The 72,089-nt window shown below is 38.6% G+C and overlaps 1 long non-coding RNA gene across 2 annotated transcripts; it reads right to left on the minus strand.

Moving 5' to 3' along the window:
- Positions 1-18,933: 18,933 nt before the first annotated feature.
- On the minus strand, positions 18,934-39,779 carry LOC148128291 (uncharacterized). Of its 2 annotated transcripts, none has more exons than XR_015741218.1 (4): positions 34,629-39,779; positions 23,067-23,123; positions 19,342-19,516; positions 18,934-19,177 (listed from the first exon to the last, which is right to left on the minus strand). It is a non-coding gene; the product is annotated as an uncharacterized LOC148128291 (long non-coding RNA). The 2 variants fall into 2 exon arrangements; XR_015741217.1 differs by having other exon boundaries at positions 23,063-23,123.
- Positions 39,780-72,089: the final 32,310 nt, after the last annotated feature.

Raw genomic sequence — 72,089 nt, forward strand, 5'->3', positions numbered from 1 at the left:
CAATAAAAAGGAGATGCCACAAAAATGTAGTGGAGAGATATTTAGAAATATTCCTTTTTTGGGGTACAAAAAGAAAAATCTTAGAAATGTTCATAGAAAATGTCATTGAGAAATTGTGGCAGAGCTTTCACTGAATCTTCTCCCATCATAACAAGAACCTGAAGGAAAAGTCCTAAAATCTAATAAATTGATAGCAGACCAAGTGGCTAAATTTACAGGAGAACAATAAATACCCCCCTCCCGTTTTCCCCTAAATTAGCTGGGAATCACAGCAACAGTACACTGTATGTTTCAATATTGTTCTTAAAAAGTCTAAAATCTAGCATGCCCAACAGCAACAATAAAGTATTTTTCTGATAGCCATCAAATAGAAGAACAACAGATGCTGTTATTAAAATGGCTGCAGAAGCAATTCATAAACAACTGGATGCATTGCAAAAACGTAATTGTGTACATTGTATAGGGACTGTCACAACACAGTCCTGTTATGCGGTCCTGGAGATTCCCAAAGTGGAGGGAAATTTGCAACTAAAGCAGCAAGGGTCAAACAAACAAGCAACACTGAACCAACTGTTTATTGAGCTAAATAGGCCTATCATGAACAGCACTTGGTGTTTATTAGATTTATAGTGTGGTCTCACTTGGAGCTTAGAACATTATCTCTGGAATCTGAATTTTCTCTCTCAGAGAATCAGACTCAGAACAAAACCAGACTTGCTTAGCTTCAAGTGCAGTGGAAGTACATGTATATCCACATCATGCTCTGGAATAAATAATGGTGCGTGTTCTTGACAACAGTTAGATTGAAAGCCCCTGAATTATTTATTTTTTAGTTACTTGTGGCAAGTTATATTTAATGACACTTGTAAATGGTTCCAAGATATGAATTACATTGGATCTGTTGGTTTGCAGTAGATCTATAAAAATCCTGATTTTGATCTAACAGAGCTTCAAAATTTTTATAATAGAAATTGGGATGGGTTATTTCTGCATTTGCATGGTTGACGATATCTGCTTTTTCCTTAGCAATGCCAGCCAAATTCTGCAACCAAAGGCTTTTTTTGTTGCAACTTATTCTTGTTGCGACTTCCATGGATTCCTTCTCTTTTTGAGACTGCAATTAAACTACTGCTATAAACAAAATGCAGTGCAAACCAGCCAGAGAATTAATGCATCAAGTGGCATATAAGGCAGAAAGAAACACACTATATGATGTGTGTATGCAAAAATCCAACCATAAAAATATCATAGACATATCTAAAAGTCACCAGTGTTCGTTAACAAAACCATAGTGCGCAAGAGAACTTCAGCTGGTGAGGTCTCTGATCCACCCTTTGCTTTGACCGAAGCCCTCATTTTAGATCTCAGGGAAACTTGCGAACAGGATCTCTTGGAAGCTTCATGAAGGTTCAAGATGGTCATTAACACTAGTGGCATTTTAAGTGCAAAGGAAGCATCTTGTTATTGTAAACCATGCAGATCACTTCAATAATAAGATGGGTGTGGTATAAATTAAACAAACAGACCAACAAATGTCTTACAACTCATTCATATGCCATCACCATTCAATGCTATTTCTCCAATATTTCTGCCATTGGCCAGTGAGGTGAAAAGTATCGTGATATGTAACATGTTCTCAATAGGATCTTCAGAAAGAAACAAAAATGGAATAGAGTTACAGTCAGATCTTTTGATAGATATAATTCGGAATTGAAGTGCAAAGTACAATGAGGGCATGATATATAATCATAACCATCATTTCTGATGAGAAAAGTAATAATATATCCGAGATGACCTTTTTCAGAAATCAATTTTTACTCTGAAAAGTGGAATATTTTTCTTAAAAATGATAATAAGCCAGTGAGTTTAAAATATATTTAATGCATGCCGGAGAATAGGTAATAAGATACCGCCTGAAATGTTAGAATATTTCTCCCTCTTACAGGGAGATGATAGCATTATTGGGATTGGAAAAAAGCAGCTCCTTGCAACTAGAAACCAAGCACATCACCATCATATATTTTTTGGATCAGATTTTCATAATCTGGTACCTTCCAGATGTGCTGAATTATAGTACTTAAGCTGCTTGGTCATTATGGGAACGGTTGTCTGGTGCATACAGAAGACACCTGGGCACGCAAAGCTATCTTTTATTAAATTAATTTATTTGTGCATCAAGCCCAAAGTTGGATAACTTCTTCTGTAGTCCTGAGATAGTTTTCCTATTCAGCCTGCAGAATCTAAAATGTTCCAGTCCAGAACTAACCCACCCTATTAGACAAGAATCAGAAGTTAGGGATCAAGCCAGGAAGGCAGGTTATGGAGAGATATGCCATCACCTGATGCATTGTTAAGGCTTCTGTGAGAAGAAGAACTTTGGGAATTTAAAAAGGAAAAGACCCCCATACATATTAATACCCTCCACCTCCTGTAAGGTGCTAAAAAGAAGCTAAATATAAAAATGGCCCAATATTCCACATCATATTACACTGATGAGACAGAAAGGGAGATTCTTGTCTGTTCTTCTTCAGAGAAAAAACAAGATTTCTCACTAATCTGATTTGGATTATTTTACTTATCTTCCCCCTCTCTTCCACTGGTATAAACAAAATCCTAATCAAGAGGAGGTTTATGTTTGTCATTGAGGTAGATCCAATGCCACCTTTTCCCCATTCCCAATGCTATTTTTTTTCCCTCATGGAAGAAGACCCTTCTATTTTGCACCTTGGTGGCCCATTGCCTCTATCGCTACATGATCTGAAGTCCCTCCGTACATTTTTAACCACCATCACCCTCTTTCCCCACGAGTGTTAGGGATCAAAGATAAACATTCTTTTCTGTCTAGTACACTTAGTGGACATGTCTCCCCAACGGTGAGATGAAAGGGACTCACTAAACTGTTGCCATTTTGCAACATCTGCTATAATTCCCCTAAATCCAGATTTGTCTGACACTCAAAGCACTCCTGATCTTACATCATGACCATGTGACAGTGTGAGGCCAGTCGTATCAAACTCAGAAAGACGGCAGCTCTGGGCTATGGCTGTAGGAAAGGAAGATGATTCCCTCTCCCTCTCTTTGCATTCTCTTTGCTTTTTCGCCCCAGGCCAAATACTTGTAGCAAAGTATTATTCAACTGGCAAGTTTAAATCTTCCTTCAGAAAGGGTATCTGGAACATATGTGAGGTGCCTTTGTCAAGCAGGCAGAAAAAAAAAAAGATCTGGGCAGCACATAAGCAAATGACCTGTTCTTGAAATACAAAGCCCGGTGTCCCAATTAATTACAGATAAGAAGTCCTGATATATACAGAAGAAAATGTGCCCTCAATCCTTAACTCTGTCCTACATTCTGAAAATAGCCCTCATGTTGCTAACAACAGTCGCTCCCCTCAAAAATGAACGATGTCTTAAAATGGCTAAGGTTTATGTCACAAAGGATCTTATGTTGATTTGCAAAGAGCCTGCAAGTTGCCCAGCCATAGAGGGAAAAGCGAGAAAGAGAGAAGGAAAGAGAACAGCTCTCTGCATCAGGGAAGCAAAATAAGAAGAACGGGGCAGGGGGCGGGAGGGAGACCCACAATGGTGGTAAATCCTCTTTGGATTGTCTGTGACTCCAGAATGGGAAGGGTCACTGCCACAACGGAGCCATTGTTCTCTAGTCAGAATGAAATGAGGCACTGGATGGCACCGAGGCCATCCTGTTGTCATGGTGGAAAGTCACCTCTTTTTCAGGTCCCGGATTAGAAAAAAAAAAACTCATGAAGGCTGGACAGGCACGTATAATGCTAGCTTCTGAATCATCTGTTAGAGCATTTGGAGCAGAGCTTTATTTGTATTTATATATGGTGTTCTTAATGTGTTTCCTAAAAAAAAAAAAAAAATCCAAGCTGCAACAAAACATGGAAATGAAGTATTTCTGATGGAAACTCGGAAATTTTCCATCTTCTTCTGCTTTTCTATCCCTTGTTTGAGTAACAGCCAAGTAGAGATTTTAGCCCTGCCAGATTGATCTACATTTCCCATGATTTTTCAGCAATCACAAAAAGCAGGTGTAGATTGCTATCTGTACAGTTAATATGGTGTTTAGGCTAGGAATTATTAATTTAGTGCTCCTTAAATAGACAAGCCACAAGATTTCTACCTCCTAAGATGAAACCCTACTTGCAGTCTAGGATACAGGGAACAAGAAAATTGATGCTGATAGGGAGAAGCTTATTTATTTAGTTAAGATATTTTTAAAATATCATACTGCCTGTTATTATATGCATTTTCAGAAAATATGCAATACTAAAATAAGTCATATACCCTTCAAAAACCTATTTCTTTATTGTGACTATTCTGGCATCCCTATGATTACATTATGCATTATACATTATGTTATTTTTAAATAGAAAAATTGGTATTAAAAATAAAATACTAACTACTAACAGCATATTAAAAATTGTTTTAATGCCTTTTAAGGGGCTAATAACACAATACATTTCCTCAATTTTCTTTATTAAGAGGGCATTGCCAAAAACCAGGAGATTCAACCCCAAGTTGCAACATGGGGTACATTTGTGGATAAACTTCTTCATGTATGTTTTAATACATTGTCGTAAATCTTGAGTATTGATATGAACAGGCTATCAGATCGATAATAAAGATAACTAGAAGCAATCAATGACTCGGTGTTGATAAGTAATTAATAGTTAATTAGCAGATTCATCCCTTATAAATATATTTGTGTTTTAATATATATGAAAATATAGAAATAACCTAGCCTAGAAAGCAGTGGCTATAAATGATGGAGCATCTCAGGATCTGAGGTATCAGGAAACAAAGGGGTTCTTGCTGATATGCTATGGTGAATGCCGATCTTTCTGCAGTGATGAGATGGCACCAGGATAAGACATTAGTAACCAAGACTGTCCAAGTGGATTTACCTGTGTTATCCTTCAAGTCAAATCGCAGGAAAAATAATGATGGAAAGATCCCAATAATACTCATGACACTGTTCCAACACCTCCCCAGGAACTCTGTATCTTTGCTCCATCTTCAGTGGCCATCTCATCTCCATAATGTTAACTGCCACCTCTGGCACCAAACGTTTTCCTGTCCCTAACTTGCATGAACAGTTGGAGTCAATACTTCCCCATCTTCTTTACTTTTAAAACTTATGAATCATCTGGGAAAGATAGAAAATAGGGATCTCACTCCAGGGCATGTGTATAAGACAACAGGGGTTTGGGAAGTCTTCTCTGCATTACATAGCGGTAAATGGGTGATGTTGGGATTAGGGTATAGCTACTGTGTTTGAGTTCTTCCTCTAGGGTTGCTGACGTATCTCTTTCCAACTGATGTTCTCTAAGGAATTTCAGAGAGAAAGCTGGGGAAAGGATCCCAAGAAATCCTTACCCAATGCAAAGTATTGCAAGTGGGATTTCACTCCGAGAAAGCGCTGGGACGGTCATATCCCAAATACTAATGTCAGTCTATTCCCCACTGTGGAAATACAAGAGCCAGATTTTATTTGCTTTAGTTTCCCCTGGGTTTCCCCTGGGCACCTGAGACTTTAGGGAAACAGAATAGAAAAGAAGAAAATAATTTTTGTATCCTTTTCCCTAGAGTAGCTTTTTCTACCATATATATATATATGTGTGTGTGTGTGTGTGTGTGTGTGTGTGTGTGTGTGTGTGTGTGTTTTCTAAGGTTCTCGCGGGTATTTGTATGTGGATTTTTGGTTGTTCGGGTTTAAGATTCGAAGTATCTAGGCAACGTTTCGATGAAGTCTCATTCATCATCTTCAGGCTTCTGTCTTCGGCTCTTGCTTCTCAGAGGGTACTTACATGTATGGCATTCAGCTTTGTTCACTCTGAGAAGCACAGAGCCGAAGACAGAAGCCTGAAGATGATGAATGAGACTTCATCGAAACATCGCCTAGATACTTCCAATTCTACACGGGAGAAAACCTGAATAACCAAAGATAGATAGATAGATAGATAGATAGATAGATAGATAGATAGATAGATATTTGTTTTCTTAAGTTTTTGGCGGGTACTTACATGTATGGTATTCAGCTTTGTTTGGGTATTTTCCCATGTCATTATAGTTGTGCTTTTAAAGTTGTAGCAACGTTTCGGCAGAATCTCATCTGCCATCATCAGGCTTCTATATTGTGTTCGTTGCTACAACTTTGAAAGCACAACTATAATGACGTGGGAAAATACCTGAACAAAGCTGAATACCATACATATAGATACCCCTGAAAACTTAAGAATATATATATATGTGTGTGTGTGTGTGTGTGTGTGTGTGTGTATTCAAATCCTGCAATTATTTTGAAATATTTTTGCAAATCACACTTCCATGGCGGCCTTTGTTTCTCAGATTTTAGCTCTGCCCTCCCCTTTGCTTTTTGAAAGAAACCCTCGATAGTCTTCCTGGTTCTCTCGTGATTTTGTTTGGTGAGCCCTCTCTGAAACTTTTCCTGAAATACTTTTCCTGGTAGATAGTGCAAAAGGGAGGTGGCAATAGAGGTGGCAGCAATAATGGCTCCTGTCAAATTGATTATGTGAAGGCTCATTAGAGAAAGCAACCAGAGGTGAAAATCTGCATATGCATGGCAGCAGAGTGTCTGATCCTGGCTAAGTTTTGAAAGGCAAAATAAGTTGAAACCTTCCAAGTTGTTCAAGAAAGATGGGAGGACGGGAAGAGCAGACTTCCCGCCAACAAATGTTCCACTGGTTGTCGAGCCTTATAAATATCCTTCAGGCCGACTGTGGCTAGTGCCACTTCAGTGAAGTACCTGTCAGTATGTTAATGATAAATCTTGTATTTCGAGGGGGAGGGTGGGAGGATGCAGCCTCAGCTAAATAAAACAAAAAAAATCATTATGTGCCAGTGCTTGACATACAAGGCCATCTATTCAGGTTTTGAGCTATTTGAAGAGAGAGGAAGAAAGGATGGATGCCAATAGTCATGAACTTATTATTATTATTTTAAAAAATAGCATTTAAAAAGCATGCTATTCCTTTTCAGACAAGAAATAAAAATAAGGCAAGTCTGGATAAGCATTGCGTGATCATTGCAATATCTATTAACAATCAACTTCATGGGAATATTGTGGGACTCAGATCATGATTAGCCCTTAAGCCATTTCTCAGGAGAGAAATGTTATGAATTCTCAGACATTATTTCTGCACTCTTTGGGGCAGGGTTGGGGGTGGGGTGGTGGAATCTGCAGCAATCTTTTCTGGGAAAGTGAGGTAAGTTACCTATACTGGAGATGAACGGAATAGGGGAAAAATGGTATCTGGAAATCTGGCACGGTGATAATAAGCTAATTGATGGGAAAAGGATTGCCAGCTCTAGCACCTGTTTTGTAAATAGCCTGCATCTCCTTTGTCTGCATCTCAAATGTTTTAATATCCTTCTATTTAATTATTTGCTATCCCTAGAGTCATTATATGTGTGTATATGCATTTGTGCATGTGTGTAAGTAGCCCAGAAATATTTATGCTAGAGTAGAGTAGAGTAGAGTAGAGTAGGGTAGGGTAGAGTAGGATAGGATAGGATAGGATAGGATAGGATAGATAGGATAGGATAGGATAGGATAGGATAGAATAGAATAGAATAGAATAGAATAGAATAGAATAGAATAGAATAGAATAGAATAGAACAGAACAGAATAGAACAGAATAACCAAGTTGGAAGAGACCTTGGCTTGGAGGTCTTCTAGCCCGAACCCCAAAAGTCACAGAAGGTCCACAAAACTCTTGTTGGTACCTCTATCTTTCTGAGAACTCTATTAACAAATAAAATTGGGATAATTTGGACAGTTTCAAACATGGGTAAGAGCTGGAAATCAATCAGTGTTCTATTGGCTTAAGAAGTATATGCAGCAAGTCAATCTGAATTCTGTTTTCTTTCTAGCTGAAAACTGATGTAGTTGTATATGAACTATGCAAACTGCATATTGTCTCTAGTATTATGGGAAAGGAACAAGAAGTGATAGCAAATGCCTGATGTCCATAATGTTCTATAGCCCTCTCTAAGCAGTTTACAGAGTCAGCCTAGTGCCCCCAACAATCTGGGTTCTCATTTTACCCACCTCGGAAGGATGGGAGGCTGAATCAACCTTGAGCCTGGTGAGATTTGAACTGCCAAATTGCAGGCAGCCGGCAGTTAGCAGAAGTAGCCTGCAGTATTGCACCCTAACCACTGCACCAGTGAGGCTCTCATCCACAACCACAGATGGCTGAAGATGCTGCAATTAGTATTATTTCCCACACCTTTTTCTCAAGGGTTTCTCAAGCCTAGCAACTTCAAAATGTATGGACTTCAATTTCCAGTCTTGGGAGTAGCTGGCTAGAGAATTCTGGGAATTGAAGTCCATACACCTTCAAACTGCTGAGGCTGGGAAGCATTGCTTTAAGCTTTTCTGGTCACAACCTGAAAAAAGCCAGAGAACATTTCCCTCCCGTTGTCTTCCTTGGCCTGTAAATGAGAACAAGGGAAACCAGGAAGGCTAAAGATAATTGGAGAGGATGATTGGACAATGAAAAGCATATATTTTGGGCACTTCAAAATTAATTATGCATATGAATACATCACTGAAATTTACTCCTAGTTTGAATGGATTTTTAAAATAAATTCAGTTTCATCAATTTCAATCTCACCAAATTGAATGAGAACTGGCAAAAATTATCATCAGGGGAATATTCCTGCAGGACACAATTAAAATCCCATACTAAATACAATATGTAGGAATATCTTGTGGTTAAACCTGCTTTCTAAGCAATTGATGACATCACACCTGTCTCTGATTGGGAAGCTGAGAGCAAACCTACCTACTTTGTTTAGATTTGTAAAAAGTAAAAAAAAACTTTAATCATTTTGTTCTCCCGTACATTTTCTTTTTTTGGAAATGAGAAAATTATTATTTTTCAACCAAACTATTTTCAGCATGGAGAAGGAGGGGGCTTTTATTGGGTGGATTTTATTCATGCTAGCCAAAAAATCATAATATGATATATTTTGGCAAAATTGTAGTAATCACAAATTTAAGGCTTAAATCATTTGCATTTTCCCCCTCCTTTTACATGTTCTTATAGAACCTCATAGGAATTTTCACTTCAGGCTCCTATCATACCCCAAATATAAGGTGGGCTAAGTTTGGTTGGATTCCAACACTTTAAAAAAAAGTAGGATAATTATATTTATTAAAGTAATTCTGAAAGGGAAATATTGAACCGAATAAGCATTGGTGCGCCACTGAGATAAAAAAGGCCTCCCTAAATGGAATGGAAGAATTTAATTAATGAGGGAAAAATAATAATAAAAAAGGCACATGATTCATCAGAAAATATATTATTGTGCCTCATGTTCCAGGTTTTGATTTAGAAAGGCTGAGAAAAATATATAATAATACACCGAGTTACCTCCCTCAGAAATGACTGGCAAAACCTAGTAATAGTGTTTATAGTGAAGAAATAAGTATGTGGCTGAAGAAAAGCTCAGCAAGGGACATAATGTTAGTCAAATACTCTTTAACGTGACCCAGAAAGGGCGGGCAGGCGGGGGCGAGAGGGAGGAGGGATACAATCTTTTGCATTTGGTTGGTGGCACTATAGCTTGCGTGCTACCAGCAATTTAGAGACAAGTGTACCTTTTAATCTAATTCCTTATGCATGAGAGGGGTCTCTGCCTCATTAATATGCCAGAATGGTCAAAGAAGAGATTAATAACAAAGTCACCTGCTAAAGCACCAAGGAACCTGTTGATTGCGAATAAGCCTTCGAAAATAAGATACCCGTCCGTGGAGCAGAACTGAGACCAAAGGCAACAAGTGTTCCTGTAATTTATTCCTGCTTTATGTGAGGGCATAAAGCTCCTTTTATGAACATGTTTGCAAGCCCTGCTGTGAACTGTAGGTGTGTGCTTTTCCGCTGATTTATTAATTTTAGTTTCAATCAAAGTATGTCACCTGCAGACACAAAAATGTAGACTGCGCCCCAGAATATGCTGCAAAGGGGAGGGGTGGAGAGAGGAGAAAGAGAGAGGATTTTTCCCCTCTCCCCCAAATCCTGTCAAGATGATGATGATGATGATGGAAAAATATAATACCGAGGACTAACAATATGCAAATAGCAGGGCGCCAGGATAATTTTCAGAAATTCAACCAAGTATGGGGCTAGAAAGGGGGAGAAATACCCACCAAATTAAATTAGACATTTTTGTCATACTTGGAAAGTCCTGAGGAAATAAAGCTAAGAGGGCTACTGCCTCTCAAACAGACGTCCCCTGTCATCAGGGAGGCACACATTCTCCCACAATAAGCTGTGTGAACGAGTTCCCCCCCCCCAACCCAAATGTGCAAAAAATTCTCAATTAGTTGTCTTTATTTGGTGAACACTATGGGGTACTGAACTTCTCTATAGAATTATGGCAGGGAATCCAGGCTCTTCACCCGCTTATTAGCATTCTCGCAGGGCTGGAATACAGCTGATAGCCGACTGTTGCCTCCTCCGAGAGCCGTTGGTGGGACCCCTGCCCTGGATTCTGCTTTGTCCTTTTTCATTCCCATCTCAACCAGCAGGAAGTGCTGCCCTACGTTCAAAGCATTCTGGGGGTACCCTCATTCCATTCACCCTTTGCAGAATGGACAGGCCCCTGTCTTCTTTGTTACCAGAGCCAAAAATAACTGTTGTAATAGATCAAGTGAGAGGGAGGAAGCTACATGAGCTAGCTCCAACTTCTTTCTTTGCTGAATCTTTCTTCCACATCTTTTACCCTGGACTTTTATTATAACTATCCCTTCCAAGAAAGAGCAATCTACAAAAATCTGCCCTTCTATCTAGGAAAGCATTGTCTGCTCTGGATTGGGTTTGGTAGGTCTCTGAGATCTTGAAGCTTTGTCTTTGTTAGTCACCTAGGATCTTCTCGGCTTAGGATAATGGATATTGATTGTAAGCCCACCAGAAGGACAATACATTTTGATGTTACGGTGAAAAAAAAAACAGCTTTTCTTAACTGCAGTTGTAAAGGGTTTAAAAGAAACAATAACGCAGAAGAAAGGCCCAGATAACCCATACTATTGAGATAACTAACAACCACCAGCATTCATTAAGGACAATTCCTCCTTGGCTCCAGGAAATTATTTTGTTGTGCAGCCAGATAAATAATTATGATCTAAGACAGGGGTCTTCAAACTTGATAGCTTTAAGACTCGTAGACTTCAACTCCCAGAATTCCTTCTCCAGTCATGTTAGCTTGGGAATTCTGGGGGTTGAAGTCTACAAGTCTTAAACTTGCCAAGTTTGAAGACCCTGTGGCATAGCCCATTGGTCAATATTTGCTGGGTAGAAGTTGCTGAAGACCAAAGATGAATACCACCCCTATTTTCCCAGATACATGAAAACTGGTGCAGCTACTCTCTGGTGCTTCAGAGTGCCTAACAACACCTAATTGCATCTCTCACCAACTTTACTCCAAACCAAATAAGCCAGATAGAACCAAAATGATCTAGGATTGAGCCACATGAGGGCAGGAATGCACAATATCATCATTTGTCCACATGCGGCCCACCAGGAAGGCAACTCCGGGCTATTTTTTCCCTTGTTTGCATGAAAAAAATGGATATTTTTTGACACGTACTACTTCATATTGTGCTGTCTGCTTCTCATGCCCTGCTTCATTTCACTGTAGAGTACTACTTGCCCCATCCAGTTGGCTTCTGTGCTGCTCAATGTCACCTTGAGCCTCAACATGGGTGGAATATAAATTTAATAATTAAAAAAATAATAATTTTTGGTAGAAACATCTGATTATTGCTCTGAACAGCCATTTTGTTTAACAAATCAGTCAATGGAATGGTTAAAAGAATTCTGTACCTTTAAAAATAAATCATTGATGAAAAGGTAGTCCTGATTTTTTCCTTTTAAAAGTTCTTTGATGGAACAATGGAATAGTGAGATACATATCTGCTTTGGTTTAGGTTCTTTGGTTTAACTGAGTGAAAAATGAAGAGCTGCTACTTTCCCTCTCTAGCCCAAGTAGCAGGAAATATGCCCAAACAGCATACTTTCTTTCTTTTTGCTGATCCAAGAGTAGTGAAAGAAAGTAAAAAAGAACAGAAATCTACCAATCAGGGCTGTGGTAAGCAGCGCTTGGCTAAATATCTGATCATCTTGTAAATTGGGCTGAAACCCAGAAAAGGATTTCTTAAACTGACTTCAGTTTTCAACTGATTACAAGCAGGATGCAGTTCAGAGATGCCCCTAGTCCAAATGAAGTATTTTATTTATTTTATTTATTTGATTTGTCAATCGCTTACAAGGTAATAGGTATAAGTATAAACATGAGTAAGAATACAGGAAATAGATATGAATAAACGGGGACAATAGGACAGGGCTGGTAGGCATGATTGTGCACTTATGCACGCCCCTTACAGACTCTTAGGAATGGGGTGAGGTCAATCGTGGATAGTTTGACATTAAAGGAATGGCCATTTGAGGATGTAACAACAGAGTCAGGTAGTGCATTCCAGGCATTGGCCACTCTGTTTCTGAAGTCGTACTTTCTTCAGTTTACATTGAGTTTGTATCTTTTGTATGCTCTTGTATTGTTGTGGTTGAAGCTGAAGTAGTCATTGACTGGTAGGACATCGTAGCAGATAATTTTGTGTGCTATGCTTAAGTCTAATCGTAGGCGGCATAGTTCAAGGTTGTCCAAGCCCAAAATCTATGCAATTGGTTGTCAACAAAACCAACTGGAAGATGCCCCTCAAATTGCATTTCATCCAGTGGTGGGATTAGAAATTTTTTGCAACTGGTTCGGTGGGCGTGGCTTGGTGGGCATGGCAGGGGAAGGATACTGCAAAATCTCCCGTCAGAGGTGGTATTTGCCAGTTCTCCGAACTACTCAGAATTTCCGCTACCGGTTCTCCAGAACTAGTCAGAACCTGCTGAATACCACCTCTGATTTCATCTCTCAGTCAGGAGCAATTTACTGAACAGTGTATTTCTCAAATTATACCCAGATCTGAACATACTTTTGTTGGCTTTTCACATTCCCCCAAATTTTGCAATTTAGGTACTGTATCAAAAAGAAGGGATCAAAATGTGTTTTACCTACATGTAATCCTTGATTTACGACCACAACAGAGCCCAAAAATTCTGTTTTATGACCTTTCTTGCCACACTTGTTAAGTGAATCACTGCAGTTAAGTTAATAACAAGTTGTTAAGTGAATCTGTCTTCACTATTTACTTTGTTTGTCAGGCTCAGCCTTCCATCCTTCCGAAGTGGGTAAAATAAGGGCTCAAATTGTTGGGGGAAATATGCTGACTCTGTAAACTGCTTATAGAGAGGGCTGTAAAGCACTGTAAAGCAATATATAAGTCTAAGGGCTCTTGCTATTGTAACTTTGAATGGTTACTAACCAAATGGTTCTAAGTCAAGGACTATATGCATCAATAGATTTACAAAAATATTTGCAGATCAATGTCAAGCCAGGATTGAACAAATTTATAAATTAATGTATGATGCAAACTAGAAATAGCTTGATTCCTTCTTCTCTCCTTCCCTCCCTCAATGAACTAAAGAATAGCCTTATTTAAACTGTCTGCCTGTTGAACTGTTGAAACCAAGCCTACCAGCATACTACTGGACATCTGCTGAAGTCCTAAGCCAGCAGATGATCCATGGAATATCTCCAGAATTTTTTGATCTTCCTAGTGGTCACGTCTTCCAAATGAAGAAATCTATATATGCCAAGAACAATACCCAAAAATACTGCTCTTGTAATCTTAAACAAAGATGACTGTAAGGGTGAAGTTTCGTTCTCCAAGTTTGTGGGCTGGTTTTCAAATGCTTTATTACCAGGCTAGGTAACATCTCCAGTAGAGTTTAGGGGGAAAATACCTTAAACTCCACTGAAAATATTACCTAGCTGGGTAATGAAATGTTTGGAAACCAACCCACAAGCTTGGAGAACGAAACTTCACCTTCATCCTATATCTGAGCTATAGATATTCACCACTATGGCAAAGGCCACTGTTTGTAGTGGCATGTTACAATGTCACTAACGTCAAGTTTATATTTTACTATCAGACTTGGAAAGGGACATTGGGTGGAGAACATTCTAGAATAGGAATGGGTAAGCATGCCCTCTACCATCAACTACCCTCCCCCAAACATTTTTTACAATCTATGACTACGTTTTGTAAAAAGTAATAGTGTGTTTTCCCATCACTCTGAGGGATTCTGTTGCATGGAGAATAATGCCAAATCAATCAATTAAGCTAAGACTTTCTCCATTACCGTAAAAAAAGGTAGCAGCGATGGTTTTATCCATGGGCCTTTTCTACTCATCCCATTCCTTTAACCAGCAATCCCCCCCAGGTGCTGTCTGTCCTCCAAATCTCAGAAGAAGTGCACAATTTCTCCAGCATTTTCCAGATTCTAAAGCAGACATGCACAACTCATAGAGGTGAAATAAAAATAATTGTGGGTTGCAAAGGAATAGCTGGTATGTTGATCATCTGCTCAAGGTTAGGAAAGATGTGGCAACAATGGAGCCTGGCAGTGTTGGTGAGATCTGGAAGCATTGGAGGTGTTGATGGTGATGTTGATGATCATTTTTGGTGGTGCAACATTTGGTGGTGGTGAATTCATTTTGATTTTTTTGAAAGTGTCTATAAGCCTTATTTTGTATAGACCTATTCCAGAGGATCCTGAAGGCACATAGGTTATTAATGGATTCAGAATGCATGGAAATTTGGCTTGCAGACTGTTTTCAACATTAAAAAAAAATTAATACAATGACACTGTCATAGGAATAGATTGAGGTATGTGGTTCCAGCTGTGTTAGTATGGGTGCTTGTTTTTATGTTAATATTTATTTATTTATTGTTCAACATTGATGCCATTGCAGTAGTGGTGTGTCTGTGTGTGTGTGTGTATTGAATGCCTCTTAGGGAAGTCTCTGACCATCATCTTCATTTTAACATCAAACGTATTAGAAACTACGAGAAAGATCAATGATCCTTCGATGAGATCACATAATTGTGAAGCAGATTTCAAAATCTAACATAATAGTTTAGCCCTGTGATGGCAGAATCTATGGCACACATGCCACAGAGCCCACTCTGTGGGCAGGCGAGCTGTCATCCCAGCTCAGCTCTGCCAAGCATGTGCACGCGCCTCCCACTGGCCAGCTGATCTTCAGATCTCTGCCGCGCATGTGTACGGGTCAGGATGAATGCGCAAGAGGCAAGGCACACACACGGAGGGTGGGATGCATGCGCAGGGTGAAACTGAATTGATGGTCAGTTTATATTAGAAAATCTTAGACATTCGCATTAATTTTGACATGCCTATTTTCAGTGGGAAAAATTAGGAAACAATTTGCCCATGTGTTTGCATATTAGGAAGACAATGAAACACAATTTTGCTAAATACTGTCCTTAATTTATACTAAAACCATGTGGTTGAAATCACTGTTTTAAACTTTTAAAAATGTATTCTGTAATGCATGCATGCATGCACATACACGTATACGTACACATACACAAACACAAACACAAACACACAAAACGCCCACAACTCTTTCTTGTGGTGCATGTGTTCAGAATGTCTTTTCAAAGGAAGAGGGTATTTGCTGCTGTAGGGAAAACTCCGCATTGACTAAATTAACAGGTTCTCTTATCAACTATTATAAGCCTTGAAGTCTAATTAATTTAGTGCTGATCAATACCCTTGAATGAGGCATTGATTTCTGGGGGTTTAATGTATTTCTCCCTCCCTCTCAAGGAAGAGGGATAGAATTGCATTCTCTCTGCTTTGCTCTGATGTTCTTTGAGAAGAAAGGCAAAGCTCACACGGTTTGGGGCCAGTTTGTCTTTAACTTCTAGATCCTATGTGACAAGGTAGAGATTTCAAGTTTGTAATGGATTATCTCTAATATATTCTTGAATGTTGACACAGAAGTTTGGCCTTTAAAGGCTTTAAGGAAAGAGATCTTCGGTTATGATCACCATTGCTTCTCTTCCTCTTCATAGCTGAACCTTTCTTTCTGAGTGGAATTCTCTGAACTACTGACATGACTACAGCACCCATCTAGCAATCCGTTTGTCTTTTGGAAGAATTCTATTTAAATTATTACTTGGAAATATTGACTTTAATGCCAGAGAGGAATTTTTGTAAACAAAAAATCAACAGATAAATGTATGTGGGGTGGGGTGGGAAGCAGCAACAGAATTCTACAGGTAAGATGCACCCCCCCACACACACACATATTATTTTCCTTTGACTCTAAATCAGGACTGAAAGGGAATTATGAAGTTATAAAATGAAAATTATATTCAAATCAATTTTTATAAAGATCCATACTTATTGGCTTTTTGCAGTAGTCAGAGCGCTCAGATTTAAGGTGCAAAGCCTTGTCATTTTGCAGTAAGGTTAGAGGAAAATGCTAACAAAGATAAGATCTAGGGGTGACATGATAGAAGTCATCCAATATCTGAGGGGCTGTCACAGAGAGGACAGGGTCAATCTATTCTCCGAAGGACCTGAGGGCAGGACAAGAAGCAATGGATGGAAGATTATTAAAGCAAAATCCAATCTAGAAATAAGGAGAAACTTCCTGTCAGTGAGAACAACTAAACAGGGGAATGGCTTACCTCCAGAAGTTGTGGATGCTCCATCACTGGAGGTTTTAAAGAAGACATGGTTGAAGGTCTCATGCTTGACCAAAGAGTTGGACTAGAAGTCCTTCAAGGTCCCTTTCAACTCTGTTATTTTGTATTCTATACTCTGTCTCAGCTCCAAAGTTTGAAGAAAGATTGGACCTCACCATGGTCACCAGAGATCAATGAACACTTTCCTTGGCTAGCATGACCACAGGAATTGTTGATTTCCACATGTGCATTGGCACACTGCTGTGTGACATATTTACTCAAAAACAAGTCCCTCTGGCTTATTTCTAAGTATGAACATACTTATAAGCTATCTCTGTTCTTCTAATTTTTATGAATTACTTAGAGCTTCTCACAAGAACACAATAGTGTCATAAGATAACCTAAACAGCAAAATACAGGAATATTAGATAAAAGCCATCTCCTGTGAACAAATGTCCAGGAATAGTTGTTATTAGCCTTGTGGCAAGAGATGAAGCCACCTGGGCTTTGAATTATTCCATAATTTGGACAAAACTGTGGAAAAGTCTCTTCTTGAAGTCAGCCTTACTTGCAGGGGTGGGATTCAAATTTTTTAACAACTGGTTCTGTGGGTGTGGCTTAGGTGGTGGACATGGCTTAGTGGTCATGTTATTGGCTGGGTGTGGCCAAATCAATATCACTCACATCGAGGCACGCATCTCCTCGTCTGGCCTCTCATGACTGTGGGATGTTGCAACAGTTGTAAGTGTGAAAAATGATAATAAGTCACTTTTTTCAGTGCCATTGTAACTTTGAATGGTCACTCCACACAAGCAAAGTACAAGCAAAGAAGCGGGAAAAAAATCCAGAGATGTTCCCGAGACAGCAAGTCTAGTCCTGCCAAGAATGTAATAAGGGTTAACGGAAATGCAGTTTCTGTAAGCAACACCAGAATGTTTCCTTCCTGCCTTCCTTACAGGATTAGGCCAGTAATTTCTTCCAACAACCAGTTCTCTGAACTGCTTAGAATGTTAACAACCGGTTCTAGCAGATAGGTGTGAAGCTGTAGAATCCCACCCCTGCTTACTTGTACTCTGACCACAACCTAAAGATGCAATTTGGTACAGGAGAGGAGAGGGCCTCTTAAGCCATAGATAATTTTTACTTCCAGTCGACTCCTGGAAAAATAATTGTAATTTTCTTGGCAATGTTATTGAAAATGGTTCTCTGTTTCTTCCTATGGCTGAGAAAGAGTGACTGGTGGAAGGTTACCCAGCTGGCATTGGGCCTAAGGTGGGACTATAACTCACAGTCTCCCAATAGCAACCAGAAGATGCTGAAAGTTGTGCTTAGCACAACTGGAAAGATCGTAGAACAATAGAGAAGATTATTCTACATTTGGTGTGGGTAATGTGTGTTTGTTGTACTTGAGCCATTTGAACACTTCCCAAATATTCCTGTTCTACAAGTCTTCCTGTATTGAGCAGAATTCTGATTTATTGGTATCCTCAGTTATATGTAAACTTCTTGGCACATTTAGCCAAATGCACTGACAAACCTTTTCAGACTTCCCCCTCAATGGAAGAACCTTAGGCAACCACAGATGGTGATTGTGGACATGTTGGGGGGAAGGAGCAGAGTTTATTGGGCTGATCCTCACCCATGGATTCAGTTTAATAATATAAATTCTTATTATTGTTGTGGATTGTAGTCAGCACAATGTTTATACTGGATTTGGCATTTTTATCCAACTATCCAGTCCTTCTCAAGGCCCTGAGATAGGCAGATTTGATTTGATTTATTTATATCCTACTTTTATTATTTATATACATAACTTAAGGTAGCAAACCCACACAATATTTCATCCTTCTTCTAGTTTTCCACAGCAACAATCCTGTGAGGTGGGTTTGGTTGAGAGAGAGAGTGACTGGGCCAAACGTACCCAGCCAGTTTTCATGCCTAAGGCAGGACTAGAACTCACACTCTCCTGGTTTCAAGCCTGGCACCTTAACCACTAGGCCAATGATTTCTTATTGTATTGGAGAATCTCTTTAAATGGAGCATGTCATTGGTCTCTGTGAGTCTTCTGATACCTACCTAGCACTCTTTTCTGGGCTGTGTAGAAATGAAAAGCCTCGTGGAATGTCTTTGTTGCTGCTGAAGTGGCTATTTTTAGGATTATTTATGGCTGACTATTCAGTTTGGTGGATTTTGCATTTTTAATTCTAAACTACTCAAAGAAATGAATCAGAAAAGTGGGGTACATATGAAACAGACAAAAGCTTGCTTTGTGAGATTTATTGTTAATAAGAAGTATGGCAGGAGGATGAGCTGACTTTTGATGAAACACACTTATATTGGACCCATGTAGTGTTGTGGCTAAGAGGTTTGACAAATTCAGATCTATTTTTAATCACAAATGCTCACTGGATGCTTTTGGACCAGGTCTTCTCTCTCTTCTTGGTCCAACCCACTTGGTCCAGCAAGGATGGTGTTGGATAAAATGAGAGGGAATCTCCATTTGGTTTCCTTGAACTCCTGGGGGAAAGATGGAATATAATAATTAAGAAATAATAGAAACATAAAATCTCCTCGCTGTAGCCTTACACCCCAAATATTAAGAGTGAGCTCTGTCCACTAAAAGGCAGCCTGCTCCTGACTTTGTACTTTTGTGCATCTGGGCCGTTCTGCAGGAACTTTACCTGTTGTGTCCTTGTGGTACTACTGTATCTTCTGCCACCGGACAGATGCTATTGGGATGCAGATGCTATTGGGATGCATATCAGAAGAGTTGCAGTCCAGAACACCTGGGAGTGGGAAGGGGTGTGTGTGATAATGCTGAAACTTCATCATTCCTAATGACCCCATTGTAGATCTCTAATTAAAAAGAATGTAAAACTGTTAATTCAGCAAAGATGTTGTATTCAGCAAAGTGATTGTATTCAAAAAATCACACCAAGCAGTCAGCGTCACAAAGAAGTGAATGTGGTTGCTTGAGTACATCCCAATTTGATTTCCTTTTCTTCTGGTTATTCTAATATTGTATTTGTGTTGATTGGTTAGAGGCTTGGGCAGCCACAAAAACTTTATCCAAGGTTAGCACGATGTTGCACAAATGATCTGCTAAACCTTTATCTGATCTAGTTATGCCAGTTGTGTGAAGCAACGAACAGCATACAACACACACAGACACACACAGAGAGAGTTTATGTATTAAGAACTGCATATAATTCCTCTAAAAAAGAAGTGCCTTATGAACAATGAGATTTTAAAGAACAGGAAAGGATCTTACATAGCCTCAACACCTTTTGCTACAAATATGGGATAACCTTGGCAGAATTGTGCTGGCAACAAAGAGTGGTGGGAATTAACCCCCCTTAAATACTTACAAATCAGCTTAAATTTCAGCTCTCTGTCCTAAAAGAGACTAGTTAGACCTTGCAATGGTTATACACCCACCTCTTTTATTCCCAATCACCCCCTGTCCAGCAGGCTGGCCTGCCAATGGTTTGATTCTTTTATTAAGGGTCTTTGCCTGGACAAAGCTCTACAAAATAGATTTTGTATTCTCTCTCCCCCTCCCATACATTTCCCATTCTTTTCCTGCCTAAATATAGAAAAGCAAACTTGATTATTGCAACAATAGTAGTAGTTACCACCACCACCATCATCATCACCACCCAATGTTATATGTAAGGTTTAGAATTAAAAATAGAAAAGAACTGAATTTTTTGTTAAATCCAATCCTTAATCTCCCTTGGAAGGAGTAGGAACTGGACTGATGAAGGAGAAAACTGGATGAGTTTCCACAGACTTTTACAAAAGGTCTTTATTGGGGGAATGGCTTGGGCAAACGCTCCTAATATGAGTCACCCGCCTTCAAATCATTAATTGCCCCTTTTTTCTTTACTAAGGACAATGTAAATACCCTTCCATAATGTTGCTGACTATTGTGATGGTAGAGCCAGTTAGTCTCTACTTAAAGGTGGGTGTTTTGTGTGTATGTGTGTGCATGTGAGAGTGTGGGTGTATGCTTTTTTTTTTTTTAATCCAAGCTGACAATGTAAAAAAGTGAAAAGCTGTCTAGACTTAAGCTGTTTACCAACTGGGCCAAAGTACCTGAGTGGCAAAGTTGAAGAAAGAGATACGCCAGGGCAGAAACCCAGCAAAATAATAGAGAGCAGCCATTTCCAGTCCAGAATTATTAGCTCTTCTCACTTGTGTTTCTTTTAGGGAAAAATAGCCCAGGGTATGTAAAAAAATAATTCAAGATGGCATGTGACACACATAAAAAAATCAACCATAGCTTTGACCACACCATCTTGCAGACCTCCTGGGTCAAGGTAATATTGGTGCCTGCACTCTACTCAGATTTTTTTAAAATAGCAGTATTAATGTGACTATTATGTTAGCCATTACAATACACAACTGTATACTGTAAAGCAAATCTGGAATTACACAAGTTCCTCACTTCTGCATTTTTTATTATTTTATTTTCGGTGTTTATATCTAGCCCCAGTTCTTCTCTGAGCAAGTAACAAAAAGATGAAGCATGCAATAGAAAAAGCAAAGAATGAAATAAAATACATAACAAGGCATTAAAAACAACAAAGACAACAGAAAAACAAAGCCCCAGTCCAATGAAAACACACTAATTAAACGCAAGTAGATTTAGAGCCAACCATGCTTTGGGGAGGGGGACATTCAAAGGAGGACAGTCCATCATTGAGAAGCCCTCCCAAGAAACCTTTGAGGAGGAAGAGGAAACCTCAGCAGGTCCTCTTTAGATCTTCTTCCCCGAAGGGCAGACTCCATGTCATCAGGGCACTATCTGAGTGGTTCTATGCTCTATGGAGCTTTAAAAGTCAACATCCACATGGAGGGAGGAATCCAATGGGACTACCTTACATATTTAGTATTTATTTTAGTATTTATTTGATTTGTCAATCACTTACAAGATACAGGTATAAGAATAAACATAGTTTTGAATACATGAGATACATACTTATAAGAAAAAATAAAAAGAAACAATAGGACAGGGACGGTAGGCACGATTGGTGCACTTATGCATACCCCCTACAGGCCTAGGGTGATAGTTGGTCCCAATGTTCTCCAACACTGCTCATCAAATTTGTAGACATTGCAAAGCTTGGGGATGAGTATTGGTCCCTGTGCCTCAACTTAGTAGTCTGCAAATTTGAAAAATAGGCCAAAAATGGGGTTCTGCACTTTAGAAAAACAGGTGCAGAGTTATAGTAGAGGAAACAGCTGACTCAGCAATTGCATGTATGAGAAGAATCTAGGCACACCAGAAGACTAGAGATTATACCGGAGACCGCAGAGTATCCCAAACACAGTTAAAACAGACATATATTATCAGAATTGTGGAACCTGATAGTATTACTCTAGGCTGCATTGGTTAGCCTTTACCTGGAATACTATCTCCAGTTGTGGTTGCCAAAGTGCAAAGAGGTAGAAAAATCCCAAGGAGACAAAAACGATAGAGAGCATGGAGACTAAACCCAAAGGAAACTGGGCATGTTTTATTGAAAGGAGAGAACGGGAGGACAATGTTCTGAAGGGATGTCACAGGAACGGGAGGACAAGATCTGAAGGGATGTCACAGGAAAGAGGATATTAATTTATTTTATTTCCATAGAGTGGGAAGCTTTATAGAGGGTAAGTCAAATTTCAAATAAAGAGAAACTTTCTAATTATGAGAACTATGAAATAGTGGGAAAGCCTGCCTTCTGGAATTATTGATGTTTTATCTCTGGAGGTTTTCAAGCAAAGACTCGATGGCTGTTTTTCTACGATGGATGAGGATTCTTGCCTGGGCAGGATGTTGGACAACCTTCCAGATGCAATCCAATGATTCAATGTGCTGATTATTATCCATGTAATCTAATAGTCCCCTCTTTGAATTAAATCCTCAAATACATTGGTTGTGAACTGGATTAGATCATAGCTTTAAATAGAGAACTACATTCTGCAATAAAGAGCCCAGCAGCTATCTTAAGATGCTGACCTGCCATATGTGTGTATGGACTAGCTTTGTGTTGGATTAGCTCTTATTTTATTGTGAGGAGGAAGAAAAGTATATTAACTCACTCTTATGATACTGCAGAGTTCTTTTGCTTTGGAAGTAAATAAAAAAAGCAAAAAAGGATTCCCCAGGTTGAAATGAATGACTAACAATACAATCCTATACATGTTTCAGCAATATAATCCTATACTGAGTTCAGTAGGTTTTAATCTGCAAATTGGATTACAATTTAATGTTTAACCTCCTTTGGGGGCATCTGCTGAAGACTTCTCTCTTCCCTTGGCCTTCTCTTGAAGAACACTGTGTGTTTTGTGTACATCTACTACATATATACTGAGTCTGTGTCTGTCTGTTTGTCTGTCTGTCCACCTACTTACCTACCATCTCTTTAGTTACTTTCACAATGCCAAACTCAACAGCAATGGGAGGTGTGAGAACCTGTAAATTTGAAACAAAATACAGTTCATGTGCTATGGTTTTAGACTATACACATGCCATAAATATGCACCAAGATTGGGAAATACTATAAATAAAAACTGATAACAATAGCAAAATCCTGAATTCTCCCTACATAACAAGAAACAGACTGGACAGTTATTATGAAATGACCTGCAGGGGCTTTAACAGAATTTATTTAACAAAGATAAATGAAAGATGGACAAGATATACTTGTATCTAATGCTTTGGAAAAGGCCTCTGGCATCCATAATTGCAGTAATATGAGATTGGATTGCTTTTAAAGAACTTTTTAGAATATCTTGGGCTTTTTAAATGATTTCTTTAATATTGTAAGTAACGGATATTATTATGGCAAAACCAGGGTTAGTATAAGTTCTCCCCATATTGAAAACCTCTTCAAAGGTTAGGAGAGCTGAGAGCATAAAATCTCTCTTGTCCACTCATCATCAATTTGTTTTGTTTCTCCTCTCACCTTTTAAATATTGGAGTCCTGGCTACAAAAGGGTGGCACTGATCATGTTACCTAGTTGAGTAATGAAACATCTACAAACAAACAACCAAGCTCAGAGAGGCCAAGAATACCACAGTTCAACCCTGAGCTACACATATTTCCTTGTATTGATATCTTATCTATCATATCATCTTTCAGACAAAAACATTGGATTGCATTTGAACCATTACAAAATTCAATATTAAAAGACAATGTAGAAAAAAAATGCCTGATGGGCTGTGGGAATTGTAGAGAGGAAAGTACAAGCAGAACTGTTTTTACTGGCTTTGCTTTAAAGACTACACTTTTTGGAAGACGGAAGGATCAACAGGTGGACCAGACAGAGAATGAATGAGAAGAAAGTGTAATCAGATCTGCATTTTTTGCCTTGCAAATGTTGTCTGCTCTTTTTCATCTTTGTTTCCATACCTGGAGGTTGATCCATAGTTTGATGGACTGTATTCTGAGTAACTTTCTGTAGTCTTTATACTCTGTCAAAAGTCTCTCAATGGTTTTTTAAAAGTGAGAAATTACAATCGATTAAGAATAAGGCTTCCCCTTTTTTATGCTCTAAATTACTGTCATTAGTACCCCTGTGGACAACTATTCAATTAAGGGGACTAAGTTCTTATTTATAAAATACAGAAATCCTTGACAATGTCTTTGGTGATATAAACAATGTCTTGAGATTGCCTTTACACCAAGACAAATTCCTTGTGTGTCCAATCACACTTGGCCAATAAAGTATTCTACTCTATTATTAGGCAATTAAATATTTACACAATTTCATAACTTACTGAAGATCAGCGATTTTAATTGGTAAAGCTGTCAATTTCAAGACATGTTTGCTTTGTTTGTACTTTTTTTTTTCTGCCCATCTGTTACAGTAATAGAACAATGAAATATTATCTTATTAAAGTCATTCAATTACTATTATAGTAAGAGAGCAAAGCAAATGTTGCCTTGTTAAAATGCCAGATTTTTAAATGGGATGTTTTTACTTGCAGTAAAAGTTATATCAGTTTAAGATTTGGTGATATAAACTTATTTTTTAACTCAACAGTTACCTTTCAAGAATATGTGGTACTTGGCAAAATAGTAGTATCTGTGAGAAGGATCTTAAAGCCCTAGTGGACAATCCCTTAAATATGAGCCAGCAGTGTGCTGCAGCTGCCAAAAAAGCCAACACAGACCTAGGCAAAATTAACAGGGGGATAGAATCAAGATCAAGAATCATGTGAAGTTTTATTATTACACTTTATAATGCCTTGGTAAGGCCACACTTAGAATACTGCATTCAGTTTTGATCACATGATTTAAAAAAAAGACTCTTGCAAGATTGCAGAGAAGCGCAACAAAGATGATTAGGGAACTGGAAGCTAATCATATGAAGAATGATTTCAAGAATTGGGTATGTTTAGTTTAATTAAAAGAAGGATTAAGAATGACATGATAAGAGTGTTCCAATATTTGAGGGGCTGCCACAAAAAAGAGAGGGTCAACCTATTTTGCAAGACAGAACATGAAGCAATGGATGGAAACTAATCAAGGAGAGAACCAATCTATAAATAAGGAGAAATTTGTAGACAAAACAATTAATCAGTGGAACAGCTTGCCTTCAGAAGTTGTGGGTAATCAGTCACTGGAGGTTTTTAAGAAGAAATCGAACAACCATTTGTCCAAAATGGTGTAGGATCCCCTGCTTAAATAGCGGCCTGGACTAGAAAACTCCAAGGCGGCTCCCAAATCTGTTTTTCTATTATTCATGTGTGTGGTGTGTATGTTTAACTACTTTGCTTTAGTTGTTAAGGCTCCAGGCTACAAACCAGGAGACTGTGATTTCTAGTATCACCTTTGGCATGAAAGCTGGCTGGATGACTTTGAGCTATTCACTCTCTTTCAGCCCAACCTAGCTCACATATTTGTGATTGTGGAGAAAATAGAAGGGAGAAATATTAAGCATGTTCACTGCCTTGGGTTATTTATAAAAATATTTAAAACAAAATAAAAATATAGACCTTCATATTTCCATAGTAACTACAAGTCTTCAATTAATATCTCTAATAGTAGAATTTAATTCAAAGAAATATAAGATAAAGTAAAATGGCTGCCGCAAAGAGGACAGGGTCAATTTATTTTCCAAAGCACCTGAGGGCAGAACAACAAGCAATGGATGGAAACTAATCAAGGAGAGAAGCAACCTGGAATTATGGAGAAACTTCCTAACAATGAGGACAATTAACCAGTGGAACAGCTTGTCTTCAGAGGTTGTGGGTGCTTCATCACTGGAAGCTTTTAAGAAGAGACTGGACAGTCACTTGTCTGAAATAGTATGGGGTCTCCTTGAACAGGGGGCTGGACAAGGTCCCTTCCAGCTCTATTCTGATTCTGACTGAGCTTACTGCCCAACTTTGAGTTTTACCATGATTATCCTGTCTTACCTGTGTAATGATTCCACTACACTGAGGGACTGGTTAGCTATTACTTCCATGAGATCAACCACATTGGTTCTTCATGGGAATTATTTTGGGGCAGACACATTTAATTCATATCATTAATTCATCCATTGATTATCAGAGAGCCACGATAGTAATATATACATAACTTCAAGAGCAACTCAATTATGCTTATGATTCATTAGGCAAAGTCTTAGCAGGACAATATATATCACATTATTATATAGACCCTCTTCATTATTTTTAATTAAAATACAACCAGAAGTTTCTGCATTGAAACAATTGAGTGTATTCTCCCCCAACTCATCCCAGATACAGAATAGATACAGATTAACAGAGTTAGAAGAGACCTTGTACGTCATTAGTCCAACCCGACCGAAGCAGACCCTACACCATTTTTGACAGATGGCAGTCCAGCCTCTTCTTGAAAGCTTGCAGTGATGAAAATCCCACAACTTCTGAAGGCAAGCTGTTCCATTGGTTGATTGTTCTCACTGTCAGAAAATTTCCCCTTATTTCCAGGTTGAATCTCTCCTTGTTCAGTTTCCATCCATTATTCCTTGTCTGGCCTTCAGGTGCTTTGGAAAATAGGTTGATCCCTTCCTCTCTGTGGCAGCCCCTCAAATATTAGAATACTGCTATCATGTCTCCCCTGGTCCTTCTCTTCACTAGACTAGCCCTGCCCAGTTCCTGCAACCATTCACTGTATGTTTTAACCTCCAGTCCCTAATAATCTTGTTTGCTCTTCTCTGCACTCTTTCTAGAGTCTCAACATCCTTTTTATAGTGTGGTAACCAGAACTGGATGCAGTATTCTAGGTGTGGTCTTATTAAGGCTTTATAGAGTGGCATTAGTTCCTCACTTGATCTTGATTGTATCCCTATGTAATGCAATTTAAGATTGCATTAGCTTTTTTGGCTGCCACTGCACACTATCTTTTGCATGCTTATTGCAAACAAATTACTGCTGAATACATTATATATAAGGTATGGAGAGCCAGGATGATCTAGTAGTTAAAGCATCAGGCTAGAATCCAAGAGATTGTGAATTCTGGTCTGCCTTAAGGCATGAAAACTGGCTGGGTAAACTTGGGCCAATCACTCTCTTCAGCCCAACCCAGCTCACTAAGTTAGTTTTTTGGGGGGAGATAGGAGGAAGAAGGAGTATTATGTATGTGTGCTAGCCTTGAGTTATTTATAAAAAAATAATAAAGGTGAGATACAAATAAATAAATGCATACATACACACAGGGTAAAAGAAATTGCACACCTATGTGGCAAAAGAAGCATATGCATAAGAGGAGGAAGAGAGAAAGGTATAGGAGACAAGGAGGAAGGCAAAATCATGGTAATTACCATTACAATGCAACTGAGTACAGCAATCTTCCCCATAAAACCCTTTCTATTAAGGATGCTCTGTTCAACACAGCCTCCTGGGTCACCTCCAGAGCTGATAACCTTTCCAGCAGACAAATGCATGTCAAATTGTCTCATCTAATTAAAAAGCACAGGGAGGTGTGTGGAGAGAGAGAAAGAGAGAGAGTGGGGAGAGAATACCAGCACACTTCGGGAGTCTGGTGGGCTTTCCTCCCCTCCAGCGGCTGTAGTTCCTATGTTTGCTCTGGGAGAAACTGAGTCACTTAACATTTCAATAGGTTAATCAATCAGCAATTAAAGGGAGAAAATTGGTTAACTGGGCATCAATTAACATGACACTCCATTAAGCACACATTTCTAATTGCCACAGCTGTGAGGAGGAAAAAAAATTAGCACAAGGGGTGCAAATACCTCCAAATGGATGGTTGGGGAGAGTGTGGCCAGAAGAAACAAAGGGTGTCATTCTTTCTTGAACAGGACTTAGTCTCAAAAGCAGATAGTATATTTAGCTACAGGAAAAGTGGAAGACTTTGAGGCTTTTTCTCAGGAGGGAGGAAGAGACATTTTTGAAAGAGCAGCCTTTTAGGAATTTTAAAGACCTATGGAGTTTGGTGGGGCTTCCTTCTAGCTCCAGCTACAAGAACTGCTGCCCTTTGAACAAGGGGCATGATTGGAGATTCATGAATGATACATGGTGCCAGGTGGGGACAAAGAAACATTTGGGATCTCCCTCATTGCTGGAAAACACAAGGGTCATCCAGCCAAATTGAGTAGCTAGAGATTCTGGACAGCCAAAAGGAACAAACTGTTCACCCAAGGGCTAATTCATTTACAAAACAGTCCTGCAACTCCATATCTTTGCAAAAGAGAGCAAGAAATAGAATCAGAGGGTTGGAAGGGGCTTTGAGATCTTCTAATCCAACCCTCTGCCTAAAGGGTATTATTCCATCCTGGACAAAGGATTGTCTAATATTTTATTGAAGACTCCACTAATGCATCCATAAGAACAACCACAACTCTGGGAGGTAAGCTGTTTCATTGATTGATTGTTCTCACTGCAAGGAAATTCCTCCTTAGTTTCAGGTTGGATGTCCCTCTGACTAGGTTCCAGTCATTGCTTCTTATCCTGATCTCAGGTGTTTTGGATAACAAATCGACCCACATTTCCTTGTGATTGCCCTTCAAGTGTAAATAAATTCATAAAAACTCTCCTGTCAAATAAGAACCCTGAAATAAGTGTCATAAGAAAGTAGGGCAGGTTTGCTGATCTTATGTAGGATGGCACCCATTCTCTGGAAAACACCCTGGAATTTGGCATCAACTTTTAGGTCTTTCAGGTAAACTGCTCTTCTGCCCAGTTTACCTAAACTGGGGTAAAGTACATCCATGTTCATGGGAATTCTTCTTTTTAACTGATATTTTAAAAAATTTAAATGCTCAATATCATGTTTTTATTTTAAGAGTGTATTATGTAAATGCTATCCACAGGATGCATTACAAAATTCAACTGAACAATGGTTAGGAATATATTCAGAATGCGAAGCTAGTTTTTGTCTTAACAATGCAGCAGCCCGTGTTAATTCTTAAGTGCCTGAAACCCAAGAAAGTGAAAGATATTATTTTTAGATTGATTGAAAATTGAGGTGTATTCTGAAAGAAAGAGCATCTAGAATAAAGCTTTATTTAGATCAGGGATAGCATCATTTGTGGGGCTAATTTGAGAAATTGCTATAAACCCTCACATAAAATAAAGGGATTGTTTGCACAGTCACAAAATGACTACTAGGATGAATAAGGCCAATCACTTTCAGTCTTCAGGCTGATGACACTCAAATTGTTTTCTGAGCAGGTTGTCTCAAAGTTTTAAATAAAGGATCTGGCTGAAGCTCTTCATTTTTATTTCTGAGAATGCCTACTACGTTCACCTCCCCATTCATTGTGTTTAAAATGTTTAAATATAAAATAAAAAGTCATGGAAGGGAGAAACCACGGTGAGCTCCAAGATACCTATTGATGTATCTCCCTAATTGACTTTGATCAAATAATCCCTCTTTTTGACTCAGTTAGTGTACCTTAGATACAATTGAAAAGACCCTCATCGAAATACTTCTTGTACTTCAGTCAGCTGCAGTAGCAGGTTCTGCCATCTATGGGAATGAACTCAGATCCAAATTCAGAATACTGCTCCCTAACATTCCCAGTACAGTACTAGATTGGAGGAGGGTGGTAATAGCAATATTAGGTATAATGTCTGCACATTTCCATATCACCACTAGTTGGCCAAAAAGAGCTAGGGCCTCTGCACCTCTTTACTGCCATCTCATGGTCGTCTACATATTTACAGTCCAGGTATGGTATGCTTAAATATTTCTTTGCACAAATAAATAAAACATGTCATGCTCATTTTACAATGGCCAGGATACTTATATCTAATACATTTTAAAACACATTTGTAGTATGCTTTATAGTTTTAAGGCACAATGATCTGGATTATATGACCCCAAAATCCAGGCTTGGGTATTCCCAAGAAGCATTATCCTCTTTATCACTCTCCCTGTCAAGTGTTTCTTTCTGGCCTTAATTACCAACCTTTCAGCCAATTGTATAGAAAGGAAGAGAGCTGTATTATCTCACAGAATATCAGCTGCACTCACAGTTGAGCCACACATACAGCATATAAACAGTTATTTCGTAGAAGATAATAATTTTGCTTGTTAAACCTCTTATCTTTCTTTGTAGAGTGAGAATGTAACAAAAGCTTTTTTTAAAAAAGTCACCTGTTCTAATACATTGTAAGGTGTGTGGGTGTGGGGGAATCCTAACTTTCTTCTGATTGCCTTTGAGCACAAAGCATCATTGGGTGGCCCAAGTTCTACTAGTCAAATTGTTTTTAAGACTGCCCTATTATGAGGAAGTTGAATTCCTATTTTGTCTAGTAAAATGCCCAGTATCTCACAAACCGTTTATTATATTACTAACCTCTTCCTTATTATGGTAAGTGGAAAGTAACAATAGGAGTGACTTGAATTACTCAGTTGATCAGTGCTAGAATGTTGTGTTCTTTGGCTCCTAGAACTCTATCAGTGAGATTTGTGGAAGTCTGACTAGACAGAGCTGCAGACCAAATATTAGTTGGATTATATATTATAATCTTTGTACAACATGGCTAACTGGTTGAATACAGCTGGATTCGAAAAGAAACCTGTAATTGTTTGCATGCTGGCTAGGGAATTCTAGGAGTTGAAATTCACACATCTTAAAGTTGCCAAAGTTTCAAAACACTGCTTTATGGTACATTCACAACATGTTTACTTTGCCATTGACCCTGTTAAATGAGTTGGGTGAACCATCCCCTGGATTCTTCCCAGTTATCCTCATCTCTACTTTTCATCCTTTGCTAAGCCTTCTTATCTAACGTCCCTTGTCACTCATAGCCAAATTCCAGGGGCAATGGTTGAATAGTGTAGAATGCCTCCAGGATGGTGCCAAGCAAACCTATTTCACAAAAGGTTTCTAGAAATTGAGAGATAGATAGATCAAATTATCAGTAGTCTCTGTTTGCAGAAAGCTAAGTTCCACTGTATTCATTTACCTGTCCTGACCAGTCCAAATCAGAGGTGGTATTCAGCAGATTCTGAGCAGTTCTGGAGAACTGGTAGCAGAAATTTTGAGTAGTTCGGAGAACCAGCAAACACCATCTCTGACTGGCTCCGCCCCCATCTATTCTCTGCCTCCCGAGTCCCAGATGATCGGCTGGGTCTTTTTTTGTTGCCCTGCACAGGAGAACAGAGCTGGAAAGCAGGTTAGTGGGGTGGGAAGGGAATGGGGATTTTGCAGTAATCTTCCCCTGCCACGCCCACCAAGCCACACCCACAGAACCGGTAGTAGAAAAATTTGAATCCCACCACTGGTCCAAATGCTTTATTTTTCTGACCAGTCATAGGAATTGCCCCTCCTTATTGCCTATTTACTGCTGAAATATAATTCTGGGCTGTGCAATCCTTTAAGACAGGTAAAAGTATTAACATATGAGGATCAATTTAGTAATGTTTTATGGAAGTTGACTTTTAACATTTGCTGTAGGGAATGACTGAAAAGAGAAGAAAGTGTTTAATCCCTCCCCTTTTTTGCCCTTTATAATTTTTGTGGGGGGTGGGCAAGAGACAGAATGAGAGAGAAATCTTTTATATAGCTAGATGGCACCACCTTGTCAAATTTGGCTTATCTCTAATAGTAATCTGACCACTATTTGGATTGGAAATCCCAGAATTGTAAATTAGACTGGGAATCCTAAATATTCAGGAAGAAGGCAGGGGTAAACAATTTCTTTATTGTTCTCAAGGAAACAACTTGGATGTGTCCATGAAGTCAATCTTGGCTAAAGGAAGTCAAGCTAAGGTCAAGCTTTATTTATTTATTTTTTAATTTACTGGCTTTTCAATAATCATTTTCCGGATTTCTATCCTTGACCAGCTGAGAATACTACAAAAAAACTTGGGAAAGTGGGGGCATTTATAAGGAAGAATATGCAAGTGTTGTAGGGAGATTAAGCATTTACTTCTCCTCTGTACATATTTTTTAAAAAAAATCTCTTTGGGGAATGTGAGGCTTTTCACATAACATGCAATCCCCCTTTTGTGTGATAAAATGCACCTCTTTTGGAAACTGTCTTAGAGGTATTCTAATTGCAGCCATATCACAATACCATTTGTTGATTACTTAGTACATCCCTGCTCCCATATGCTGTAATAATTCCTAATTGTTTCGGAGCTGAGAAAATGTTCCCTTTAAGAAGGTTAAACAAAGAGCGTATTGACATTAGCAAAGATTGGTTAAATAAATCATTATTAAATAAAATGAGCTTTATTTAAACACTAAATGAATCATTTAAAGGCAAATTAGAGGTCATAACACCAACTAAACAAATAATGTGAAACAATAATTAGATATCCATTTCAGTTTGGAGTCAGACACTTAGGCTCATCAGGCTGCAAGGAAGAAAAAAAATGGTAAGTTTCTCCTCAGGTTTACTGATTTCCTCAATAGCCTTCCTTAAATGCTCTTTTTTCTTTTTACTGTACTTCAAGTGTTAAAAAGAAGAAAGAAATTTCATTTGTAAGTCCACATTATATTTGTGGTAGGATGATAAAACATCTTGAAAGTGTTGCTTTCATATAAATAGGGGAGAAGATGCGCGCTTTCAGGCTGATCTCCTATGGAGAGGAATCGATTGTCCTAAGCTACTGGTTACACTTATCAGCCTTATCAAACTGGCAAATGCAGGCACAATCCAGACAACGTCTAATAGTCTTTCCCCTCCCCACCCCCCATTTCCCCTCCCCACCCCACCCATTTCCCTTTTCAAACCGCAGCCATGTCTTCTGTCCACTTGATCATCCCAGTACAGCCACTACACAACCCTTTTTCCGGGAGGTTATTGTAAAGTGTTGGATAGCATAAAATAAAGCAACCCTTCTTCAGAATATTCCTAGAACATTTAGATAGATGATAGATAGATAGATAGATAGATAGATAGATAGATAGATAGATAGATAGATAGAGACAGAGAGAGGGGGGAGGAGAGAGGGGGAGAGGGAAGAGAGAGAGGGGGGAGGGAGAGAGGGGGAGAGAGGGGGAGGGAGGGAGAGAGAGAAGATCTGGTTTTATTTGGTTTTGTTTTCTTCCCTCTCTTTCAGGCTACTGAGAGTGAGTACTGCATTGGAGATGGCTGTAAGCAGTATCAAGAGCTGGCTTATCATCCCATTTCAAAGAAGCAATCCTTACAGAGAACCAGGGAATGCAAGAGGAAGAACACCTCTTGACTGCTGAGTTTTCATTAGGGCCTTCTTGAGATGATGAAGACTGTAGAATTATGACAGCTGCAAACTCACTAGGCTACAAGATTCAAACGTCAGCTTCCCTTTGCACTAGTGCCAGGGGTTTTCGTTTAAAAACAAAACCAAACAAAACTTCCGAATATTTCTCCCCCTCTCCCCCTTCTCACAGCTGACTGGAACGTAAGTGTTAAGGAGTTAGGCTAATGAGATCAGGCATTAGGGAAGAACAATGAGGACCGATGTAATGCTCCTACTTTTCTTGATGGCAACATCAATACTGGTAGGGGCAGATCAGTACCCTAGGAGTATTTTTGTCCTTTAGTAAGACAAAAGGGGATGCGTTGTTGGAGGGAAGATGGAGGTAGAGGGAAGAGAACAATTTTCAATCCAACAAAAGCGCAGGAAGGGAATGGAGCAGAATTCTGAATATCCAAATATTAAATCAACAATTGCTTTTACATTCCACAGTAATAATTATGGGGGGGTTATGCATTAATTTGACTACTGAGAAGAGCTGTCTCTTATTTTGTAAGAAGCCTGCTATCTCACAAGATATGTTTCACACCTCAGGAGGCTGGCTTCATTCCACATATGACGTGTTCCAGATCTCAACCGATGTACAACAATGGCAACTATAAAACAATGACAGCATAACAACATTAAGCACCAGTGTTGTCTATATGGCCTTCAATGCTGTAGTCTCCCTGGGCAAGGTCCTTCTTAACAGAGTTATGGCCACTCCTTTATATAACCAGGCTTATGTCTTTATGATGAACTATTTAATAAAAAGAATCAAAGGTTGTTTTTTTAAAATTTAATGTTTCATGAGAATATCCCCAAAAGGGAAAATTCATTTCATCGGAACCTGATGCTTCTTGTTTTCCCCAGAGAAGAAAAGGATGGACTAGGACTCTCCTTTTGTTATTTGTGCACATGCATCTATCCTTAACTCTGAATTTACAATGCATGCACACTGAATATTCATAAAAGCATTTTCTGTTTAAACTTCAATGAATTCACACACACACACACACACACACACACACACAATTAGTCTCTCCCCATATGGGTGGTTGAAATCCTCAGCTGTGATAAATTAGACTATTTATTAATCTAAATATACATGTAGCTCAGAAAGTTTACTATCACTTGGAAAGTCTATTCAATCTTTTCTGTGCCTTTCCAGAAAGGCCTCCACCTTCCATCTGTTAAGATCATCTTGGAAATAAGCATTTTCTAGAAAGAAAGAAGGAAGGAAGGAAGAGCCTTCTCTAGTCATTCAAGATACTTGGGCTGATCATAAGCAATGCAAAAGTTTGGTTTACCTTGATGCTCCTAGACTGCGGGTATCATTATTTTGGATTTATCTCCTTCCCACACTGCCAGAAATTAGTCCATTCCATTCTTCAAAGGAGGCCAGTAAGATCCAGTATTTGTTGAGATGAGCACTTTTTAAAACACTCCTACCGAGCATATTAAAAATGCAGATTTCCCTAAATAGGGTTTCCTCTTTAAGGCTAATCTATTGATATTAAAATATACCAATCTTAGTGTCAGCTCAGTTTAGGATTTTAGAAAGAAGAAATGTATCTTCGTCCCCATTCACTGCCAAATGACTTAGCTAACTCTATGTGTGTGTTTCAAATAATGGTGCCAATGGAGCTATTTTGCATCCAAATTAAAGTAGGTATTAATTTGAATGCAAAACAGCTCTGTTTGTGCATGGAGCCTGGATGACGGGTTTGCTCAAGGAGGGGTTTTATTCACAAGCAAGGGTGGGGAATACCATACATTCCTTTGCTCCACATTTTTGCGACCCAGGATTCAGAATCAAGGAACCAAGGTGGTGGGTTCTTCTTCATCCTCCTCTTCCTCTTCCTCCTCCTCCTCCTTCCTTTAAAGTGAAGATTAAAGTAGCAGAATTATAAAGTATAATTACCTTTTACGGAAACTTGAGAAACAGGGGAGGAAAAAAAAAATCCAGTGGGGAAACTTTTTGCAGAACAGGATGTGTTGTCGTTATCACGAAAAGATAAAAGTTCCATACTGTTTTTATCTGTTTATTTGGAAGGAATCCAGCCTTCACATCATGCTGGAAACAAAAAAAGAAAAAGAAAAGGGAAAAAAAAGAGGGGGGGGGAATAACGCAGGAGTAATTATTAAAACTGTGTGATTTGTTATCTCCACGACTGTCTTTCCAAATGGTAATACGATATCAGCAGCTGCAGACGGTTGTCGGTTTCCTCTATTAGTAAACAAATGCTTTGGAGACCTGTGTGGGGCTCTTTAAGCCCACTACTCCCCGAAGTGCTGTCAGGCTTAACTTCTAATCCATGGTATTTCAGAGCACTGGAAATTCATCTTTATAAAACCTGAACAAAAAAGGGAAGAAAGCCTGGAGGGCATGAGCTCCCTCTGGTGAGACAAATGACATGTTCATTTATTAATGAAACAATAACCCTGGAAGGAGGATCAAAGCACATTCCATCCTCACTTTACAATCCCCAATTTTCTCAGGCCATACCATTTAATTGAGCCATGACAATGGAATACTTAATTGTTGCACGAAAGTTTGAAGAAGCGACTTCTTCAGAATCCATGTTCGCTTCTGGATTATTGCAGTCAAACATAAGCCCAGCTTGTGGCAAATGCCGTTTGATTTGTGCCACTTATGGTGCTTTGTGAGCTGTTCTGCTCCTTTTTTCTAAAGGCCTCTTGCTGCTTTTCTTCCTACAAACTGAAATGTACAGTTATTTACACCTTTTCAAAGGCCTTCCTTTTGCGCTGTACCCAGGTAACTCCATTTTTTGTTTATTACTTCTGATCTCTTGATATCCCAAACACTCAAGATGTGTCAAGTCCTTCTCCTTTCTGTGGTTCCTGGATGTCTCCCGGTTTATGAGGAACTGCCACAGATTTGCCAGGGGCAGTGTGTCTCACCTTTTAAATTGCTTTGTAACCTATCCAACTAAGCGTGTGCATAACACTTAAAAATATTCAAAACACATCACTCGTGTGCAGGATTGTAATCCTCACAATAATGTGTAAGGTAAATTAGAAGGATTATCTCTGTATTCCAGAGGGAGGCTAAGAAGAGAAGAAGATAACTCAAAGAGTACTCACCAACTTTTGATAGTGCCAATATTTGAAGCGAGGTCTTGCTTACCCTCTCTAGCTATATTTGCTCCTACTATTGGTCCCTGTCATTTTGAGAAATAAGGACAGCAATTTTCACACTGTGTTTGTGTTTTGCTAACCAGTAGTAACTTCATGCAGAGGTGTCAAAAGTGCCCAAATAGCATTACAACTCTCCATCCACCATTTTGACATCCTAGAAGACACCTTGGTTGCCAACTCAAGAATAGGAGAAGATAACTGACTCAGCAGTGGGGAAAGACTTCTGGAGTGGATAGATCTCAAACCCCCTGAGCTACAATTCTCATTGAAGGTTGTAATCTTAGTTGACACCTTCATATGAATTTAAAATTCTTGTTTATGATTCAGTGCTATGCTGCAGGTGCTAACTTCCTGGTATGTTCACTTGTTGAACAGTCCAGCAGATAGGATCTTAAGAGGTTTTCATAACATTTGTAGAGTCAAGTGAATTTCTCATAAAGCTATAGAGCACTGCACACTAGAACAACTAGACACAAGGACAGTTTTTTCCTGAATGCCATCACTCTGCTAAACAAATAATTCCCTCAACTATTTACAAAGTCTGCACTACTATTACTATTAATCTTCTCATCACTCCTTATTACCCATCCCCTCCCACTTGTGACTGTATAACTGTAACTTTGTTGCTTGTATCCTTATGATTTATACTGACTGTTTCTTAGTATGATTTGATTGCTGATTGTACCCTATGACTATCATTCAGTGCTGTACCTGATGATTCTTGACTCTTGACGAATATTTCTTTTCTTTTATGTACACTGAGAGCATTTGGACCAAGACAAATTCCTTGTGTGCTCAATCACATTTGGCCAATAAAGAATTCTATATTCTATTCTATTCTAAAGAAAAATGTTGTCTGCACAGAATGAAATATTTGGGACTCATTTCCTTAATATTGTGTTAGGTAGGACTTTCTAAATGGATAATCCACTAGAAGAAATGGCTATGAGAAAGATGCCATTTTGTTCCATGCCCATAAACCATAGATATACTACTGCTGCTATTACTACTACTACTAATAGCAACAACAACAACAACAACAACAACAACAACAAAACAAGAAGACCTGGCAATGGCTAAGAGCTGGAAAGTTGAAGCAAGAGACTGAGAGGCAAATTCTGGCTGCACAAGACCAAGTCTTAAGGACAAATGCATACAAAGCCAGAATTGAGAAGACAGCAAGAGACAGTAAGTGCCACCTATGCAAAGAAGGTGAAGAAATAGTGGATAGTCTGGTAAGCTGCTGCAAGATCGCAAAGACTGACTATAAGCAGCAACATGATAATATAGCAACAATAGTGCATTGGCAGATCTGTAAGAAATATTGCTTGCCTGCAAGTAAGAACTGGGGGATGATAAAATAGAGAAAACCATAGAAAATGAAGAAGTTAAATTGCTCTGGGGTTTTAGAATTCAAACAGATAGGCACCTGCCACATAACACCACAGACTTAACAATTGTCAATAAGAAAGACAAAAAAGTCTGGATAGTAGATGTAGAAGTACCTGCAGACAGCAGAAGAGAAGAGAAAGAACTGGAGAAGATAACATAATTCAGAGACCCAAAAATAGAAATAGAATGACTTTGGCAAAGGCAAACAAGGGTACACCACTTGAACACCATTGGCATTGATAAATTTGCCATCAGTCAATTGCAAAAGGCAGTTTTACTGGGAACAGTTCCATTCTGTGACAATACCTGTAACACCATCAATCCACATCTGCCGATCCCAAGTTCTTGATAAGGACTCAACAGGCAGACAAAAATGCCAAGCCTAGTCTGAACATCTGGCTGACTGTGTGATGATCAATAACAATAATAACAACAACAATACATTATCAATAATAAGTAATAATGATATTTCTTGCTAAAATAGGACATGGTCACATAGGTAACTTGAATAATATGCCAAAAGATCTGTATGTTTGAGTTTACACAAGAAACTGGAGCACAGTAAACTGGGATTGGTTCAGTATAGTGTGGAAAGCTAGCTTTTTCTGACAATGTGTTATTATTAAAGCCTGCATGTTAGATGAACTCAGGAACTGTGTTTTGTTAATCTGGATTTATGATGTAGCATGTTGTGAAGACACAAATGGGTCTTGACTTCAGAGTCATTTCCTTTCCATGTGTTGTATACTTAGTAGTTTGTCTATTTTTTCTTGTATAGCTCCAGGTCCCAATTTGTGTAGTGTTTCCTTCGTGTAATGGATCATGCATTCTGCCCGTCCGTTTGTAGCCGGATGTCCCGGCGCTGTTAGCTCATGCCTTATCCCTTGTTCTGCCAGGAACCCCTCGAATGCTATTGCCGTGAATTGTGGTCCATTGTCGGATACAACTAAATCCGGCAATCCATGTGTTGCAAAAAGTTTCCTTAGTTGTCTAATAACAGCTTCTGTTGTGGTTGAGTGCATGATGCTTACCTCTAGCCAATTTGAGTAAGCATCTATGACTATTAAGAATGTGTGTCCTTTAGTTGGTCCTGCAAAATCAATGTGTATTCTAGACCATGGTCCCCTTGGTTTTTCCCATTCATGTATAGGTGCAGAGGGGGTGTAGGTCTAGATTACTGGCATCGTTTGCACATTGTTACCCAGTCTCCTATGTCTTTATCCATCCCTGGCCACCATACATAACTCCTAACCAGGGATTTCATTCTGACAATACCCGGGTGACCGTCATGTAATAATTCAAGTATTTGTTTCCTTAATATGTTCGGTATGACCATCCTATCCCCCCATAGTATACATCCCTTTAAGATCAATAGTTCCATTTGCCTATTTTGAAACAGTTTAACAGTCTCATCGCTTACAGTCTCCGGCCACCCTTTACCTACCCAATTTAAAATTCACACCAGATTTCTGTCTCTCACGGTTTCCATAGCAATGTCTGTTGCTGTTATGGGTAGGTTTGCCAATGTCTCGATTGAAGGGTTGGTGTGGTTGGTGCAGGATCGTCGTCTAAGTCAGGTAGGGGGCAATGGCTCAGAGCATCAGCATGTGTCATGTGCTTTCCTGATCGGTAGATCAAGTTGTAGTTATAGGCAGCTAGGAATTCGGACCACCTCGTCATTCATGGTGACAGTATGTTAGGTGTAGCTTTGTTTCCTGCGAGGATTCCTAGGAGCGGTTTATGATCTGTGACAAGTGAAAAAGTTTTGCTATAGATATACTCATGGAAGTGTTTTATTCCTGTTATTGTGGCCAATGCTTCTTTGTCTAGTTGGCTGTAATTCCACTCCGGTTTAGATAGAGTTTTTGAGTAGAATGCGATAGGTGCTTCTCTTCCATCAGGTAATACGTGGCTGAGTATAGCACCAATGCCGAATGGTAGTGCATTGCATGCTAGTGTTATTGGAAGGGTCTCGCTGTATTGTATTAGCACACAGTCTGATGTAAGTAAGTTTTTTATTTCCTGGAATGCTATTTCTTCTCGTCGCCCCCAGGTCCAGGTAGCTTTCTTGTCAAGCAACCTGTGCAGTGGTTCTGCTATCGTTGCTTTCTGTGGTAAGAATACATTGTAAAAGTTATTAAGTCCCAAGAATGATTGCAAGTCTGTTTTATTATTGGATCAGGGAGCTTCCTTTATTCCTCTGGTTTTGTTTTCAGTGGGGTGGATCCCTTCTTTGTCTATAAGGTATCCCAGGAATTCGACTTTGTCGGTGGCTAATTGGCACTTCTCTTTTTTCACTTTAAGTCCCGCCTCTTTAAACTTTTTAAAGACCTCCCTTAGGCGGTCTTTCAGTTGTCCTTTGTCCTTGGCTGATACTAATACATCGTCAAAGTATGGTACCACCCCCTTTATTCCTTGCAATAGGCGTTCCATTAAATTCTGGAATACCCCTGGGGCTACGCTAACTCTGAATTGCAGTCTGTTGCATTTGAATGCCCCCTGTGTGTCACAATTGTTTGTGCTTCCGCTGTTTCTGGGTCAGCTGGTAACTGTTGATAGGCTTGAGCAAGGTCCAATTTCACGAAGATTTTACTTCCCCCTATAGAATATAATTAGGTGCTGTACCACTGGAACTGGGTATGCGCTTTGCTGTAGCGCGTGGTAAAGGGTTGCTTTGTAGTTCCTGCAGATACGTACTGACCCATCTGGTTTAATAGGGGTAACAATTGGGGTTTCCCACCTTGCATGGTCTGTTGGTTCTAAAACCTCCTGTGCGATAAGTTTATCTAATTGTTCATCAATTTTTGGTTTTAACGTGAAAGGAACTCACTTCGCCTTTAGTCTTATAGGGGCTATATTTGGATTTAAATTAAATGAGATAGGGACCCCCGGTACTTGCCCAGTTCTCTGTTGAAGACGTCCTGGAATTCTTTCACCAGGTCCTCTTCCCAGTCTGTCTCGGTAATGTTGTTTATTCCGGTTACTTCGATTCCTAATGGTGCAAACCATTCGAGTCCCAATAGGCGGGGTCGATCCCGGGCGACTATTGTGAGTGGGAGGACTTTAGTGTATTTTTTGAATTTAATTTTGAAATGTCCAGTACCTACTACAGGAATTCTGTTTCCCTGGTAGTCCTTTAGTGTGAACTTTTGTATTTCGAGTTCTCCCTTGTTTATATTAGTCCTTTTAGGGTATTCCATGATACCACTGATAAATATGAGCCTGAGTCCACTTCCATCTTGCATGGCTGGCCTTCTATGGTGACTTGTACATGTACCTTTTTTGCATTGGTTGTATTTGAGTGACCAATGGTTACTGTTTGGTGTGTTTCCTCTTTTTTGTTTACTTCTTTTCCTCGCTTGTTTCTGTTCTCTTGACTCCAACGGCTCCCTGTTTGCTTTTCCCTCTCCCTGGGGGTGGGGGTGGGGTGTTCCATCTTTGTCTAGGCCCATAGTTATTTCTTGTTTGGCATGCCCTAATTCTATATCCCCGCCATTCACAATATCTGCAAATAGCATCAAAGAAACAGCATTTGGAACGTCCATACCTGGCACAACGAAATTCTGACCTTTTTTCATTTTGCTCCCATCTACCCTTTTCTGACCGGAGTTGATTTACCTCTTCTTCTTCCTCTTCGTCTTCTGATGGGGATTTGATGTCCTCGTGGTATGTTGTGGTGGTGGTTTTTTGAGCTTCCTCTGGTGTCTTATTGTGCATTTGATTGGTGGCTTTTTGAGTTTCCTTTGGTATTCATTTGTTGCATGGTGGCCGCCAATTTTTGTGTGGCTTCAGCTGTGGTGGTTTCTTCTATTGCCTCCTTCAGTGTTATCTTAGGTCTTGTTAGTAGTCGACCCTGTAGTGTAAGGTCCTTTAATCCCAGGACCACTCGGTCCCTCATGGCTTCATCCATGTTTAAAAATTCGCATGCTCTGCCAATGTCTCTTAGTGCTGCAACAAAATCTCCAATACTCTCATCTTCCTTATGATTGCACCAATAAAATTCATGTCCTTTGATGAGGCATGAAACAGTTGGTGTGTAGTGAGCTCGCAGTAATTTCTCTAGGTCCGTCCATGCCATCGTCTTTACATCGGTGGGTGCCACTAATGCCTTTGCCATTTTGAATACTGCAGGACCTCAATGGGTGAGGAAAATGGCTCTCTTTCTATTTTCAGATATTTTGTGGAGGTCGCTCCCTTCTAGGAACATGAGGAATTGGTTGACGTACAATTCCCAGTCCTCGGTTGTTGGGTTTAATGGTGTGGGTGGCGAGTTGTTCCCGACCATTTCATCTCGCTCGGTCTTAGTTGCCACGTGCACAGCTGGGCTCCTTTGTCTCAGAATCCCACCCTCATCACCAGTGTTGTGTCGCAGGAAAGAGACTCAGGACCCAGTTGACTTTTTCTACTCTTTATTTTCCTCTAGGATCTCAGAGTGGAGAAACCGCAGCAGCCTTTTTTGTAGCTGACCGCTCGTGGCTCATGGCCAATGACGGCTCTTCAAATCTCCTGCCACCACAGACCAACCCATCATAAGTAAGTATGCAAATATATAACAGGAAGCATGATGGATGAAGCCAGAGAGCCACAGGTGGAAATGGGCTGGAGGATATATTGTAACAGCCTCAATATATAGTGAGTAGATGAGCAGTAAATGGAATCAAAGAAATACAGAAAAGTATAAGTCTTCTATGCCCTCAACCACCCAGATCCTTGCAGCCCAAACTCATAACCCTACTTCTGATGCAAGATGCTGGTACCACTCCAACCGCAAGAGAGGATCCTGAGCTGTCATCCCTTTTGTCCATCCTTTAGAGCTGCTTATATACCAGGCAACAGAATAAATTAATTCCTTGAGCCACTAGCTGTTTAATGTTGAGATACGGAATCTGTCTAAGATATTTACCTTGAAGACCACAAAGCTCTCTTTTGGCACCTTGGTACCAACAGAGTCTCCAAGAGGAAGGATGTCTAAACTGGAGTTCAGCAAGAGAGAAGGATCCCTATCTTATGCCCACAGAGTTCACTTCTCTCAGCCACACATTATTAGGAAGTCTCTAGACAATGGCACTTCCTCCTGTCTCCCAAGATCATTCCCACATACTATGACAATTCCTTATGCAGTTCATATTGGGAGAGGTGCTCCTTCAAGTATATGGATCCTAACGTATTAAGGGCTTTAAACATTACTATTCCTTTTAATGAGCCTTTAATGTCCAGGCAATCCATACATTCTTTTTTGATCAGTGTACCACCTCTTTGGAGCTCACCCTTACTATTTCATTCTGCACAAGCTGCTATTTCCAAGTTGTCCTCAAGGATATTGCTATGCGGAGCACATATATCACCTTCTGAATTAGGAGTCAAATCTCAGTTGGAGGGATGAGTTAGTTTAACAACATGCTTAACAACTTGTGCAATACATTATCTGAGTTCAATATGAATTGATTTAATTACAATGACAGGATTCAATCCAAGGACTATGGTTCATCCGCATTGTGGGTTACACTACTCACTTGTAAGTTGAATTGTTCTGTCAGAGGTAAAGGGTTAAACAAAATATTAATGGAATATAGAATGTTAGAATTATTTAGAGGACAATTCACTGTGGGCATGGGTCTAACTTAAGGACCCTTAAGGGTCTAACTTAAGGACCTGCTTGTCAGAAATCTGAAATGCCATCAGAAATTGGTCTCTTACCCAAGTTTATTATAATAAAGTCTGCTGGACAAGCAGACTCCATGAAGCAATGTTTTAATTATCCTCCTTACTATTATGAAAAACTCTGCAGCTCTTCAGATTATTATACGGTAAATAACCAGTTTTCTAAAGGACAGAGCTGTTTTAATTATATGACAATGAATGCATAATTATTATGTTTGTTAGAGTGAATCACAAGACAACAGACCAGATACTGCTGCTCTGGTTAGTGCATCTTAATTACTTTTTCATTTATTTTGCATATAAAAGCTATTTGCTAATTGTCTTTGCTGTAAATATGCAAAATATAATTAGCCATTCATAATTCTTTATATGTTATCTAACTGTACATTTGTTACTGAGGAATATATATTGAAGTTTGAACATTTAATGGGTTTTTGGTGGCACGGAATATTTCTGTACTAACTTTGCTGGAAAATATTAGATGGGTGTAATGCAAGTCTTCATTTAACCCCATTTCCCATGCAAAAGAATGTTCCTTCCATTAAGAACAAAGCGTGAAAATATGATGTAAATTGAAAGCTGTTCTGTGGTTCCTCAAATTGGTATATAAATCCATTGGAAAATAAATGGAATATGAGCATATGAATCTGTTTTATAATGAGTTGGACCACCAGTCCATCTAAATATTCAATATCCTTTAAATTGAGTTTGATGATGATCAGTGATGGGGGAGAAATTCCTTTGGTTCACATTTGGATACTAAGGTATCTAATCTCATGTTTATAAACCAACCCATAAATGGATATTATTTGAACTGGGTACTTTCCGATGCAGCCAAATCAAGATATTACTATGAAAAATCTGCAAAAGTAAACCAGTTTATGAAAGTAATGCTCAGGTGCATTTTAGTCAGAAAGATTATTTGTAAAAATGTGTGCACTGGACAAAAATACAGATATGAGAGCATGAAGGGGTGGGGCAAGGACTTTTGGGAGAAAAGTTGGTTTTTCATTTTTCCTCCCAGGACTTTCCATTATTGTTCAATAGAATGGAACGTTTGAAAAAAATTTGAAGAGTGAAAAAGCTTCCAATGAAATCTTTTCTTTTAGAATAATTGATAGAAATGAGGCAAGTCACTTACATATTCTATACAAATATTTTCCTTAACTTGTCATAGACAAAATATATCATGCCTCAAAGGAAAAAGAAGCACAAGAGAGTTTCTGAAAATACTTTAAAATAAATACAGTTAGAAATCATAATTGTCTGACTAACTTAGAATTTTACATTGAATAAATAAAACAGATATCCTATTTAAGCTACAACTCAGAGTTGATTGACTATTGAAGTAGTATGTAAGCCTATTAAAACAAGCAAATAAATAGATTGGTAAAGAGTGACATCAAAATGAATAGATTTCATTTCTCCCCAAAAATGCTTTATCCTTTTTCCATGGAGAATAAATTAAATATATTTTCCCAACCAATGGCTTCAACATTTGCACAAAAAAAAATTTGATCTGTCTAGGCAAAACTTGAAACCACGAAGCATATGGTTGGTGACATAAAACTATATAAAGAGTTTTATGTGATTTTTTTTAGAAAAATCATAAATAAATATGGGAATTAGATGAACCAAGCTAAAATTATATTAGACAACAGCAGGACTATAAGGCTCTGACATTGCCTGGTGAGAGAAAGTTGATCTTTATATTTAAAAAAATAGAATGAGTAATACTTAAGTATAAAATTAAGTAAAATTACACCTACTGCTATTTATGAAACCAACGTGGTATACAGCAATCAACCCTGTAATTAAAATATAATAACAGTCTATGGGGAGACCAATCTCAATGACTGAAATCTATCCCAAAATTTGTAGTTAATGCATTTATTGAATAATTTAAACAAAGCAAGAAGAATATTAATTGCATGCCATTACCAGAATGAATTGTGATCGTAGCTTGAATTACAAAGAATTATTTACATTTCCAAATTCAGTTAAAGAATATATTTTGTAGGGATGAAATAAAAGAAATCCAAGCATGAATATTATCATAGAAACATAGAAAACTGATGACAGAAAAAGACCAAGTGGTCCATTGAATTTGCCCTTTGAGTTTTTAGGGTTTTTTTTTCTTTTTTAATTAATTAATTTATTATTTTTAATTATTATTATTATTTTATTTTTTTAGTTTTGTTGGATGATGGACATGTGTTTATCTCAAGTATGTCTAAGTTCAGTTACTGATGATTGACCCACCACCCCTGCTAGGAAGTTGGTTCCAAGCTTCCACTACTCTTTCTTCTCTTTCTTTTTCTTTTTCCTCTTTTTCCATGCTGTTTTCTTCCTTACATTTTTACTGTCCTCAGCTGATTTCTTGACTTAACAAAACTGGAATTCTCAAAACCTTATTTTTACATTTTTGGAAATGAAAGAGAGTAATAATATTTTATCATGTTTTCAATAATGTCAGTAAATTATGCAATGTATCTAATCAATACCAATCAATATATCTTTTGCAACGTTAACTGAAACATTTATTTATTTTATTTATTTATTTGATTTGTCAATCGCTTACAAGATAACAGGTATAAGTATAAACATGAGTAAGAATACAGGAAATAGGTACGAATAAATGGGGATAATAGGACAGGGACGGTAGGCACGTTGATGCACTTTTGCACGCTCCTTACGACCTCTTAGGAATGGGGTGAGGTCAATAGTGGATAGTTTGAGGTTAAAGGGATGGGGGTTATATCACCATATATGCCAATATGGAATAAAGTGTGATGTATCTATGGTAACCACTTTGTTGGGTGCTGTTGGGGGTTAAGCTTATGAAGTTGTGGATAATAAACCATGTAGAGATGAGGGTTAGCACCTATATGCTCAAACTTTTTCCTTCTTGGTTTGATTGAATCAGCCAAGGGGTAAATGTCCCCCCATGATAAGACTAACAATTTTCTTGCAGGACAGATATATCTCTGCCTGCCTAGGGAGACAGTAATAAGACCATTATCAAAGAATAATTCTTTGATTTGGAGGGCCTAAGAAACTTCTAGCTGATTTCAAATGTACAATTTCTGGCGACATTAATTTAAAAAGTAATGACTTGCCAAGTCCAGCATTTGATTATTAGTTATTTGGGGGTCATTTCAATTGGGCTTTTGGCTCAATTGGCTATGCTTGGCAGTATTTTTTGTAGACTGTCAATATAATCAACAATGATATTCTTCTGGACAATATAATGGTTCTGACCTTGTGAGGGCTACGAGATTATTGTTTGGCACTTGTTGCTAGCTTGTGCATTCCATAGAATTCCATATTGACTCCTCTGCTGTTCAATAACTACATGAAACCACAGAAAAGACCTTGTTAAAGATAACACCACTTTCCAATAACCGTTTGCTAAGCATATGGGACATGACATTTTTATGTTGTTGTAACATATGAAAGATTGCTTAATTTTCAGGAGCGGTTAAGTATTTCCTAAACAAAGTCTCTTTGAGTGAGTTAATACATTTTTTTATCAGATTTTAGCTTATTGTGTTTTAATTTTTTTCATTGTTCCTTGAGTGATCTCTGGGGAAATAGTAGAATATAAATCAACTACATATCACAAAATGCTGTAAGTAAGCATCGAGTAAGAACAGTTATATAGTAGTTGTCATAGTGAATTACCCTGTTTCTCCAACAATACGGCCTCCCCCAATAGGAAGTCCCAGCATGTTTTATAGGCATGAAATGAAATTAAGCCCCTCCCCCCCAATTAAGGCCTATATTAAAACATGCACAATGTGGGGGAAATGGCGGGGGGGACTTGCTGTTAGGAAGTACTTTTGTTGCACACCCGGATATGGTGCTGCCTGCGTTGACCCTGATACAAAGTGCCCCACCAACGCCGAGGTCAACATCCAAGCCATTGCCGCCCACTTGCCCGAAGATGCAAGGGGGGAATTAAGTCACCCCCAAAAAGACGGCCTAGCCTTTTGTTTGGGACTCAAAAAAAAAGAAGACCCAGCCTTATTATATGAGAAACACGGTAATTAAAGTAGAAGTGAGCAACTTGCAGTAGCACAGCTGTTGATTGATTGAGTCCTTGTACCCTGGTGTGGTTGTATGTGGAGACAAGTCTGTGCTCAACTGCATCAAACTTTATCTCTTATTAACATGAAATTTGCATTTTCTAATTTATAGGTAGAGTTGCACACTTAGAAATAATTACTGTAATTTAACTGGAAATGCAGTAATTTCATTATAGCAGAGAAGATAGTGCTTTGTGCCTATACACTCTCTGCTGTCCAGATACTGCTAAGCATTGATGGTCACAGCTTCATAGCTTACATACTTGTCCTTTCAATTGCTTAGTTTTTAAAGCATATTTCATTCAAGAGCCATATAATAGAAGATTGACTTCTCCTGCAGAACAGAAGTAGGACATAGACAAACTGCCCTGAACACAATTTTTTTTAGTTGTATGGAAGGTAAAGAGAAAATTTACAGTTGAAAATAGTGCTGAGTCAATATTAATAACCAATACTAATAACCCACTGATCCATTCTGACTGAAGATTAGTTCTCTTATAATATCATCCCTAATAACTGAAGAATACTACCAATGTCACTTTTGGGAGTGGTGAGGACATGAGGATGCATATTGTCTTCCAATGTTAATTTTTTCTCCCTTGAAATATTATTTCATATTTCTAGGGTCTTATGCAAAACAATTCCAGTTAATACTATGTAGTTATCTACTGTGCTTTTTTCATTCTTATCTTTCAGGCCTATTCATCATCACCTTCATCAAATGAAGTCATCATTTATTCCAGTATAAGAAATTCTTCTTGTAGCTGCTTCTAGGCTCCTTTACCTTGTTTTGTCTTCACCAAATAACATTTCCTTTTCTCACCAATTATCTGCAAAAACCAAGTTTCATTGGATTATTTTATCATGTACAATGATTAAATAAGATGCAGATTTGACTGTAACATAGTCAAAGTTCAGTCATGTTCTCTCTTGGATCCAAAGGTCTTCAACATTTTTTTAAATGATCTTTTTTATTGATCAGATGCCATCATGTTGTATCAACTTTTAATGGCCACTTAGATAAGATATCTTTAGGATGAAAAACCTTCAACCTGGTCCTTCAGATCTTCCAATGGTGCACTCATCACTCCAGTAATTGAATCCCATCATCTTGCTCCTGGTTGTCTTCTTTTTCTTGTTCTTTCCACATTACCAAGCATTATAGATTTCTCAAAATAGCTAGATCTTCCCCAACACCAACATTCAAAGGTGTCAATATCCTGCTTCTTCAGAATTTAAGTTCTACTTTCATAGTGTCACACAGAGAACTGTTGCTTGCACAATCCTGATCTTTGCATTTAAAAATTGTAAAAAGGGGAAGCTACCCACTTCAACACCCTAACAGGAAGAAGTTATCCATCACTTTGGATAACACATCTTTCTTGTCTGTCCTAATTTGGTCTTCATTATATTCAGTCCCATTTTTTTTCTCTGTTCCTTGACTTTCATTACTACAACTTTCGAGATTGTTTTCATTTTCAGCTGCCATTAGAATAATGCAGGCTATGTACTGCTTCTGGGCATATGATACCTGGCTCAGAAGCAATATTTGTAGGAAGATCTAGGTCCTAATTGACCACAGATTAATCTTGAGCTAGCAGTGTGTTGAAGTTGTCAAACAAGCCAATGTTGAACTACATCGATAGAGGTATAATGTCAAGGTGAGGAAAAGTGATAGATCTACTTAATACGGTACTTGGTCATTTAATCCCTGGAATATGGTGTCCAGTTTCAGTTGCACAATATAACAAGAATGCTGAAGAACTGGAAAGAATGCAAAGAAGAGTAACAAAGATGGTGAGGCATTGGAAGAATGGTTAAAAGAGCTGGGTATGCATAGCCTAAAGGATAAAAACCCAAGAGTAGATAAGACGCTAGTCTTCCAATGCTAGAAGGATGCCATGAGGAAAAGAGTGTGGATTTATTCTCCATGGTGCCCAAGAGTAGAACAAGAACCAGTGGTGGAAGAGAGACACAGAGAGATTAAAACTCAAAGTAAGGAGGAATTTCCTGATGGAACAACTTGGTCTAATGATTTGATTGCTGCAACCCTTTTTGTTTTCTCCATTCTTAGCATGGTTAAAGGTTGACTAGAAGGAGATGTTACATTTTGCACCATCTCTAAAAAACATCTTTCTTACTAATTAGTAGTGGGAAAGGTCTTTAGATATATTTTACCTTGTTATTATATTCATTAGAGAGAGAGATTAGCTGCTGAAAAAAGAGGTTGTATATTCCCCAACATAGCATTAAAATACAGATCTCAAGAACCTTGCTAGATAATTATATATTATCTTTTTTTACTTATCTCCACAATATATTGCCAGCTTGTTCTAGTGATGTGTGTTACATTAGACATTTTTCCCCCCACCACTCCCCCGTTCCTGCTTTCCCTCCACCTCACTCCTCATCTCAAACATTTGATTTACTATCCAGTTGTACTGTTAATCCCATGTCATGACACCACTATTCACTTCTGCTTTTCAGCTGAAAGCAGCTTCCTACAAAGATAATACTAGGTAAAATCCATTGTATGGGGAAGAGTATCTTGAATGTGGCTATCATATCGAAAAGAAAACAGACATTTGCTCTCTTCACCCTCTAGACATTCTTCAATACTTCCTTTAATGATGGAGTCAAAAAGAATAGCCACTAAGACTACATTGTAGGTTTGTTTCTCTCCCTCCCCATATTCTCCACTCACCCCCTCTCCATTTCCCTGCAACATAATCCTGCTCTGTAATACTACAATTGTTCCTATTTACATTGGGTAAATCTTTTTCAAGTAACATATATAAAAACAAAATAAGGGAAGGATATGAATGAGAAGGAAAGTATCTAATGTGCCTTACTAAATTAGGACATGAATGAATCCTATAAATTCCTACATACCAATAAATAGAAAAAAGATAAAATAATGCTCTGTAGAGGTGTTATTTAATTAATCAAAATCCTAAAGCACAAGACCTGATATACAAGAAGGGAAAGGGGAAGGGGAAGGGGAAAGGGAAAGGGAAGAGAAAGGGAAAGGGAAAGGGAAGGGGAAGGGAATGAATTAGAGGTAAATCTTTTTCACTAATACTACTTTTAAACAGGAAACAATAACCTCTGTAAACAGAATTGAGCCCACTCAAAAGCAAGAGAAGTAGTATCTCATTACTTGGGGAACAAGTGCATAATGTAGTAATTAGAAATACCATTCAGTCATAATACTTTGTCATATAGAGGGCAGGACATACATAGAATAAACAATGCTACAACAATTGGAATTCAAGAAATAGATGTTGGGATGTGTTGCAGTGTTCTGGATTCAGCCTCTAAAGAAAACCCACAGAAGTGTATAAGTAACATCTTTTTGCAGTGAGCCTTCCTGGGTCATACACTGAAAAGCAACTTCTGGAGATTGCACCTGAAAATATCACACAGCCTTCCATCCACTGCAAGATATGCATTCCTCAAATCCAAAATTCAGAAAAGAGAGATATGCATCCTCTCCTAAATACTTTTCTAAAACCTGTCTTTGTTACTGGGTATGAATAACTTTAATTGGAGAAAAGGAAGATAACTGATTAGAAAAGGAACTAAGCCTCTGTTTTCAGAGGGGTCACACTGCGATATGGCAGCATATTATAAATAAATAAGTTCTAATTGTGCCTATTCATCTGAATTCCAGAAAATAATACAATGCTGTGATAAAAAATAAAAATAAAAAGGTGAAACTTCCATTCTCTGTGTGTGTGTGTGTGTGTGTGAGTGTATGTATCATGAAGTATATTCATTTTTGCAACATTTATGGTTCTCCATCATCATGGGGATTTTTAACTATCTACAGTGTTAAGTCAAAATTAATTTAAAATAAAACAATTTGAAATATTTAGATTCTTTTTTTTTTTGAAATATTTTTTCTAGATAGTTAAATGAATTGAAACAGATCAATCTCCAATTTTACAGGTATCGATTGACACATTAGAAACACTGGGTAGTATATTTTTTCCAGTTAATCAAACAATCTCATAATTTACCGAATATATCAAAAAATGACAGTATAGCACATTTATGATTATCAAACAAAATGAATAATTAGCATGCAGTAACAAATTGTCTTCAGTTTCAACCACTTTTATGGCAATAAAAGTCCATGGATATCATAATAGCACCCGATAACGATTCCAGTATCAACTCAAGTATAGGAGGGAAGAAAGGACATGAGACATCTGAATAGAAGAAGGGGGAAAAAAATCCATCTGTAACAATTCAGTGTGAAGGTTTAGAATACTATATCTTAATCCAGTTAATAAGAAAGCCATTTTTAATCAAAACCTGTTCCACAAATTTCAGCTGCACTTTTTCAATGTCTAACAATTCCAATTTTTCTGTATGTGTATCAAAAACATAATCAATAATATAGCATGGTCTGCACTTTTTTGCCCTTAGATTGTTCAATATAAAAAGTCAAGGGTAGTATCATTTGCATGCTGCATGTCACGATTGCTCTCCAAAATTTTACATAAATATTCAACAACAAAATTGAGTGATAATTTGCATTGTCAGTGGACTCTGTCTCAATCTTCAGTATCATAATTATATAGGCTTCATTAAAGGAAGCTGGTGGAATTTCATTCAGAAAAACATCATTATAACCCTGAAATAACAAAGGAGCCAAAAATCAATATGTGTCTTGTCCTATATGCCTGAATTTAAAAACCGTCAAGGCCAGGAGCTTTTGATATTTCCATAGATTTAATAGCTCCTGTTATTTCACATAGAGATAAAGATGCAGCTAAATAAACAAGTTGATTGTGTGTAATCCTTTAGTCCTGCTTTATTTGACAAGAAGGCTCAGCACATGAGACCTACATTCTAGTCAAGTGTAAATCAGTATAAATGTGTCCCATTTTATTAACCATTTGTAGCACAGATTTTTTTCGGTCTTCAAGATCTCTCCACAAAAAGTTTAATGCATGAGACTTATTTTTTTCCTATGAAAGGAAAGACAAAGGCAAAAGTCTTGGTAACTCCAGACAATTTAGAAAAGTAAATTAGAAGCAAAAAGTGATACAGCCAAATTTCTTTTCTGCTAATCCTTGTCCAGACATAAATCCTTTGGGATTGAACACACAATTTTATTTGTAATATGATACATAATGAAATTTGTTTTGAGATGAGGGTGTCTACTTTCGCTCAGGTAACTTCAAGAGTTGGTGGCAAACATGAGATCTGAATTGTATTTTCTTGGCTCCTGACACCAACCTTTAGGAAGTATTAGAAGCTGAAAAGGTTTAGTTTTCATTGTTATATTCCAAATGGCTGAAGCAAGAAGATATCATCCAGACTCCTATATTTAACAGGTATAAAATGTGAGTTATAGAATTAAAACCTGCTTATTAATTGAGTTTCACAAAGATTTGGTTTTTTTTTTAATGACAGGAAGCAGATTACACAAGGGATTTCTGAATTTTCCCTTGCTTTTAAAAAGAAGCACATTATTTCCTTCTTCTTTAAAAATTAACCCACACAAATCTCAAACACACACATCCACACACACAATATTTATATACAATTCCTTCCTTTTTAAAAATAATCTGTGATGATAGGGTAATAAAAGTTTACCTGCATAATGTGATATTAATGAAATGATTCAGGGTAAAACTGATAAGAATGTTAATATAAACTGGGCTAATATGGTGATAATTGAAACAAGTATTATCTTAGTAACTTACTAATTGACAAATGAGAATCTTTTAAATTTATATTGTTCTCTAAAATTTGCTTATTATTTCCTGCAGATTTTACAAAGGGCTTCAGAATCATATTTGGGGGGGGGCACATTAATTTCTAGGGGTGTCCCAGAGATATTTTCAAGGTTTTTATGTAATATTTATCATTATCAATATTTATTAAATGTGTATGCCACCCCACTGTCAGTGATTCAGGGTGGCTCACAAGAATGAAGTCAATAAAAGATAAAGACCAAGATGAAGCAAGGAGTTTTATTCTCCCTCAAAAGAGGCTTAGATGAAGAGCCAATTCTTCACACCTCTTCTAAATAATATGATATTATACATTAGATTATAAAAATATGATACAGATGTGAGACAGCCAGTTTGGTGTGGTATTTAAGACATCAGATTGAAACCAAAACCAAAACCAAGAGAGGGTAAGTTCTAGTCCCATTGGACCTCCTTAGGCCAGTCATTGTCTCTCAGATCTAGGGAGCAGGCAATGGCAAACCACTTCCAAAAAACGTTACCAAGAAAACTGCAGGAACTAGTCCAGGCAATCCCCCATTCACAAAAAAGGATATACATTTCATGAGGATTGAAAAACTGGTTAAAACCCCAGATTGTTGACTGCTCAGAAATTACAAAGATAGATCATGGAAATGAACAATAGAAATAAATAATGAATGGACTAGTGGTCTTCTTTTAGTTATTTATCATCCCACTTAGAGTTGATCTGTCAGAGATTTCTCATCTCTGTTCTAGATGGACATCACCATGCTTAGCTGTAGAACTTTGACAAGGTCTGCTCCATCTTACCCCATGTTAGAACTTTCTATGTAATTAATTCCACCACCACCCCAAAAAACATATTCTTTTTAAAAACAAATAGTGGCTTTAGTTTTGCTATTTTGAATGTTATAAAGCTTTTGTAGTTGAAAATGGCTATTTTTATAAGAATCAGCAAGACAACATCTAAAACTTTTATAACAACCAATGAAACAATACCTAATGCTGTATTCTACAATGTGCAACCAGATACTCAGCTCAGGCAGAACATAAGGATGGCTTTTCAAGAATTATTATATAAGACACAATTTTTTAAAAAAATCTTCTAACTCTTCTAATAGCTAGATTTTAAACCATAATAGGAAGGTTTTGAGATAAGTCTATGATAAGCAAAATATTAACTTCTTACCAATCCAAATTTCTTGTAGCAGTTTGTCACTAGTATGTTTCGTGTTATAATTCTTTAAGAGATATGAAATTTTATTATTTTAATAGCCATGATATGTATGTTTTGTAGAGAGTTTATATCTTTGAATATGTATAATATATTGTTATTTTATATGCTACACTACATTTAATACTTATTTCTGCATAGGAAAGCATAATGTTGTGCTGCACTGTATAGGAAATCAACACCAGAATCTGAGCACTATTGCACAAAAGGGAAAAAAGGAGGAAAAAATTCTATGGCCAAGTAAATACAAATTAGCGAACTGTGTATTTCTCTAACTACCCGACTCCCCCAATTCTCCAAGAGTGAAATCAAAGGAAGAATTGAGTCTCAAAGAAACACATTTTGATTCATTTATATATTTTTCTAGATTGTTTTTAATGGCTGGCTTGTTTTACCAACTTTATTCAGCTTTTTTTCAAAATATCACCTGCTCCCATTTGTTTTGTTTTGTATTCTTCTGTATTAATGAGATGTATCTTATAAAAACATTAGCGTGTGGAATTTTAAAACTTTTTCAGGAATGGATTAAAATTCCCTTAATAAATTGTACCATTTCAAATCTTTCTTTGATAGCTAACCATTATTAACCCCTATCTGTGCACTCCATCAACTATTTTCCAATCATCTATTCTTCAGTAAATGCTATACAACACAAATCTCAGAACCATATAACCACCTAAATGATTGGTACCCAACTGTTATCCCCCAAAGCTCTATTTATTTATTTATCTTCCTGTTTATTTATTTGTTTTTAAATAAAGCAAGCACTTCATCTCATGCGTACTTGTGTATTCGTGTTTTTGAGAATCAGTGGTAAAACAAAACTCTATTTCACCAGCCACCCACTGGTCAAAACTGCCCGCTTGAAATTCCATCATCAGCAGAAGTAGCTGCAACTCAACCAAACAATCTCTCACAAAACATCTGCAACCAACTGACCCTGGCCTTAACCTTTAAATCTATCTTTTCATATTCATCTCAAAAGACCTTGTCAATGGCCAAGGAGATTCAAGAAAGGGATTCTTCAACGCACACACATGCACACAGACACACAAAAAGATACAGAGGAAATTCAACCCAGATTAGGTGGCGAGAGATAATGCGGCTTGCTCATTTTTATTCTGCTGCTCAAAGTGGAGTTGAATTCATTTTCACTTTATCTTTATTCATGTTATTTAAGCATAACATTCATTAGGACTGCAAACTGCAACAGATAGTAGAGAACAAAACTCATTGCTCAAATTAGTGGGCATCTGTACCCCCACTGTAGTTGACCATTGCAGAGTTTGGATAGTACCCTTCTTCTTTTCCTAGTTTCTATTTCAAAGTCAGTTCAACAATTTTCAAAAGTGATTGCCTAAAGCAAGTTTTCTTAACCTTGGCAACTTTCAGGCAGGTAAGACTTCAGCTGCCAGAATTCCTCAGCTGGCATGGCTGACATGGAACTGCCATGGCTGACGAGGGAGTTCTGGGAGTTGAAGTCCATTTGTCTTAGTCACCAAGACTGAGAAATGCTGGCCTGATGTCAAAAGATTTCTATTAATATTTTTAATTTAAAAGAAAGATCATGAGCAAAAGCTAATTGTTTTTTAAGGGGAAAATAAAAACTCATGAGGGGCAACTGGATACCACATGATAGGCAACTATGTATCACAATCATCTATCTATAACCACAGATTAAAAAATCATTTTAAAAATGAATATTCTTCTGCATAGATATCTCCACGTGAATTCAGTAGTTAAGATCATAATGTATGCCAAAGGGAAATTTCAAGAAATATTTTTCATAAATATGTGCACTAAACATTTCACATGGTTAAATTAAGTCCTAGTGGTATCATCAGAAATGTCACAATTGTGACATAGTTTTTTTAAAAAAATTCAGCTTCCATTGTGGATCTTTTATCTTATATCTTTCCATTGTGGATCTTTTATCACCATTCATCATTAATCATTTGGAGAGAAAAAAGTCCCACAAACAATACCACTTTGTATGGGAATTAACTGAGCAAGTAGTGTCTAACCTCAGCAACTTTAAAAGTTGTGGACTTCAATTCCCAGTATTCCCCAAGCTGAGGAATTCTGGGAATTGAAGTCCACAAGTCTTAAAGTTGCCAAGATTGGACACTCCTTGTCAGAATCTTTCATGACTCAGGAGCTGGATCTCTGAGGGCATATTTGGCTTGGATACTCCTGCTAATCATTTACACCTGAGTTTTTCCTCCATGGCTTCTAGGCAGGGAAACATATTCCCTCAGGAATGTGCCATGGCCTCCACCCTCTTTTCCTTTAGAAAGCAGTCAAGTTGTACCACTTTTGCCAATGGTTGAATTGTTAATTCATGTTTGCCTTGATTTTAATTAGGTCTTCGAACTGTACCTTTTTGTGCTCCGCATTTTCTCCATGTCCTGAATGCTGAAACTGAGTAAAAACAACAACAACCCAGAATATACTTAGTAAGAATTCTGTATGTTTTTTTAAAAAATGATGTCCCAGTTGCTAGCCAATAGGCACTTGATCAAAAATGAGAACTACATTAATTTAGTTATCTACATTGTGCAGCTGATATTTTTTCTACCTCCCATTAGAATCATGCTTTAAGTTGCAGTGTACAGGCATAATCTGCTGTGTGTGTATATACCATATGTATATACACATGTTACCAGACTTAAAAAAAAATGAGAAAAATCCACAAACATTTAAAAATACCTGTACCGCTTCTTCAGAAACTGAGGAAATAATAGTTCTTCCCTATTTAGGATGCATTTTTGATGCTCTCATTTTGATAGAGAAAAATATACATTTTTTTTTCACTGACAGAGCAGAAGAGATATTATCAAGTTGTTAATGCCATTCTTAAAATGTTTTATGGTTGCCTTTACCATTTTTGTTTCTATCAGTCATGCTGTTTGTGCTCTCTGTGGCAAGCAACATGTTTTGTCAGTGAGCTCAATTTGCAGTCAGTGTGCTGGCAAAAGGCAGTCTGCCCCCCCCCTTTTCTTGGAAAGGATAGTCTTGCCAATTAAGAAGCGATGTATTAGAAGGAGAAAAAGGAAGAAGAGGAGGAGACACAAAAAGAGGGGCAGGGGGAGAGAGAGAGAACAAACTGGGTGTTATTTTCCATTATTAAAATATTAATATTGAAGAAGTTAGAGAAGGAAGTTTGTAAATCATTTCTTTCATCATATTTGAAAAAACTGTATTGATTCCTCCTCCTCCTCATTTCAAAGTGTAAATGAACAACACTTTAAATGTGTCTTTTTTGTCCCTCACCCCAATATTTACCCATTGTGCCTCTCATGACCTTGCTGGGCACCTGTCTGCACAGAGCTGACAATTTGCTAATGCACTGTTTTTGTTTTTAATTGCTTTCTTAATTATGAAACACTAACATAATAGCATGTCTAATTTGTACTTTAATTGTATGCAGTGATGAAATGTTAGTGTCCATCATAGGCTTCCTTGTAATTGTCTCTTGTTCTTGGGTAATTTTTAATGAGACACCATACATTCCTTCCAAGAGAGATTATTTTTTTCAAGCAGATTTTTTTTCCTTCACTGATATACCATCTCATGTAATGGCTACCACAGAGAATGCCTCCAAGATATTAATAGCCTTTAGTGAAAAACTTCATTGAATGTTGCAAAAGTACACAATAGTTTTGTGGTAAATGGGAAGGACAGTTAAAATGTGATAGTAATTGACAAGAATAAAATAAATTAATTATGAACTTAGTTATACTGCTGCCCTATCTGAACAATAAGCCCTACTCAATACATTTGGGTTTTCTAGTAAATAAAACTGTGTACGATAAAGAAGCAAAAATTGTATTTATAGGAGAGAAAGAACCAATGAAAGGAAGGCTCAATGGATTATTTTCCTTCTCATTTCCTCCACCATATGCAGTATTTTTTTTATTAAAAAGGCATGAGGTAAATCATTAACCAACTTGGTCCTTTGCAATAAATAAAATATATATTGAAAAAACAGGCTACCAGTATAAACCTTCGAAATAGTCACCAGCAGTTTCAAAGAGGATTTCCCCCACAGGACCAAACTGCAAAGTCCAATTAAGCTGAGGTTTAATTGCAGGACTCAGAAGAGAGATCAAACAGGAGGAGGCAATCTATGTATCCAAAAATACAAGTATTGGCCTGCTTCATTGTCACACACACAAAGCCTGAAGCCTAAAATCCTTTACTCTACTAAATTCTTAATAAGTAAACTGAGACTAACTCTCTAATACCAGATTTGTTAAACAACATGATTTCAGCCCCTGCTATTCATGTACCTCGTACAAGTAAAATGACTGTTAAGGCTAAGAATCATGAAAGAGTCATTTTATATAGCTGCTAAATTCCTCTCAAATCTCCTTGCAACTTAACGAGTGAAGAAAGCTCAACATGTAATACCAGCTAATGTGGTTTATGCTCAAAAATACTATCAACCTATCTTTGTGGCTTATCTAAGCCCCGATAATACTTTTGCTTTTATAGTAGCCCCAAGTCCATTTCCCCCACAACTCTTGACTATGTATTTCCTAAAATCCTTTTGCAAAGAGTTAAATTGGATGTGAAATCTGTGCTAGGCTCCAGAGTTTTCTTTGTTCTAAGACTAGCCAGCAAAGTCTTGCCTCTGTATCACTTTCATTGCTTTCTGATTGAGCTTGACAGTGTGACAGAGAGGTAAAGGGAGCCAATTCCAAATTGAATGCAGGCCTTTTTCAGCCCAACAGCAGTCTGCTCCTTTAGCCCCTGAGAAAAAGAGGGAACAGATGCTGGTCACAAGCTTCCCTGACAAAGTCTAACTTTATGCAGACAGAGAATGGGGGGAGAGAAATATGTATAAAAAGATTGCCTCCCTTCAAAAGAGCTTGAAAAGCACACAAAAGGAGAAGGGAGAGAGAAGAGCATGGATGCTTTAAGAAGCTGCAACGCTATTAAGAACTGTTTGCTAGAAAAGGTTCAGTTCATCAAAATCTGTAGCTCGGAGTTCCTTAAACACTAGTTGAAAAGATCTCCTCATTGTTCTAGAAGATTCTATTCTCTGATTAGTTTAGTTCTCTCTAAAGTTGGTGCAGAGGAAGATTGTCCTGCAGGAACAGAAATGGCTGTATGGAATAGTGTTTCTTGTTTTCACAAAGTTAAAATATTGTTCAGATACATATATCCATGCCAGGAAACACAAATGTGAAAAGGCTATAGAAATGCTGAAGTCAACAGAGCTATGGTTACTCTGTCCTAAAGTTCTGAATAAGGGAAAAACCACTGATTTCCTGGTCAGCCCCTATTTCTGGATCAGACATCTATTCCACTCAGTTCTGCTAGCATAAATATGTCTTAATCTTATTTATTAAACAATGGCAAAGAGTAAAAAGAGTTAATTGATGAAACCAAAGCAAACATTAGACAAAAACAAGGAGAGAAAGTATCAGGTGTGAATGACCTGAGGTTCCAATTAAACAGATTTATTGCTCATGCCTATGCTCAGGAATATTCTCAATTAACAGTAGCTGCTAGAAGTTACATAAGAGTCAATGGAATTCACAGTGGATTGGACTTATTACATTTGTGGCTATGTAGAAATTCTAGGGTGATCCCTCTTTTGACTTCATCCCCAGGCTCTGCCACTCCTTCTCCTACAGAAAGAGATGAATTTGTCTCTCCAACTGAAGTCCTGCTCTATTGTCTCATCATGACAACAGGGGCTTCTGGAGGGATGAGCAAAAAGCACCTGAAGTGTATGGTAAAAGTATATACTCCCTCAAGACATGAAGATCAACTCAATTCTTTATCTTAAGAAGAAAATCATACAGATAGATAATATCTGATTGATGATATAGTGGCAGATAGTCAAGGGTGGGATTCAAAAATCCCAACAACTGGTTCTCTGCCTGGTTGCTGGGTGGGCATGGCCATGGGGGGCATGGCCTACTGGAACTTCTGGGAGGGCCATTTTTCACCTTCCCCAGAGTCCGGAGGCTTCCCTCAGGTCTCTGGGAGAGCGAAAGGTTCTCCCCTGGGCTCCGGAGACCCTCTGGAAGCTGTAAACAGGCCTGTTTTGGGACTTCTGGAACTTCAGCAAGGGCTGTTTTCCACCTTCCCCAGAGTCTAGAGGCTTCCCTAGGGCCACTGGGATAGCAAAAATGGCCTCCTCTGGGCTCCGGAGGGCCTCTGGAAAGCAGAAACAGACTTCCGGACTTCTGAAACTTCCAGAATGACTGTTTCTCACCCTTCCAGAGTCTGCATCCAAAATGGGCCACATGGAGATTCCTGGGTGGGGCAGGAGAGGGTAGGTGGGGCCTGCCGGTCAGTTCAACTACTGGTTCGGCAAACCAGATGTAAATTTAACATCTGGTTTGCCTGAACTGGCCCAAACTGGCTGAATCACACCCCTGCATAGAATGGACTTCTCCATTTGAATGGCACTCAACATGCTACTGAGGAAGAGCTAAGGATTTTTTGGAGTACTAATGGTGTTTATGACATGGCTAGATTAAAGCTTTTGGAGATCTAGTTGCAGATGTTGGCATTCAGAGAAGGAAAATGCTAAATTGCAAAGACAAAATTATAGTTGGAGCATATAGGAAACATTAACATGGGAAAACTCAACATACTGAAAAGTAAAATAAATTAACTGCAAATGGACACTTTAGCCATCACTGAATTATAATTGAATGGAACTGGATACTTGCAGTCAGAAGACCATACTATGTACTCCGAGGACATGAACACAAAAGATGAAATGTTGTTGCTTTCATAATCAGAAAGTATACAGAAAAAACATACAATGCAATCGATGATCAAATAATATAAATTAGATTTTTTTCATATATTGTAATGTTGCTGAAATTTTTTCTCCAATTGCTGGTTCAGAAGAAATGGAGGCTGACAGGTGTTATTATCAATTTCAGTCTGAAATTACCAAAACATGCAAGCAAGATGTGCTGATTATGACTGAAGACCGGAATGCCAAAGTTGGAAAAAAATAAGGAGGAAATGTAGTTGTTCTCTACAGCCTAGGACAGTGGCCCCCAACCTTTGGGGCATCAGGGACTGGTTCTGTGGAGAGAGGGATTTCCATGGACTGGAAGGAGCATAGTTTTATGTGCTGCCTGCATCCCAGGGATGGGGCTTCGCTTGTTTGTGTAGCCTGGTTGCTGGTATGCCACAGACCGGTAACAGTCCATGGATTGGGGACTCCTGACCTAGGAAAAAGAAGTGATGCATAAATGGTTCATCAGTTTCTGCCAATCTGGTGATTTTCTCTTTGCTAAAGCATACTTCAAGTAATCAAAACAGTGCCTGTATACATGAACACCAACAGATGGAGCACACAGAAATCAAACTGACCATATTATTGGCATGAAGAGATAGAGAAGCTCCATTATAGGAGCAAAGGGGCTGACAAACTGCTCATGTGCAAATCCCAGGACAAGTTAAAATGGAAGAATACATTCTGTACAACACAGCAAGAATTAGATAAAATATTACAAGTAGTTGAAAGAAATGATTAATAAAATATATAATTACCTATTGGAGTACAAAATGGAAGAGGAAACTGTTAAAGAAAACATGGTAACTTGGGCTAAAAATTTGGGCCACCGTATTGATTTGGAACAGTGGGAATGCATTTGGCAGGTAAATTATAAGCTAACATTGTCGGTCTCCTACAAAGAGAACTTATATAAAATGTTTTACCATTGACACCTCCCCCCAGCAAGACTAGCTAAAATGTCCCCAAATATGACAGCTAATTGCTGCAGATGTAACCATAGTCAGAGAACATATTTTCACATGGGGTGGACATGTCCTCAAGCACGGAGATACTGGCTTAAAATTAAATCCTGGTTAGAGGAGCTAACGGAACAGAGAATCAAACCCAAACCAGAAATCTTCCTGTTAGGCATGTTAGAGCTGAGTCTGAATAAAAAAACACCAATATCTAATGCTCCATATTATAACTGCTGCTTGAATTTCCTTCGCCCAAAATTGGAAATAGGCTACAACTCCCTCGGAAACAGCAATGATTAATAGGATATACGAAAGCACCGAGATGGATAGATTGATGAAGCTATTGAAATATAAGGAAGAAGGAGAATACTATAAGATATGGGATATTTGGTATGAATAGATAAAGAAAAGATGCAAGGGCATCAAATGATAGTGTAAATAAATGTATATATGTACAAATGTATATATATATATATATATATAAAATGCTTAGAAGGATGATCACAAATGAAGAATTTAACATAGAGATGGATAACACAGTAACAGAGGATATTTACAAATGTAAATATCTGTTGTAGTATCGTTGCAAAATGTGGAGATTTGTTTTTAATGTTTGAAATGTTGTATAAATAAATTTATTAAAATCGAAGAATAAAACCAACTAGTTTCCATGATATGAACTATACCCTCTATTTTCAAAGATAACCACGGTGGCTCAGTGGTTAGAAGGCAGTACTGCAGGCTACTTCTGCTGCCTACCGGCTGCCTGCAATTTAGCAGGTTAAATTTCACCAGGCTCACCAGGCTCAAGGTTGACTGAGCCTTCCATCCTTCCGAGGTGAGGACCCGGACTGTTAGCGGCATTATGCACTGTAAAGCTCTGATTATCTGTTCAATCTGCTATTGAAATAGCCTAGAAAGTTAGCACCCACCCCTCCCCTAGAATAATGAAATATTCTAGGAAATGTTAAAAATATTAAAAAGGTTTGAGTATTATATTTCCCTGGATGAGAAAAGAAGAAACATGTTTTTAAAGACAAAGCAGTTTCCTGCAGCTCCCTGTGCCCCCTTCAGCTCCAGGGTAATGGGATTAAAACATGGCCCTCAGGACATGATAGGATTAGCCCTCTACCCATCCCACCACATGGCACCTGGAAAGATTACATCACTCAGCAAGATTCAACCAAGCTTGGGACTCAAGACAACCTACAAAGTTACCCCTGCATGGCCCCATGGAAATCTGACAACCAATCAGGATACATTTCTTTCCACAGGAACAAAAAGCAAGTTCCAAGTCCAACAGAGGGTATAAATCTCTCTCTCCCTCTCCCCCCTTTGCCCAGGATCTCAATGTGGTCCTGTTCACCATTAAACCATCTTTCCAAACCATCTCCATGTTTCCATTGTCTTTCTTCCCACATGAAACTGAACTCAGATGGGCATTTCTTCCAATAAAATAAAAAAGATTTTCTGCAAGAAAAGGTTTTTTTTCATGAGTATTAAACAAATTTTAAGGAATCCTTAATCCATCAAAGGGCCAAATGAATGATTTTATGGAAGAAGCAAACTATTTTTTAGAAAAGTAATAATGATTTGGATGCATGGAATTCCTGATTTAATAATATGAATGTTCCTCTTGCATAACTCTGAACAGAGTTCTAAATTGGGAAGAAATATGGAAAATCTGAGTTGTAGTATCTGAAAGAGTTAACCATACAGTTATGGGTTGCACTGTTTTCATTAACAAATTGGTTTGTCTGAGAAGTCAGCAAGAAGCCCTCTAGGATTAATTGATTAGCTGTCTGGGGTCATTTTGTGCTATTTTCATTCTGCTATTTTGTTTTATAAGGTCCTAGTACAATACAACATGACATAATAAATGCTTTATTTAGAGATAAGAAAAATGTGATCTCACAAGTTGTTCTATAGCATAATCCAGGCTTTCCCTGTTTTCATTCCAATTGTGTTCAGAGAGAAGAGATAAACAGGCAATAGAAGTAGACCTATCCAGTTCAGGAAATGGTCGGGTTGCCTCCAAAGGCATGTGGACTTTCACCAGGTCTCAAACTTGCCTACTTTTGGAATCAGGCTAGCCATTCTCTTCCTGGGCTTGCACAATACTCAAAATTAGCTTCAAAACAATTGGGCCATTTATGGTCAATATAATGTGGTAACCCAGCCATTGCTTTACCATGTTAGGTGAAATTAAGCCACAATCAGATTTATTCGTTTGGTATTACATGTCAATTAAATACAGAAATTGTGTTGTCTTCATCTGAGTTTATCCCATTTCTGGTTCCTTAGTCCACAGATTATTTATTTAGCATATGGCAAATATGTGGACTTATTGTAGTTCAAATGTTGATGTCCAGTCCACCCAGCCATTCAAGGACAGGGTGGTCTATGTTGAAAGAAATCAGACATTGGGCCAGTGTAAGCTCTTGATGGACATTCAGACACAATATGGTGGATATTTTGTTGAGGAGCACCACAGTCACACTGAGGGGTAGAGACAAGTCCAGGGGTGGGATTCAAATTTTGTAACAACCGTTTCTGTGGGTGTGGCTAGGTGGGCAGGGCCCTGTGACTGGATGGGTGTGGCTTTTTTTTGCAGCAAACCCTCCTCCCCGTTCTTTGGGCCTCCTGGCCTCAGGGAAGCCTCCTGGGGGCGTTTTTGCTCCCAGGAAGCTCCCCTCGGGTTCAGAAAGGAAAAAAAAGTGAGTATTGGGGGGCATGCAACAACCCCCTGTGCTCCATTTTGGGGCCTCATGTGCCTCAGGGGAGCCTCCCGGGGGGATGTTTTTGCTCCCAGAAGGCTCCCCTGGGGCTCAGGAAGGAAAAAAAAACCGAGCATGGGGGGACATGCAGCAACCCCCTGTGCTCTATTTTGGGGCCTTCTGGGAGCAAAAATGCCCCCCTCAGGAGGCTCCCCTGAGGTGCTGGAGGGGGTGTTTTTTGTTCCGAGGAAGCTTCCCTGGAGCCCAGGAAGGCAAAAAATGAAGGGGGGCGGGGGATGCTGCACCCACTCCATTTTTGCCTTCCTGGGCTTCAGGGAAGCCTTCTGAGCAAAGCAGTAAATAAGCGAGCGAGGGGAATCCCGGCACAGATGATCAGAGGAACAGCTGATCATTGGGAGGGGAAAAAATACCTTAAGGAGTGACTGGGTGGGGGAAAATGTAGCCAGAGATGTCAGGCATGTGCACAATGTTGCACATGCACAATAAGGACTGAGTGGGTGGGGAGGGGCCAGCCAGGTGCACGATTTGCCGGTTCTCCAAACTGCTCAGAATCATAACAACCAGTTCTATAGAACCAGTCCAAACCAGTAGAATCCCACCCGTGGACAAGTCCACAAATAAATGGTTTTTATAGAGTACAAGCAGTTTGTTCTTTAAATGTAATATTTGTTCTTTTTAAAAAGGAAATATTTGTCCCTTGGGTAACTATGTACGTAAGTCAGAGAAGGAGACATTTCTATGTTCAGTATGGCAAGATGACACAACAGAACCATGCCATTTCCATTTTTGCTTGAAAAGCAGTCTCTGTGCTGGGGTTCCAACTTTTTGAAAGGATGTTATGGACCAGCATATAACCACAGCTTACACTCCGCAACATATATAGCCTCCTGGCTTTCATGCCTTATGTAAACAACACAGCCAGTTATTCAAAACATTTGCTTGTTTGAATGTTTCAAGCATCCCTTGGGTCATTCAGATAAATGTAATTGCATAAATAAGATTATTGTTCTGCTATGTATAAAAATGAGAACAGGGTGTTAGAAAGCATTGCAAATGGGAAAGCAGACTAACTCAGAGGGATTATAATGCTATTATACAAATCAATGGCCTGCCCTATCCCCAGAACACTGTGTAATGTTCTGGCCTCCTCCACAGAGTTGCACTTATTAAAGTAGATGGTGGGGTGGTCCTGAGGAAACAAAAGGACATGGTGGAATGGAAGAAGGCTGAAGGAAGGTCTTGAGAAGGGGTGCCTGGATTTTGCATTTGACTCTTGAGATTCATTCGACCAAATCGAAACCTCCACTTCATCAAGGCTGAGCCAGCGTGCTTATGTCAAAATCCACATAAAGAGGGTTAGACGGTATAAGCCACTGTCTAGCTGCAAGATGGTTTTTAGCAAGGTGGCCAGAGACATCTGCATGCCCATTGGCCATTTTTCTTAGGTGTTCTTATTCTTTGGAAACAATAGAAAAAGCATAGAAAGCATTGAAGTTCTTTGCAGCTTCTTCACAAAAGCTTAGCTCTAGGTCACATGATTGTGTGATGACCCAGGGCTAGGCACGAAAGCAACACAGCCAGAGTGAAGGCTTAACTCCCTTTTATTGCTCCAGGTAGGGGAGGCAATTGTACCTCTCTGGAGCTCAGTTGCTCCTCTGCTCCACTGCCTACTCTTTCCTTCTCCTCCTCCCCCCTTCAGTCATCCTGCACTCTCTCTCTCCATCACCAGCCACCCTTCCAAGGCTTGAAGGACCCCCCATCCTGCTCCCCCAGTCGCTCCTCTGGGGCCAGAGAGGCCACGCCATCCTCCTCCATCAGCCCCAGCTCCATCCTTCTCCTTGGACCCAGGCTTTGACAGAGACTTGACAGATTGGGAGAAGAAGAAGGAGAGTGAGAATGGAATACAGGTAGTCCTCAATTTATAACAGTTTATTTAGACTGTTTGAAGTTACGATGACACTGAAAAAAAGTGACTTATGACCATTTTTTTTTCACTTACGACCCTTGTAGCATCCCCATGGTCATGTGGTTTACGTTCAGATGCTTGACAACCAACTCGCATTTGCGACAGTTGCCGTGACCCGGAATCATGTGATTCCTTTTTGTGACTTTCCGACAAGCAAAGTGAATGGGGGGCCCAGATTTATTTAACAACCGTGTTACTAATTTACAACTGCAGTGATTCACTTAACAAATGTAGATGTTAAAAAAGCAACTTTGGGTTAACAAACATAGCCACACAAAAAATAGTCATCAAATGGGGAAAAACCTACTTAACAAATTTATCCCTTAACAACATAAATGTTGGGCTCAATTGTGGTCATGTTGAGGACTGCCTGTAGTTGGTTATATTTTGGGCCCTTGCCAAATTGCTTTTCTCTTAATGATGCACTGGGGCAGAGTTAGCCAACCTTTCAGACCTCAGGGACCACCAAATTCATAATTTTAAATCCCATGAACCAGAGACCCTGGGAAAATCCCCCCAAAATCTGCAGGAAAATTCCCCACCCTGTTTTCCTACCAGTCGATCATTCTTTATTTGGGATCACAGGATACCATCTCCAGCTCCATTCTCAGTGGAAGAGAGAGACAGAGAAAGAGAGACTTTTGGCTTCATGCAAGGAAAGCAGCAGAAGCAGCAGAAGTCTTTCTTTCTCTCCGCCAGAAATGAGACTTGTGCTGGTGCAGCCTCTTGGAGCAGGATGCCTTGCAGGCTCCCAAAGACTCATTTCTGGTGGAGTTTGGGGGAGAGAAAGAATGACTTTTGCTGCTTTCCTTGCGTACATCCAAAAGCAGAAGAAAGAAGCGGAAAGAAGCAGCCCGGTAGCCAGGCCAGGTGCATGGGCCAAGTGGGGCAAGTTCCCCACTTCTGCCCTTTTCCCGCTCCCCTCACTACCTCGTGTTGTTTGCAATGCAAGAAACGCAAGCCTTGTGTTCCTGTGGGCCATGAGGGCGGTACAGCCTGGATTTCTTTGGGGGATGCTTTAGGGGTAACATTTCTCTGTGGACCACCAAAATTTTCTCATGGACCACCAGTTGTCCCCAGCCCACTGGTTGGTGACCACTGCATTGGGGGACTTATTTCTGGGTGTTTACATTTGAGCTCTCTTTGCCAGTCTCTTCTCCGGTATCAAATTTGGTTTTCAGAGCCTGATGATCAAACCAACAGGTGGGCAGACAGTCTCTTTCTGCCCAAAGCCTCTTTGAACATTTCTTTCTAACATTACATGGGGTAGGAAAGAGTAAAAATGATTACAGAACTGCAACCTATTGGAAAAATTCTTTTTTAAAAAAATATTTTTATTTAAGCATATTTCATCATTAACACCAATCTTTCCAATCTTTACAGCGCTTCAGTATTAGTATCACTCATAATTACATAATAGTATATTCATTTTTCTTCCTTTCCACTATATACATTATTGTTTTTATATCTATATTGTTATATCTATATTTTATCTTTTCACAGATATAAATACATATATTTCCCCTTCATCTTACTATCCCTCTTAAGTAACCTTTTTGTGTAATCTTTACCTCTATTCTCTAACCATTTGTACCATAAGTCCCAGATCATATAGTATTCCGTTTCTTGTTTGTCTTTTAATTCCATAGTTAGTCTATCCATCTCCGCACAGTCAAGTATCTTTTTTATCACCATACCCCCTGAGGGAGTGTTGTCCAGTTTCCAAATTTGTGCATAGACAATTCTAGCCACAGTTGTTATGTGGAGTATAATATACTGAATTTTCTTACTTAAGTTTCTTTTTATTATACCTAATAAAAATAATTCCAATTTCAACTCGATTTTTTGTTTCGTAACTTCTTCTAGCCATTTCCTTATTTTACTCCAATATTTTCTGGTTTCCATGCACGTCCACCATACATGAAAAAATGTACCTTGTTTATGCTTACATCTCCAAAATTCCGCCTGTGTATTTGGGAACATTTTCGCTAATCTTACTGGGGGTACATGCTAATGATGAACGTTTTATATAGATTTTCTTTATAGGTTGCCGACATATTAGAAAAATTCTACTGGAAAAGTGACTATTTGTCCCTTCCCCAATGTAAAACCAGATTGAGGTAATATACAACATTTGGGAGGTAGCTAGAGGGGATGGCACAGACTTTAAAAAATAGTTATTTATTAAAATGTTTATGCTGCCCATCTTCCTCTCAAAACAACTCTGGACAGCTATTGAAATATGCCCTTGAGTCAGCGTTACCATCCCTGTAGTTTTCAACAGCAATATGAAAACAATTTTGGGGTTAATTTGTTTTTTTCCATGGCTATCCATCTCTCAAATTTCCTGGTGGCCTCCTATCTAAGTACAAACCTACGTAGACTTTGGAGACCAGTTAAGGGCAAGAGGGTGCATCCTCCTGCTAAGATTTTCTCTAGCTAAAACTTTGGTAGATGTATGTTTTACAAGTGGCTGTGCATAGCACAGCAGTCACTGTGGTGCCAATAAAATGTGCTTACAAGGTATGAAATATTTTCACCATCCCAAAACTTTGGTTGGTCTAGAACTAAAGTTATTCCAACGGTTAAACATGGATGGGCAATTAATTTTCCCAAGGACCCACATGAGAAACTGTTATGGAGAGCATGAACCTGTGAAGGTACATAGACATGCATGCACCCACATACTCAAATTGGGAGAGGGGGGAATAGCAGTTGCTTCAAAATAAAAGCAATGCAGTGGTATTGCATGCATGATGTACATTTATTGATTTCTAATTTCTGATTGACAGAGACAGACAAAGGGCCAAATGTGATCCGGGGGCCATAAAATCCCATGTCTCCTTTAAATTGTGATGACCTGGAGTGTACCAAAAACCAAAACATAAATAAATGTTCTTTAATGCGTTCAACTTGGTTTCACTGTTCAATTGTTCACAGTTGGAGATTAAACTCTTTCCAAAATAACATTCCAAACGAAAAAAATACAGTCCAAATTCAAAGAGCAGATAACAAAGCAATAAAAAACCAAAAACAACGTATAAAACCACTCCTCTTTTCTTACATTGAGTCAAAGAAGTAAATATTTTCCCTAGTCCGTTGGGAAGAACGCCAACCAAGATAAACCTCATCCAGGAATAAAACACTCTTTGTTTCCAGCATTTGCTAGCACACAGGTCCGAACTCTTATGCAGTTCTCACACCTGCATCCCATGAAGAGGATCAAGGCCCTCTCCTCCTGAGTAGACCATGCCTTTCCCTTATCCTCTCCTGGGTCCTCCTCTGCCTGCTCAGCCTGCCTCTGCCCTTCCCCAGCCTCCTCCACAGCCTCTGAAGCCACCCTTCCACTCCCTGTTGGCTGTTCCTCCTCTCCCTCAGAGACAGTGTCCAAGAAAAAAAAGGGGGAAAAGTAGACCCAGGAAATTACAGATCAGTCAGCCTGGCATCAATACCTAGAAAGTCCTGGAGAAGATCATCAAGCAGTGGGTTTGTAAGAACTTAGAGAAATTGAACAAGATGATTAATAGAAACCAGCCTGGGTTTCTTAAAGACAGGCCATGCTGGATAATTCTTATTGCTTTTTTTTAACCAAGTAACTGTGACTGGGAATGCCATGGAAGTAGCATATTCGATTTCAGTAAGGTATATGATAAAGTTGACCTTCGCCTCCTTTTTGATAACATCAAAGAAGATGAGATACAAGGTTCTGTGCTAAAATAGAAAAAAAAACACAGATGCCCGAGTAAAAGGAAGTTAATATCTGGCTTGGTAGCTGTATCTGTGAGACGATTCTGGGTGTCCTGATGGTTCTCAGATTAAATATGACTCAGCAGTGGGCTGCAGCTGCCCAAAAAATCAATACGAACTGAGGCTGCACCAGAAGAGGTATAATGATCATGTATGATCAGATAGAATTGAATATATCTAGTCCTGGGAATGGAGAAACCTTGCTTAAGGTCACTTATGCCTTGGTCATTTACTATCTGGATTTATTTCAATACAATTGGCATGGGGCTGCCCTTAAAGACCATCAAGAAGTTACCACTGATCCAGAATGTGGCAGCACATGCACTGATGGGTTCATCCCAGTGGTGGTATTCAATCTTTTTTTACTACCGATTCTGTGGGTGTTGTGTGGCTTGGTGGGCATGGCTTGGTGGGCATGGCAGGGGAAAGATACTGTAAAATCTCCATTTCCATCTTACTCCAGGGGAAGAATACTGTAAAATACCCATTCCCTCCCCACCCCACTAACCTGTATTCCAGCGCCATTCTCCTGTGCAGAACAACAAAAAAAGACCCAGCCAAGCAGCTGGGACTCAGGAGGCAGAGAATAGATGGGGGTGGGGCCAGTGAGAGGTGGTATTTACTGGTTCTCTGAATTACTCAAAATTTCCACTACCGGTTCTCCAGAACCTGTCAGAACTGGCTGAATACCACCTCTAGTTCACCCATATTACACCTCTGTTCCGTTTCTTTCTAGATGCAATTCAAGGTGCTGCTATTATCTTCCAAGCCCTGTATGGACCAGGTTATTTGCAGAATCAGCTGTCCCTAAAGACATCTGTCAATCGTATAAGATTGGATAGAGTGGACATGATCCTAGCCCCTTCCCTTACGTGCTGCCAGCTAATAGGACTTAGGAAGTATGCCTGTTCGTGACAGCCCTTCCCTATGGAACATCCTTCTCCCTTGGCAGGATCCCACCTATTCAATTTCCAAGAAGCACTTAAGATCTGGTTTCCTCCATCCTCCTCCAAGCACTATGATGTAGTGAGACCATGAAATGAATTTTTGTGAGCTGCATGAAAACGTAGCTGGGGTGCCAGTTGGGGTTTTTGAAAATATTTTTGTTTTAAATATTTTTTTTAAATTGTAAATGAATATCATTTGATCTATTGGCTGTGAGCCACCCAGCATTTAGTATAAGACGGCCGGCTATTTAAATGTTATAAACAAACAGACAAACAAAGGATTAATGAATTGTTAAGGGAAGAGGAGATTCAGAAAAAAATTACTCAGTCCTGGGAAAGAAAAAAGCATCCTTCAAGAATCTGTTATTATACT

This window comes from Pseudonaja textilis, chromosome 1 (assembly GCF_049901715.1).
Source record: "Pseudonaja textilis isolate UNSWEBS1 chromosome 1, rPseTex1.2, whole genome shotgun sequence".
In the NCBI taxonomy this organism is placed as follows: domain Eukaryota; kingdom Metazoa; phylum Chordata; class Lepidosauria; order Squamata; family Elapidae; genus Pseudonaja; species Pseudonaja textilis.